General features: G+C 37.5%; 4 protein-coding genes across 6 annotated transcripts; 2 read left to right on the top strand and 2 right to left on the bottom strand.

Moving 5' to 3' along the window:
* The first annotated feature begins 8,369 nt into the window (after positions 1-8,369).
* Positions 8,370-15,414, top strand: LOC109156146 (sugar transport protein 13). 2 transcript variants are annotated; one of them, XM_019304094.1, is made up of 6 exons: positions 8,370-8,456; positions 8,515-8,648; positions 8,763-9,085; positions 11,357-11,481; positions 13,528-13,819; positions 14,587-15,414. In XM_019304094.1, coding segments are annotated over exons 1-6 (1,593 nt in total). In that variant the 5' UTR covers positions 8,370-8,454; the 3' UTR covers positions 15,304-15,414. The 2 variants fall into 2 exon arrangements, with proteins under 2 accessions (XP_019159639.1, XP_019159582.1); XM_019304037.1 differs by having other exon boundaries at positions 8,406-8,648.
* A 22,702-nt stretch (positions 15,415-38,116) lies between these two features.
* On the top strand, positions 38,117-45,237 carry LOC109163849 (mavicyanin-like). 2 transcript variants are annotated; one of them, XM_019312650.1, is made up of 3 exons: positions 38,117-38,376; positions 41,018-41,354; positions 45,221-45,237. In XM_019312650.1, coding segments are annotated over exons 1-3 (507 nt in total). In that variant the 5' UTR covers positions 38,117-38,207; the 3' UTR covers positions 45,222-45,237. The 2 variants fall into 2 exon arrangements, with proteins under 2 accessions (XP_019168195.1, XP_019168135.1); XM_019312590.1 differs by lacking the exon at positions 45,221-45,237 and having other exon boundaries at positions 38,118-38,376; positions 41,018-41,541.
* Positions 45,238-45,258: 21 nt separating this feature from the next.
* On the bottom strand, positions 45,259-47,454 carry LOC109163780 (sugar transport protein 8-like). The gene is made up of 4 exons (XM_019312502.1): positions 47,261-47,454; positions 46,864-47,183; positions 45,784-46,410; positions 45,259-45,709 (listed from the first exon to the last, which is right to left on the bottom strand). The coding sequence occupies exons 1-4, from the start codon at positions 47,370-47,372 to the stop codon at positions 45,293-45,295; spliced, it is 1,476 nt and encodes a 491-aa protein (XP_019168047.1). The 5' UTR covers positions 47,373-47,454; the 3' UTR covers positions 45,259-45,292.
* An 11,282-nt stretch (positions 47,455-58,736) lies between these two features.
* LOC109160325 (uncharacterized mitochondrial protein AtMg00810-like) lies at positions 58,737-59,282 on the bottom strand. The gene has a single exon (XM_019308687.1). The coding sequence runs from the start codon at positions 59,280-59,282 to the stop codon at positions 58,737-58,739; it is 546 nt and encodes a 181-aa protein (XP_019164232.1).
* Between the last annotated feature and the right edge of the window lie 12,807 nt (positions 59,283-72,089).

The raw sequence follows: 72,089 nt of genomic DNA, 5'->3' as shown, positions 1-72,089 counted from the left end.
AAGCGCCATTTCCAACCATCCCCCGGTTTAGGGGGAGCGGTTAGAGGTTTGTAGCATATAAAAACCCCTCACCTTGTCCTAACAAGGGACACTTGATTTCTATATTACACACATGATTTCTATCTTACACACTAGGTTCTAAACTATCATTGTAATAGCCCGACTATTATTATAATACAATCTACGTCTTTCACGGCCTTACGACATCGTATTGCTTACGTATTTAATTATTATATAAAATTATATATTCGGGTTGTATAATCCGGACCCCCGGGTTCATATAATCCATCGTTAGTGCTCTTGTTGAGAGCGGCTGTACAAGCTTTAAGCGCTCTCCCTATTATCCTTCATCTGCAGCGATAACAAGATCCGGGTCGAACGCCCACCCTCGCAGGATTCACGCAACACACACAACCTCTCTCTCGCCAATCACCCCAACGGGACCACGGCGAGTCGGTAGACAGTGCCCATGGGGAGCATGGTGGCCCCAGCACTCATGTGCCTCGGCGCCCGAGACGCCGGCTGATGGAGAAGTCAACTCATCGCGACCATATGAGAGACGAGGCGAAGCGGAGGCCAGCCGAGGCCGGCACGAGCAACGGGAGGAGAGGAGGAATCGGCCAACCCGGACCACATCCGCGCTCGGGCAGTTGGGCCCACGTGTGCCAGCGTGAGACCGCCTAGGGCCGAAGCCGGCCGCAAATGCCAGGCAGGTGGAGTCGTCGTGTTCGATGAGATCCCGGAGCCATAAACCTCGCGTTCTGGGGCCACGGGAGCCGACCCCACCAGTGGAGCACTCGAGGGAGACTAGGGGCCGACCTCCGAGCGCCCAGCGCGACGAGATGGAGCAGCTACGCAAGCAGATGCGCGAGTTGCAGTGCAAGATAGAGGCACGCGACGAGTCACCGGAGCCTCGAGATGCCTTGGCCACACCTTTCACGAAGGACATCATGGCCGAGCCCCTGCCTCGGGACTTCCGATTCCCGGCTATCAAACCCTACATGGGGGCGATGGGCCCACGGGATCATCTCAACAGGTACAAGGCAGTTATGATGATGACGGGTGTCGATGATGTAATCATGTGTCGCGGCTTCTGCACAGCTCTGAATGGCCAGGCCCAAGACTGGTTCGGGTCCTTGCCGGCGGAGTCCATCCCCACTTTTTCCGCCCTAGCTAAGAAGTTTATGTCACACTTTGCGAGCAGCATACAACGAATGAAACAGTTCGCCGACTTGTGCTACCTGAAGCAACACAAGTCGGAGACCCTGGCGGAGTACCTGAGCAACTGGAAGAAGAAGGCCATGGGGGTGACCAATTTCGACGAAAGGTCCGCCATCCCATTCTTCACCATCAACCTCAGGTCCGATCCTTTCCACAACGACCACGCCCTGAACAAGCCAAAGACGTGCACAGAGTTGATGGACAGCGCCGCGTGGTATGCCAATGCCGAGGCGGCGGAGAAGAGGAAGAAGGAGGAGGAGGAGGGCCGAGGCCGGGGCGACAAGGAACCTCAACCCTAGGAGGATCGCCGCTCGTCGCGATCACGCCGTGATCGGGGCCCCCGTCTAGCCCCATTACGACACCTGACCCCGCTAACCCAACCCGTGAGTGTCATTCTGGACCACGCGGAGGACATGGGCATCGTGTCGTTCCCCGAGGTGTGCTTGAAGATCTCCCCCAAGGCCGACCCGAAGAAGTACTGTCGTTTCCATCGGCAGCGCGGGCACGACATGAACGAATGTATGGTCCTCAAGAGGCTGATCGAAGAGCTCATCCAATGGGGATACCTAGGCTAATATGTGAAGAGATCCAGGCAGGACCACGCCAAAGGCCCCGACAACACCCGGAAGAAGAAGGATGGCGTCGGGCCGTCTGCCTCTGCCCCGCGCAAGAGGAACTCGGCCAACTCACGGAGGACGAGGAGACCGAGCCGGATAGCCCGCCAAAGAAGAAAGTCATCCACGTCATCTTCGGCGGCCCGGAGGGAGGAGACACGCCCGCTGAGAGGAAGAGGTGGGTGCGGAGCCTATACGTGGGGGAAGTCGTTCGAGCACCCCACGAAAAGAGGACACATAGGGAGCCTATAACGTTCACCGACGACGACCTCCTGGATGGCCCCTTGCCCCACTGAGACGCATTGGTAATCAGGCTGGAGTTCAAAGACATCATTGTCCACAGGGTACAGGTAGATACGGGGAGCTCCGTGAACGTCATGTATTATGACACCTTCACGCAACTGGGACTATCCCGGAAGCAGCTCTCCTAGGTGCGGACCCCGCTATCCGGTTTCACCGGGGACTCCATTCAAACAGAGGGCTCCATCACCCTCGAGGTGCAGATCGGCACCTCGCCACACGTTAAAAAGTGGGAGGTGGAGTTCGTGGTGGTAAAAATCAGTTGCGTCCATAACATCATCCTCGGCTGACCTGCCTTGGAGGAACTCAGGTGCGTCATCTCCATGGAGCACCTTTGCCTCAAGTTCCCCACCCCCACTGGAGTGGGTGTCGCGCGAGGAGATCAGAAAATCAGCCGGAGCGGCTACTTGAAAGCATGCCGCCAAATGACAATGAAGGACCTCCAGGTACACACCGTAATCAAGAAGGCGTTTCGAGAGGAAGAGAAGCGACCCCGAGCCGAACTCGCGGTGGAGACAGAAGAAGTCATTCTGGACCTCAGCCGACCCGACAGGATGGTGAAAGTGGGTACAGGCCTTCCGGCCGACCTCCGGGGTCGGATCGTGGAGGTCATCTGCAGCTACAAGGACGTGTTCACCTAGGCTCCCGAGGACATGTCGGGCCTTAGTCGGGAGATCATCACGCACAAACTGGCGGTGGACCCCAAAGCCAAGCCGGTCCAACAGCGGAAGCGCTACCTCACCGCGGACAGACAAAAATTTGTGAAGAAGGAGGTCAACACCCTCCTCGAGATCAGGAACATAAGGGAGGTCCTATACCCGGCATGGCTCGCGAACGTAGTCCTCGCACCTAAGCCACCTACGTAGAAGATGTGTGTGGACTACACGGACCCCCCATACAAACTCGGCCCCCGTGCTGGTTAGACCACCTGGTGGAGTACAAGAGAAAGGGCACCCTGCCAGCAGACGAGGCGGCCGCCAAGGCATTCAAGAGGAGGTCACCAACATATGTCCTCCTTGGCGACACCCTTTACAAAAGGTCCTATAACGGCGCCCTCCTCCGGTGTTTGTACCCAGACGAAGCGAGGTCCGTCAAGGAAGAGATACATGAGGGCACCTGCGCGGCACACCAAGGAGCCTTCGCCATGACAAGGAATGCCCTATTACAAGGGTATTTTATGCCAAAGATGGCCAAGGAGTGCGCGGAATACGCCTGGGAGTGCCCGACCTGCCAGCACTTCCACGTAGAGCCGGCTCGACCAGCAACCAGCTACACGCCTATCAGCACGGTGATCCCATTCTCAAGGTGGGGAAACAAAATAGTCGGGGCCCTACCCATGGGGTCCGCGAAGAGGAAGTACATAATAGTCGCCATAGACTATTTTACAAAGGGGGTCGAGGCCGAGCCCCTCGCCACCATCACGAGCACCCGGTGCACGGCGTTCGTACGAAAAAACATCTTGTACCGCTTTGGAGTCCCCATACAAATCATCTCCGACAACGAACGGCAATTTGAGAGCAGAGAATTCAAGGAGTTCTGCGACCAGTGGTACATAAAACACACCCGCGTGGCGGTGGCATACCCACAGGAAAACGGACAGGTGGAGAACGCCAACCGAACTATAGTGGACGGCATCAAGAAGAACCTAGACGCAGCCGGAGGTACATGGGTGGAGGAGTTGGACACCATTCTATGGGCATACCGCACCACCCCAAGAAGTGCCACCGGGGAAACACCGTTTGCGCAGGCAAACGGGTTCGAAGCACGGGCCCCCACCGAAGCCGCGATACCATATTATCGGGTCGCAGTGTACGACCCCGACCTCAATGAGGACAGAAGGGAGGACGCCATAGTTCGCGCGGAAAATTACCAGCACCAGACAAAGGCATACCACGACAACGGAGTGCGACCTCGCTACTTTCAGGTCGGCGATTATGTCCTTCAGAGGAGGGAGGCAAGTTCGCCAAGAAGTGGGAAGGACCATATGAGGTTGAAGCCATAGTACGCCCGGGCAGCAACAAGTTGAGGACCCCGTCGGGCAAGACGGTGGACAGGGTGTGGAACTCGGAGCACTTGCTAAAATTCTACCTGTATAAGCACATTTGTACGGCCTGGCCACCCCCAATAACGACCCAACCACCCAATAATGTTGTTTTCGATCGTAATGGAATAATGAATTTCGTTGAGCAAGTATCCTACCCCGAGTTGTGGAGGAGCACGGTCACACGCGAGGTCGGGCACCGCGGGGCCGGCCTCCTCAGGGTCGGCCAACACGAGGTCGGCCGACCTGAGGACGGCCATCCCGGGGTCGGCCCCCGGGAAGGCGGCTGCGTGCGCGGCGACCAGCTTAGACGTAGCACACACCCTAGGGGCGGTACGAGGTCCGACCTCACCTATCGCAGAATGGGAGGGTTCGGGGAGCGAGTCAAAGGACTCCAACCCCAGAATCGCTAAAACGTCCTAAGGGCGGTACGAGGCCCGGCCTCGCCTACCGCCGAACGGGCGTAACGCATTCTTAACTCCCTAGGGGCGGTATGGGGTCCGACCTCGCCTATCACCGAACGAAATGGTTCAGGGCGCTAGTCAAAGGACTCCAACCCCGGAATCGCTAAAACGTCCTAAGGGCGGTACGAGGTCCGACCTCGCCTATCGCCGAACGGCCGTAACGCAATCTTCGCACCCTAGGGGCGATATGAGGTCCGACCTCACCTATCGTCAAATGGAAGGATTCGGGATGCGAGTCAAAACACTCCAACCCAAGAATCGCTAAAACGTCCTAAAGGCGGGACGAGGTCCGACCTCGCCTATCTCCGAACGGGCGTAACGCAATTTAGATACCCTAGGGGTGGTACGAGGTCCGACCTCGCCTATCGTCGAACGGGGGGAGTCGCCCAAGTGCGGTGACTTGGAGTCATAGGGCTACCCTAAGGGGAGCATGAGGTCCGACAGCGTTCGCCACTCGACAAGGTCTTGGCCGACTTCCCAAGGAGGTCTCGACCGACCTCTCGAAGAGGTCTCAGTCGACCTCTCGAGGAGGTCTCGACTGACATCTCGGGGAGGTCTCGATCGACTTCTCGGGGAGGTCTCGGCCAACCTCTCGAAGAGGTGACGACTAACCTCTCGGGGAGGTCTCGACGGACCTCTCGAAGATGTCTCGGTCGACCTCTTGAGGAGGTCTCGGTCGACCTCTCAAGGAGGTCCCAACCGACCTCTCGAGGAGGTGTCGGCTGACCTCTTAAGGAGGTCTCGGCTGACCTCTCGAAGAGGTCTTGGCCGACCTCTCGAGGAGGTCTCGGCCGACCTCTCGAGGAGGTGTCGGCCGCCCTTTTATGAACACCCCAGAGTCCTTGTAGCTCAACACGGCTGCTTTCAAAGCCTCCTCATGCGCCCAGCGCTCCCGCGCATAGATGGCAATCAACTTGGCATACTTTCCCGCCAATGCCGCACCCCATGGCCTTGTCCGCCGCCTCACACTCTTTGCGACCCCTCATCTCGGCCACCAGCTGCGCCCGAAGGGTCCCCAACACGCTCTCCATGGACGCCGCTCGTGCGACAGCTTGCACAACAGCAAGCATAGTCAAAGGATGAAACGTTAAAACACGATGGGGGTCCGTAATTATCAAGCATTTGGTACTCTCTTGGGCTGACAACTTCTCGCAACCCCGAGAGTGGGGGACTGATGATGGAATAATTACGGAGCGGACCTGGAGGGAAGAAATGTGAAGCGGATCACACCCGGCACCTAGTGGACTACGCACGCGGTCGGACAGACCATGGAGGGGTCTACCTCCCCGGGGTCCTCGACTACTACCACGGGGTACTCGGTTACTATCACGGGGTCCCCGGGTACTGTGCACATGGAGTGACGAATCACCCCGAGGTCGACCAACATGGGCTCGGCACCCCGGGGTCGGCATACGTAGGCCCGACCACCACGGGGTCGATCGGCGCACCCTGGGTCGGCCAACGCGGGGTCGGCTACCCTTTCGGGTCGGCCGGGACGGGGTCCCTGCGTTGTCCGAGTCGTGTGGCGGCAGTTGCGACTCCTCCCGCGTACCCCGGGCCACGCTTTGGACCCGGTCCCGAGCTAGGACGCGGTCAAAGCGCCAGATTCAACCATCCCCCAGTTTAGGGGGAGCGGTTAGAGGTTTGTAGCATATAAAAACCCCTCACCTTGTCCTAACAAGGGACACTTGATTTCTATCTTACACACTTAGTTCTAAACTATCATTGTAACAGCCCGACTATTATTATAATACAATCTACGTTTTTCACGACCTTACAACATCGTATTGCTTACGTATTTAATTATTATATTCAATCATATTTTCGGGTTGTATAATCCGAACCCCGGGTTCATATAATCCATGAATCCTTTATCTCTTTTAACTTGGTAGAATAATCATTGCTTCGTTTAAACTTACAAATACAAAAGTAGGATTGGCAAACTTAGAAATTAAATTACATTTTTTTTATTATTACTATTATTTTATAATATCGTTTATTTTGGTTGGGGTATGAAATAAAGGAATTATGAAATGGGGTGCTGTCATTGTAGGTTTCCAAGATTGCCGAAAAGTCTAATTATATATATTATATTGTTTTTGAATTTTCTCCGTCTATCAAAGAAAGCAGTTATCAAATTGGTCACTTGTTTTTCGATCATCTCATCAGAGTGGAATTTAAACGTACACCTTTACACTCATCAATTCAATCTTTATATATAATCCGAAAAATAATATAGTTCAGTCTATGCATCAGTGGGAACACAACACAAGAAAGGCTTATTGAGTTGACTTGAATAGCCAGCCAGCCCATCAACAAAGAAAATAATCAAAATATTAACTCCGCAAGATTACTGAATTCGGTAGACTACTTGAACTAGTCACAATTTTAATTAATGATAGGATGGAGCTTCGACTCCTATTATCTTACCAATAACATCTTTGAGCTAGTAGGACTTTTCATACTAGAATTTGGACACTTGAACTTTCTAAGTTGGCGAAAGTGTGGAGATAAATTCTTTGTGCCCAAGGGTGATTTAAAGTAACATCAGTTGGTTTTTCGATTTTTTTTTTTGGTGAGTTTTTACAAAGATGACATGGAAAGAGAAAATGGAAGAAGGAGAAAAAAAAATAGAAAAAAACATTTTACGGCCCAGCTGACGCGTGCAACGCACACACCATGTTGGGCTCGACGCAGTACTTTTCATGCGCAATTTGTGTGTTTCTTTCTCCAGCTTTCCCGACTAATGAGGCCCACAAAAAACTTAAATTTGCATAAATAAAAGAGTAAATACCCAAAATGGTCCCTCAACTATAGCTAAATTCACAAATTGATCCTCAACTTTCAATTTTAACCAATTAAGTCCTTAACTTTGCAATTTTAACACGATTTGGTCCTCCGTCTATTTGACCATTTGTTGACCGTGATCTCTGAGGATATATATGTAATTTCATAGCCGCCCGTCCTCATCCGCTACCGTGACACAGTCTATCGCCCAGCCACAAGCCACTGCCCAGCCACCCTCATCTACTGCCATGACACACTCCACCGCCTAGCCTTCACCTACTGCCACGACACAATCCACCGCCCAAGTACCTTCGCATAGTTCATCATTGTCGGCGCTACAACCCAATTTGCAATCTTCATCAGGTCCAACGCCAAAACAACCGTGTCTGAGTCTATTGGGCGGCGCCGCGATTCTCGTGTCCAACAAGAAGCGCGATTCAGGTCGGACCAAGTACCGGTTCATGCAAGTGGTCCGCACGCACAAGGGCGTCGACGATAAAGCCTACCGCTGCGTTTACGAGCAGGAAGATTTGCTGGAAATGCAACCGGAACCTTAAAAACCCAACGATGGACCATGAAATTACATATATATCCTCAAAAATCACAGTCAACAGACGGAGGACTAAATCGTGTTAAAATTACAAAATTAAAGACTTAATTGGTTAAAATTGAAAATTAATGATCAATTTGTGAATTTAGCTATAGTCGAGGGACATTTTGAATATTTACTCTAAATAAAAACCCAAGAAATCTCACATTCTCATTTGTTCAAAAACCACCATCTAATATTTTCTCCTTAAAAAATGTCTCCAAAATGCACAAATAGAGTTGCTCTTACTAGAACAATACAAGTACCATTTTTCTGACCCTCCTTTGATAAATGTACACGTGTGAACCTTTTGGTGTGGTGGGGGTCCCACTTTCGTCTCACCTCACACCTATATATCCCCCTGCGTTTGGATAAATGTTTCTCATAATTTTCCTCTAATTTTGACACTTGCAGTGCAGTTAACTAAACCACAACCCCATCCAATATAATAGCCTTCTTCGACTCTTTGTTGTGTGACCCCTAAGTCCTAACCATGCCGGGGGCGGGATTTTCAGCTCCGGGAGCCGGAGGCGGCCAGCATTTTGAGGCCAAGATCACCCCCATAGTCATCATCTCCTGCATCATGGCCGCCACCGGCGGCCTTATGTTTGGCTACGATGTTGGAGTTTCAGGTAAAGATATAGGGGGTGTTTGGTAAATAGTTGTTAGCTGATTCGATTATATGTTTGACTAATTGATAGCATTAATTAATAGCTGATTATATGCAAAATGTCTTTCTTTTTCAGGTGGTGTTACGTCAATGGATCCATTCCTGAAAAAATTCTTTCCGGTGGTGTACCGGAACACGAAGAATCCGAATCTAAACAGCAACTACTGCAAGTACGACAACCAAGGCCTGCAACTGTTCACATCGTCGTTGTACCTGGCGGGTCTCACCGCCACATTCTTTGCTTCTTACACCACCAGACGCCTGGGGAGGAGGCTCACCATGTTGATCGCCGGCTGCTTCTTCATTCTCGGCGTCATCTTAAACGCTGCGGCTCAAGACTTGGCTATGCTCATCATTGGCAGGATTTTGCTTGGATGTGGGGTTGGTTTTGCTAATCAGGTACTTCTTCTTCTTCTTTCTATTTTTTTTTTTTTCTGATTTTATTAACTCTTAGTTCAAGATAAAATAATGTTTTGATATGAGCATTGTAATATGCTTACTTCTCGGTAGATAACTACCATAAGTTAAGTACTACAGAATTTTTAGATTAACTATTTCAACCACATTCTTCTATAATCTATATTAAGCAATAAGATTATGTCTCTAATCGACTAGGTCAGGAGATTAACTCGACCGACCCCCAACAAATAAGATGCACAAAAGTTACTACTACATACATAAATGTTTAATTAGTTTCAATTTTTGTTTTCATTACATGTTTTACAATTTATATATATATATATATATATATATATATATATATGTGTGTGTGTGTGTGTGTGTGTGAGAGAGAGAGAGAGAGAGAGAGAGAGCTATTTTGTAATTAAGAGAATACAAGTAGGAGTACTATCTTGTGAGGTTCGCAATGCACTGAGTCAATGATAGCTAGGTAGCTTGTCTAAAAAAAGTGGGGCCATATAGGACAATATTATAAATTTAAGGAGTATAATATATATTAAGGGCAAAATTGTCCCAACAAGGAATTCAAGTGTGTGAACATACATGCATGTGGTGATGAATTTTGCAATTAAGAAAAATGATTTTTTTTTTTTTTGAAAAGAAGCTTTTGTTTCCTTGCATTATCTTGTCTTAGCTTTAGTCCAAAATCTACTAAAGCTTTGTTTCTAAATTCACTTGCTTTTTCAGTATTGCATTGTTGAATTGTTTTACACGTGATGGAGATTCCTTCTCTAAAATCAAACATGTAGTCTAGACTTTTAATTTTGAGGTGAACATGCAAGTCCATTGGAAACTTAATTCAATAATGTATTTTCTCCTTTAAAATATTAAATATTATTTTCTTATTTAAAGCTGTGTTAAAAATATATTAACCCTTTTCTCCTTTGATTATAAAAAGTTCATAACTATTGTCTTCTTCTTCTTCTTCTTTTTTTTTTTTTGTTTTTTTTTTTAACTTTTATTAAAGAATTTTCAAATTAATGGTATTGTTGATAAGTAAAAATGTTATTTTAAAAAATAAAAAATAAAAACAAACATCAAGCCATGGATTGAGATTTTGAGAGCTTAGAATTAGTTTAGCGTAAATTTAAAAATCTATTGTATTAAAAAAATAATCATTTTGTGATGGGTTATATATATATATATATATATATATATATATATATATATATATATATATATATATATATATATATATATATATATATATATTACTTATTTAATCAAACTCTTCACATTCATTTTTAATATATTAATGTCACTTTTACATGCAATATTGTAAAATTGTTTTATTTAATTAAAGACAAAAAGTGTAACTTTTTCTTTTTTGATATTTTGAAGGATAAAGTTATTAGCTTTAGCAACTAATCAAGAGACATGCTTTCAACATTTGACAATTAATAATGAGTAAAATTACTGTATATTTTATTATTTTAAAATATACAGTAATTTTACTAATTATATATAGTTTAAAATAATAATCTATTTTTAAATTTATTTCTTTCACCTACTCATGATTCATGATTGTTTTGTCATTTCAACTGGCCATATAATTAAACGTGTCGACGAGGCAAATTATTAAGTGGGAACATGTGGACCTGTGATGATTGCATAATTGTACGTTGAATAATTTTGCATAATTGCACGTTGAATTGTCATGATCGCGATATGTAACAGATTGCTAAGGTCATGCCAATAACACCCATGTTTAATGTGGAATATTCTATTTCTACTTTTTAAAGTATATACTCATTTTATTGACTGACAAAAAGTTTTTTTAAAAAAATAGAGCTAAGGATAAAACAAGCTATGAATATTATGACACATACCTTTTTATTTGACAGTAGGTAATTATAATAGTTTTTTTTTTTTTTTGAACATCAATTATAATAGTTTATGTTAAGTGAAATTTTATTATGAGAAAACTCTATTATTTTATATTTCATTTTGATGTACAAAATATATTTATTTATAGTAAAAAAAATGCTTATTATTAAACAACTAATGTATGCTAAAGATCTTGTGATCAAACGTCATATATAATTTATAACTTTTTTAAATAGGAGGTCTCAGATTTGAATACCAATGGAGACATTGACTCTTTAAAATTTTAATTATATATGCATAGTAACTTAAATTATTGATATTAATATTAATGTTTTTAGTGAATTGCAAATAAAATAAAATAAATAATTTTTGGGTGCAATTCAGGCAGTTCCTCTGTTCCTATCAGAGATAGCGCCCACAAGGATACGTGGAGGACTTAATATTCTCTTCCAACTTAATGTCACCATTGGGATTCTGTTTGCTAATCTCGTCAACTATGGAACAGCCAAGTAAGTCATTTTATTATTTATTTAACTAAATTCTAAAATATATATATGTCGCTACCATGTTCAGTTAATATCTTTAAATTAAGTATATCTAGGATTAAATTGAATTGGTAAAAAATGATTTTACTGTGCTATAAAACTTTAAATTATATTACAACATAAATAAGTTATTTTAATTCTAAAAATAAGGTTTTGTTCATATAATAATTTGTTATTTGTGCCTTCGACTCATATTTTGTGGTGTTTGGTAAATAGTTGTTAGCTGATTGGGTTAGTGTGTTTGACTAGTTGATAACATTAAAGGATTGTTGAAAGATATTTGATAAATTAGCTGTTAGTTTATAGCCTATTACATGCATACCAAATGATTTTCTCTAAAAGCTAAACGAAAAAACTATTTTGAGTAACTTTTTTTGAAATCAAGTGTTTTAAACAATAAACTGTTACAAAAAGTTAATTAATCAAACACTCATAACCAAGTCAAACAGTTAATACTAATCAAACAAGTCAAAATTGACTAATAAGCTAACTATTTTACCAAACAAAAAATTTAACTTTTTTATTTTTAATTTATTTTTTAAGTAGGCATACCAAATATATTCTAAATGTTATTATTTTTTTTTTTTTTGACTTAACTCAATTCCCATGGACCATGGTCCTATATATGCGATGCGATGCGATGCTAACTTTTCTAATGATTTTGAACTTATCTTTATCTTAATGACGCAAGAAGTGAAGTTTGTGAATTCAACGTGTCAAGATATCCTAATATGAGTGATAGAAATTAAATGTCAACTTTAGTGTGCAGTGCATTCTCAATCGTGATCTAGTCTAGTATATAATATTAATATTAAAATTCAATTCAATTATTCAATGTAGTTTAATTTGCATCATTAATTGGTGAATTTAATATAATTTGAATTCCTGAATTTGTGGCCCTCAACCTATACTATGAGTCTATGACCAGACCAGCCATTGCACATGCAGCCGGTAGAAACCTTGAGTAATGAATAATGGCTAATTCATTGGACCACTGTACATATATAAAGCCTAGCTACAAGCTATATATGTGTAAATTAGTTGTGGTTTGTATTTTGGGAGTGATTACTTTGGACTCTGTAGATTCAATGAGGGTACTATACACTATATATTTATATAGTTAGTGTTGTATAATTAGGTTCTATTAGTGTCTACAAAAGTCTAAAGAAAAATTATCTAATGAGGTCGTCTCACGGATTCTTATCTATCCATGAGACGAGTTCAATTTTTGATAAGTATTGCATTTTCTATATAAATATTATAATTTTCATCATAAGTAATTATATTCAATTCTTAATATTACATTTTGATTTAAAAGTGTTATATTTTTCATGAAAAGTATCGCATTTTTTGTCATAAATATTACGCTTTCTCTCATAAGTATCAATTAAAATATTTATCCGTAGTTACTATTAAATTTTTTCTTATAAGTAACTATTTAACCTAAATATTGCATTCTGATTTAAAAATATTACATTTCCCTTCAAAAGTATTATACTTCCCTATAAGTAGCAAACAATCTATTCCGGATTAGTATTACATTTTCCAGCATAAAATATTACATTTCCATCATGATTCAACCCGGTTCACAGATAAGGATTCGTGATACATTCCCACCAAAGACTCACTCATATCCAAATCTATCTTAGGGTGTGTTTGAAAATTAAGAAAATGACTCCTAAAAATTGTTTTCTATAAATATGTCATTTTCTAAAAAACATTTTCATTTCTCGTGTTTAGTTGCATTCCAGAAAACTGCTTTGGTGTGTTTGGTCCATTTTTTGTCTTTCACGTTTTAAGTAACAAAAAGATTATTGATGATGGTAAACTAGTATTAATATTTTTGAAATTTATTAATAGCTAGAAATAATTAAGTCAGATCGAAGAACAAGTGAACATATTTTCTTATTTCCTAACAATTTAATTTAATCTAGAACTTTTATTTTTATATTATTTGTTACTTAGAATGAACAAGTGATTTAATTAAGATTTGTATGATTACATTTGCAGAATCAAAGGAGGATGGGGGTGGAGACTATCACTAGGGCTAGCAGGATTCCCAGCACTTCTACTAACATTAGGCGCCATCTTCGTGGTCGACACTCCTAACAGTTTAATCGAACGTGGGCACCTGGACGAGGGAAAGAGAGTTCTCAGAAAAATCCGAGGAACTGACAACATTGAACCTGAGTTCTTGGAGCTTGTGGAGGCCAGCCGTTTAGCCAAGGAAGTTAAACACCCTTTCAGAAATCTGCTCACCCGTAGAAACCGACCCCAGTTGATCATTGCCGTCTTTCTGCAGGTCACTACCTTTCTTACTCAAACCTATCACTTTTAATTCCTACTTATTTTGAAAGACTAATGTTATTATTCACCCTTAAAAAAAAAAATTCATCCTACATGACATTATTTGATTGGTTACTTTACTTATTAATTAAAAGTTAATGGGGTTGGGGCATTCAGCTAATTCATGACACCCAATAAACCATATCATGGAGAGAATTTAGAATGGGAAAAATTAAGAAGGGTAAGAAGAGTTTTGCATTTTGGAAAATAATGGAAAAAGAGATTAATATATAGACCCCTTGAACTTTACTCGAAAATAAATTAAATTCTTAAATTGTTAAAAGTTACAATTAAACTCACTAACATGTTATTTTAGTGTGTTGAAACTCAAAAATCGGTTAGTGACTTGCAATAGGGTTCTCGTGACCCTCCGATGCTATTCCTACCACATTTCAATGACAAATATTGGTTGCCAATCGCCGTTAAAGAAGGTGAACATCTGGGTCGCCTTTTTCAACCGCGATTGACGACGAGTGTTTGTTTGCCGGAATATGGTTGGAATAGCGCTAGAGGGTTGTCAGAATCTTAATGACTTGCTATTGTAGGTCACTGACTGATGTTTCAGTTTCAATGCATCAAAATAAAATATTCATGGACTTATTTGTAACTTTTAAATGTTTGAGGGCTTCTTTTTTAGTAAAGCTTTGGGCCTATTTGACTTTTTTTCAAAAATAATTAAGAGTTTTTATTTTAAATATAATTTTGTTTCTTCAATTTCAACAGATCTTCCAACAATTTACCGGAATCAACGCGATTATGTTCTACGCGCCGGTCCTATTCGCGACGCTGGGATTCGGGAACGACGCAGCGCTCTACTCCGCAGTCATCACCGGAGCCGTCAACGTCCTCTCCACCGTCGTATCGATCTACTCCGTCGACAAACTCGGGCGGCGCTTGCTCCTGCTAGAGGCCGGAATCCAGATGTTCATATCCAACATCGCCATCGCCATCATCCTGGGAATCCAGGTCTCGGACCACTCCGACAACATGGGCCACGGGTGGGGGATCTTCGTGGTGGTGATGATATGCACGTTCGTGTCGGGCTTCGCGTGGTCGTGGGGCCCGCTGGGGTGGCTCATCCCTAGCGAGACCTTCCCGCTGGAGACACGGTCGGCGGGGCAGAGCGTCACGGTCTGCATCAACTTGCTCTTCACCTTCGTCATGGCGCAGGCCTTTCTCTCCATGCTGTGCCACTTCAAGTTCGGGATTTTCTTGTTCTTTTCGGGCTGGATTTTGATAATGTCGTTGTTCGTGCTGTTCTTGGTGCCGGAGACGAAGAACGTGCCGATTGAGGAGATGACGGAGAGGGTTTGGAAGCAGCATTGGTTGTGGAAGAGATTCATGGATTACAATGTGGATGAAGAAATCGGGGATAGTACTTATGATGATCTCAAGAAGCATGGCCAAGTTAAGAATTTTGATCCTGCTTCACAGTTGTAAAGAAAAGAAAAGAAAGAAAAGGTTATATATATTATTACAAGTTTGATAGGACTAGAACATATATAGTTTAATTTCTACGAAAATAAGGTAGGAGTAATAATTTTGCTATTAGGATTTTTCACAGTATATGCAAGAGAAGTACGGAATAAATTTCCTTAATTCAGCTGTCAAGAAAGCTCTATCTAATCAGTTTGTTAGGAGGGCAGGGTTAGGCAAATTATTATTTGGACCCGTGTCCACCTTGCAAGGTGGACCTAGGCTCAAAAAATACATAATTTATATATTGGATGTTCACAATTTTATATATTAAATGTTTACAATTTACATATTGAATGTTCACAATTTTATACACTAAATGTTCACAATTTACATACTGATTCTTATCTACATATTATGTGTCTGTAAATAAATTGAAAGCACACATAATATATTAATTACACGCACATAATATGCAGTTAACATATTGTGCATTCAATTTATTAGAAGCACATAACTTGTTAACTGTAAGTACATAATATGTTAACTGAAGACACATAATTTTTGGATCAAGATTCACAATGCAAGGTGGACCAGGATTGATGGTAGGATAATTGCCTTTATACAATGCAATCTTTTCATAAGTTTTCTCATGATGCATATATGATCATTAAACATAGGTTGGGATATTGCAAGAGTAGAATCATGTGAAGCTATGCTAAGTCCGTTCACCTCTTGGTCTACTAGGATTCCTCTTGGCTTAGAACACTTTTAGGTGACTAAGTACTAAAGAGACATTTCATCGAACACCTTTCCTACACTTCATTCTTAGCTTAGGCCTCTCGGATCTTAAAATTAGAAAATGCCAAAGAATTGGAGCTTCAAGTGATCTAGCAATCTCTTGCCTAGATCACTTGCTTAGATAAACTCAAGGAGTTGGTCTGACTCCACAAGAAGCATACAAGATATTCATGGCAACACAACTCACAAACAATTGCAATATCTAAACCTAATTATGAATTGTATCTCACATTGGCATCATGATTAAGATTCACAATCCAAATCCTATCAAAAGCCTAGCCACACATAGCTAGATGAAATAACAATGCAAAATGAATTGAAATAGAAATAAAAGTAGGAAAGCAATTAAATTGTACCAAACTAGAATGTAAAATGGTGTCTTCTCCTACAAGGGATCTTGAATGAAAGGTTGTCAAGCTTCTTCTCCAAGATCGTCAAGCTATGTGAGTCTAGAACCCAAATTCTAGAGAGAGAAAGTAAATCTATTGTGTCTCCCCTTTCTCTCCTACTTTCAGAATGTCCAGAAAAAAAAAAAAAACAAAAAAACAAAAAAAAGAAACTCCTCTCCTGGTGGAAATTTCCCCAAAATTAAACGTTCCTTTCACGCCCAGGAAATGACCCGGTCAACGCATCGTTACACACGCGTGGATCGGGTCGTGGATTCTGAATTTAAGCGATGCCTTGAACCGGATATTGTTGCCTTCGTCCTACGCTTCGATCCACGTATGTGGGGCGGCCTCGTGGATCCTTCTGTTTCTTCTCCACGAGCTGTTCCACGCACGTGGATGGTCCCAACACATCTCCGATTTTGCCCTTTCCTTGTGATGCTCCGTTTCATGCTCATATGCCTCATTTTCAAGCTTAAAACCTTCATAAATAATAAAAATACAAAGTATTGTGGTGTTTTGTGGCACATTAGCAAATACAAGCATAAATAACCATAAATTACGCACAAAGGGTATAAAATGAGTATAAAATGTCCCCTTAATGACCCTAAAAGATGTGTGTCTTTGGCACTTATCACAAGTTTCTACACTTTATTCTTGCTCGTCCTCAAGCAAGCTCTCAATCATCTCAGGAAAAGATAAGTGACAAAGATAGCTCAAGATACAACAATTAAGCAAATGGTCCATCAAGATAAATGCCTTTAGAAACCAGAGATGGGGAAATCCTTCATATCATGAATCAAGTGTGTTAAGAATGCGCCCTAATAATGCAACTCAAGGAATATGCAAAAGGAACAAAAACCCCTATCAAAATTATAGAATAAGATAGCAAAGGGAACACACTCTCTACATCACTTAGCCAAGCATGCAACCAATTCAAGTTCACGTCTCACTTTGCAAAGGCCTTAAGCCGAGCCCACTAGTGGGAACGATGTGCACACCCCAACCAACATCCAACCTTAACACCAAAGCCCATAAACATAAAATAATGTGAGGGTATGGCCTGGACCTCTCCCCGCCAATTGGCTTAAACGGACACTCTTTTCTTCTCATCCCCCTAGAATCATTATCGGGCGACCCAACTTCACATGGAGCTCCATGTTTTTTCGAAGGTCGGTGCTATGGGTGCCTGGTTTCTAGCGGGGTGGCTCACCTCCACTCTCTCTTCCCATCTCCTAGGATAACGTCATTGGGACAACCGACTTCACGTAGAGCTCTACGCTTTTTCGAAGACCATGGAATGGAATTGCCTCAAATCCTAGCGAGACGGCTCACCTCATTACTTCTCTCAAGGAGTGACCATTATTTTTTGTCTTAGCCTTTTTCTCTTTCTTCATTTCACTTCAACCCCTCGTGCATTTTTCTCGGGATTCGGGATTTACTCTCAATTCTCACCAATGGCTCACCTTTTGCCCCATGCCTTACCAAAATTTGATCATTTCCAGGCTTCGCTTACAATTATATTTCTAAAGTTGAGGGTTACACACTCCCACTTTGATAGATCATTGACTAAGGTCCAAGCAAAATAGGAGGGGAACAACATGCAAGCATAACAAAAATGTAAACCTATTGGTTTCTAGCATTTCCTCACTTGGTGTAAAGAGGTAACTCCCTAAGGATATACCAAGAATAAAAGCTTTTAAAGTCACATCACCAACACACTTCCGAAATGACATAAACAATAATGCACTCTTCAATATCAAACCACTCGTCAATCAAGCACCATTCACTCAATTTAGCAATGAACGAGCATTAAAGAACGAAGTGCGTTCTTTCCACACTTTAAAATGAACATCGGCCTCGATGTTACCTTGAGGACTAGGTGGAAAAGGAACACGGGTCTAACCCAACTAAGGCCCCTTTCCACACTTTAGAAGTGTTGTTGGGATTTGGGGTGCATAATGAAAATCCTTTGTGAATGATAAATGGAAAACAAAAGAATGTGCACAAAACATTTTCATAGTTTAGAATTGAAAATCGGGGCACAAAATTGAAAAAGGATAGAAATTATCACCCAATGTAGAGCGTAAACACAAAAAATAAATTTTGTATATATTTGCAAAATTTTGTGTACAGCGTGTGTATAATTCAATGTGCAGGTACAAAATCTCTGTGTAGTCCTCTGATTCTTCACTAACGTTATCTACTGAAGTTCCTCCGGGATTCAAGTGGCACGTGCCTCCGGGATTTAAATGGCGTAGCTTCCGAGATTCAAACGGCATAGCTTCCGGGATTCAAACAGCGTGATCTTTAACAGCAAACGTCAAGCTTCGAAGCAGTCAACTCTACAAAACATCAAATTTAGGGCTGTTAACGAATCGAACATAAACGAACGGAGGTTGTTCGTGTTCGTTTGTTAAGGAATTTGGAGTGTGAGTGTTCATGTTCGTTTGTTAAGGTTTTTGAAAATTCTGTTCGTGTTCGTTTGTTAAGCGTTCGTTAGTGTTCGTTAACGTTCGCGAATACGTTCACGAACATGTTCGTTAACGTTAACGAACATGTTCGCGAACGTGTTTGTTAATGTTCGTGAACACGTTCGTAAACATGTTCGTTAACGTTAACAAACACGTTTACAAACATGTTCATTAACAAGCATGTTCAAAAACATATTTATTTACGTGCATGAACACTTAATAAATAAACACCTGCATATGTTCATGATCACAATTTGTTCGTGAACAATAAATAATTTACGTTCACGAACAATAATCAAACAAACAACACAACTACATAACTAATATATAATATATATGTTTGTGAACATGTTCGCAAACATTATTAAACGAACACAAACGAGCTTGTTCACGAACATTATTAAACGAACATAAATGAGCTTGTTCACGCACATTAGTAAACGAACACAAACGAGCTTGTTCACGATCTCTTAGCAAACGAGCTTAGAACTGTTCAAGCTCTGTTCGTTTATTAACCTAGCTCTAAATTTTGTTTGTTAATGTTCGTTTACCTTAACAAACGAACATAAACGAATGCTTACCGAACACGAACACGAGTAGTTTGTCGAAAGCTCTGTTCGCTAACACTCCTAATCAAATTAAAGCGCCTGCAATGGCTTCAAGTTGCCTTCAAAAGGCTTCAAGATCTTCAAAGTACCTACAAAATGACTTTTAAGTTGCTTCAAGATCTTCAAAACCTGCAAAAATGCCTTTAATTCTTCAAGATCTTCAAATGCCTTCAAAAGAGCTCTCAAATCTTCAAGCCTTCAAGTTCAAGCGTTCTTCAATGCCTTCAAGTTCAAGCGTTCTTCAATGCCTTCAAGCTCTCAAGTCTTCAAGTTGTTGTGTTTTGGAATGAAAATGAAGGCCCTCTTTATACTAAAAGGCCTAACCAAAATCCCTCAACAAACACTCTTTTTAACTAATTAATTAGTTAATTATTTATTTAGGAAAATGAATCTTGCCCAAAATAAAGTCCAGGTTCATTATTGTATAATCTAATTCAAATTCAAATTAAATTATAATTATCTAATTCAAATATAATAAAATTATATTATATTTAAATTATAATTATAATTCAAATTCAAATATGAAGTGGGCTTGGACCAATTAATTAATTAATTAATTCAATAATCCAAAATCAAATTTAATGGGACTCATTAAATTAATTTAATTATTATGGCCCAATTAATTATATTGGTCCAATAATCAATCTCGACGCCGACTCAATAATAATTTTGTCTGTCCATTTATCGGGTTCAAATTTTTGGTGTCTACATAGAGAATTTCCCTTTTCATCTCGTGAGGTATGTCCCATTATTCACTTTGCCCCATTATATCACACTACAAAAATGGTTAGTGACATATGTGCATAACATCAAAACAAGGAGTGCAATGGAGTAGGAAAACTACTCCTAACTATCTACACTATTTTCTTTTCTTTCCTTTTTTTTGTTTATTTTTTTTTTTTGTGGTTTTATATTTTTTTCTCTTTTTTTCTTTAAAGGTACTAACAAGAAAATATAACTAAGGAAAACAATAAGCAAGAAACTACTACAAAACATAAGATAAAACTTAGACTCACACATGCATTTTAGAAAATTGTAGAAGAAGCAAAAAAAAAAAAAAAAAAAAAAAAAAAAAAAAAGTGCATTGAAAGTAAATTGCATGAAAATTTAAAAGTATCAAAAGTAAAGTGCAAGAATTAATAAAATTCAAGGAAATTAAAAGTTCAAGAAATTAAAAATGCAAGAAATTAAAAACGAAAGCAAGTAAAGGTAGTGTGTCCATGCACAGTAAGTCTCAAAGTTTAGTAACCAAGGGAACTTCAAGTGTCATTTTATTTCCTTTTCTTCTTCTTCGGTCCATGTTGGGTGTCTCAAGGCATAAAGTTGCCCGCGGATGGAGGATGGAAGTGGTAATGGGATTGAGCTTGAAGGTCCTCAATTGCTTGGCCCTGCCGGTCCAACTGCATCCCAAATTAATCAAGTCGTGCCTCAAATATATCCAAACGCTCTCCATGGGCCCGTTGCATGCCCATTTGTTCTTGATGAAAGTGGTATTGGAGGGCAAATTATATTATGCACCGCAGTGCATAATCGATTATGCACCGCGCGTCTTTTTTTTTAAATGAAAATTAACAGTGTTTATTTCCGCCGTTTCGCACCCTTTTGCAAAAAGTAACTCTGTTATTCAGTGTCATTTTGTATACACTGCAGTTTCAGTTGAACATAACTATAGTTTCATTTCGATATAACTATAGTTTCATTCGATATTTATAGACTCAAATATGTGAAAATGTTATTTAATTTTATTTTATATACACTATAGTTTCATTAAAACACAACTACATGATCATTTTGATATAATTACAGCTTCATTGTACAATATACACTCAAATATGTGAAATGTTATTCAATTTCAGTTTATATACACTGCAGTTTCATTTCACTATAACTACAGTATCATTTTGATATAACTGCAGTGTCGGTTTAGATATACTGTAGTGTCAGTTGGTGTTTAATACACCAAACAAACGGACTCCGTTAACTCTAACGGCGGGCCGTTTCTTTACTTAAAGAAACGGCGTCGTTTTTTACCGCGGTGCACATGCACCGCGGTCTATAATATAACGACTGGTATTGGAGAGCCCTCATTGAAGCCCAATCATGGACTTGGGGAACCTCTTCCGGGATCTCAGGCATAGGTGGCGGGGGTGGTGCTTCTTCATCTTCCTCTACCTCCTCTGGTTCTGGGGCGGCCTCTCATATTTTCTTCATTTTTGCCTTTTTGAAATCCTCTATGGTCAAGGGAGTCATGCCGGCAATCCTTCTCTCCATCCTCAACTTGGATTGCAAACCCAAGCCATAGATCAACCTAGTGATAATGGGCCTAACGAAGATGCTAGGACAAGAGTCATTACATTGAGTGCTTAATTAGCCACTTCCGGACTTGAAATCCAATGTTAATGTTCATTTCCTTCTTCAAGCTCCACAAATGGAATAAGTCCGCTTTGTATACCTTGTGGAGGTTGGTCCTTCTTCCCGTGAATGTGACCGCTAAAGCATGCCTTATCGCCTTCATCTCAGTTGGAACGATGACCCAGGAGTTGGTGTTGCTAGAGTCAAATTCTGTCCCATTTGAAATTTCTGTCCAAAAATCCCTCATTTCTTTGTCGGTGTAGAAATATATCGGTGCAATACCCCTCATATTCCCTTGATTTGATCTCACTCTTTGTATGAGCTACCAAATAATAACCTAGCTCATTTATCGATAACTCATATTTTGTGTTGAAGATGGTGAAGGAGATAGATTTCCTCGCATGGTGGTTTATCTTCTTGATGTCAAGGATGGCGATAAATTCATATATCACTGGGGCATATGTGTTTCCTCTCAATTTGAAAATTGTTGCCCATTGAGTATGAACAATCAACTTCCCGACTTCATCACGGCAACCGAACGACTCTAGAATAGGCATGTCAAAGTGCTTTCCTGCATAAACCTTGAGTTGCTTTAACCTTTGCACCTTGACCAATTGTTCGGCGCTTAACTTTAGTTTCCTAGCTCCTGCTAGTGCATCTTGCTCCTCTTCCTCATCCTCCGCTAATTCCATTTCAACCTCCTCTTCCTTGGGTTCTTGACTTACATGTGCTCGCAATGTCATGCCTACTCTTCTTTGCACGCTCTTTGTACCTCGGCATGATTCCTACAATTCCTCAAATAAAGAATATAATTTTCCATAATTGCACACTTAAAACAAAGTGGTATACTATATTCTCAAACAAAGCTCATGCAACCACATATCCCACACAATTATATTTTCCTATGTATTTCAAATTTTCAAAGAATTTTCAAAATTTTTGCATGAATTCCCCTATATCTTGAACAATTCCCTTCAAAAATTTTGACAAATTAAACCAACATTATAACAATTTGCAAGTTCTAGCCTAAAAGTCAATTTCATCTTCTTCAACTCAATAATGGAGGTTCAACATGTGGGTGTGTACAATATCATGACACATGAGTGGCATACAAAGAATTTCATCACAAAACATCATGTAGCGCAAGTAACATTGCAATTCCACCATCAATTTGCATTATCAAAGAGAAGTTTAACAAATCCATTCAAAAATTCTCAAATTGAAAACTCGGGTTCATGCAAGAAATTCATACTCTCAAATCAATGTTTTAATCCACAAATTTCCACAAACATAATGTTCTCTAATTCTAAAATCTTGTACAATTATCATTTAACTTCTTGATTTGTTAATTTTTTTTATTTGATATGAAAATTTCTTAATAACTCATGGAAATTTTAGTAAATTCATCAGCAATTCATGAAAATAAATATTTTTTTCTTTTAATCTGAGCAGCAAGAGTAGCTAATGTGAAGGGGTAATAATAGAGGTAGGAAGCATTTATCTAAAACCTATAAGTTTAATTTGTGTAATGTCATGTATGAAATGACTTCTAAAAAAATTGATAATAAGATCAAACTATTCATTACTATAATTATTAAAAACTAAATAGTTTGTGTACTCGATATATTTATAAAGAGTCACACTTGTGTGAGATGAGTCGGATCAAAAATAGTTAATTGTTACTTATGACAGAAATTATGATACTTATTAAAAAAAACAAATATTAATAGCAATATAAAATAAATAAAATGTTAATTATAATAAATATTGTAAGTAATATTAATATGTGAAATTGTGGTACTATTTAGGATAAAATGATGGTTACTAATAATAAATATTGTAATACTTCTAACTTAAATTTTGATACTTACACAGTGTAATTCTAATGTAAATTAATATTGTAATACTTATATGTGAAATGTTACTTATGAAAGATATTGTAATAATACTTATACGTTAAAGTGTGTTACTATTTAAGGTAAAATTAAGTGTTACTAATGATAAATATTGTAATACTTATAATTGAAATTGTGATACTTACACACTAGTTGTCTACAACCTAACTCCTCTCACAAATAAGGATATGTAAGACGGTCTTACACAAGTTTTTGTCATTTATAGATGATAATATTTTGATTACTTATGAGATTCACATTTTATGAGTTTAACGATTAGGATACGGTGGGTTTTAAATTTTGATATGATTGAAATATATGATAGAGTTGAGAAAATATGTAGAGTTAATGTCATAAGGGGTCCTCCGAATATAGTGATTTTTCTACGTTTAGTCCTTAACTTTCAAATTGACCGCCCGTGGTCCTTCGACTTTCAAATTGTTACCATCTGTGGTCCAAGTTTATCAGACATGGTCCTTCAACTTTCAAAATTTAACCAGCCGTGGTCCTCCTGAAGGACAATGAGGGGTTAAAATGTGATAGTTGAAGGACCATGTGTTGTTAACTTGGACAGCGGTTGGTAACAATTTGAAAGTCGAAGAATCACGAGTGGTCAATTGGAAAGTTATGGACTAAAGGTAACACAATCACTATACTCGGAGGACCCTAAATGATATTAACTCAAATTTTGTTGAAAACTTTTTAAAAAAACACAACTTTAACGAACTTTTGTCATTACCAAATTTTTAAAAAGAGGAAAATACAAAATTAGTCCCGCAATTATTCATTGTTAGTGATTTTAGTCTTTAAATTTTTACCATGACAATATACACCTGTAACTCTTCATAAAGGTTAAATTTTTAAACCCTAGAACAACAAAATTATTAAACTCTATTAAAATTTTATTTAGTGCATGGATATTTTAAAATTTTATTATCTTTGTTACTATACGTTCTTTATAACATTGTCAATTTTAGTATTTCATCCACAAAATAGAGATTTGACAACATTCTTCGCTAAATTTTCCCTTTTCAATTGTGGCACATCGGAGTTTTTCGCACTTTTGGTCCCATGACTATAGTGGCACTTTCAGCTTTTCTCCACGAGTTTCAAACCTTGCAATATAGGTCCATGACTAACGTTTTTGTAGCAAAAATGGTCCTTCCGGCATGTTTTTCGTCACTTTATCACCAGAGAAAAAAATTGACCGTTCAAGCAGGGATAAAAGAGTCGTTTTCATTGCTGACCGTTGTTGACTTTTCCGGACGCATTTATTGATTTGTTGTGATCTTGTGATGAATGAATGATGGGGATGAGAGATTTGATTAATTTCCGGCGTCGGACCCCTCTTCTCAGCCCAATGCCAACGGTGGCACTCCTCCTTCCTTACCCCCACAGTCCCCTCCTTTGGCTAATGTGACATCCAATCCTCCAGTTTCAAGATCACCACCCCTAATGGCTTCGCCGCCACCACCTATAACATCTCCACCCCCAACTAGTCCCCCACCTTCAACATCCCGTCATCCACCTAAACCATCTGACCCACCACCACCACCACCACCGGTGGTGGTGGTGAACTCACTGCCTGTATCACCCCTAATTTTTAAAACATTTAAGACTTATGAAATCAAGGTAAATCTATTATTAATCATCCAAACAGAGCATAAACTAATCATAAGAGTCGGGGTGCTATGCCACACCTAGTTTTGAGAACCTAGATGCACAGGTTACAACTAACTAATCCAAGCGTAATCCACCATTAATATTCAAATACAATTCCAGGCACACAAGCCATAACAACTATTACTAGAAGTCTAGAATTAACTAATGCTAAATCTGCGGGTCCGTCTAGCGCACTCCGAAGCTACTGGTCAGTGCATGAAAAACATGGGGTGTAACAACCGTCAGTGAATAATGCTGGTAACCCACTCCAACGTGTTAAGTACAATATAGGTAGATATAAGAAAATCATTTTGAAACCGGAATACGTATATAACCTACGAGACTCTAATTTAAATCCAAGATCAAGACTCAAGACACGATAAAAGACTTGACAATATAGAACAATCATAAAGACTAGCATGCATCCTAAGAATACGATACAAGGCATAATAGACAAATAAGTTCATAAATAGCAAATAGAGACAACAAAGGCATTCAAAGACAATCAATTAATAAGTAGTCATCAAAGCACACAATCCATATTCCAACCTTATACCAAGTTCCAACCTTGTAGCTCCCCTCCGTCCTTATATCAGTTCCAATCTATACCTCCCGGCCACCCTTATATCGCCTCCCTTATTCCTCCTGGCAACTACATGCCCCCACCGACAAACTACCTTTCAACCACCAACATATCAAGATAGCGCTGCAGTGCCATTCGCATGATCCGCACCTCTAGTGCCAATACCAAGGGGTCAGCGCATATAGCCCTGACATGACACCGCAGCACTTATAACCTGACCCATGCTTAACAGCAAGCTAGTCGAAGGTGGGTTTGTGCCTTTAGCAAAGTAACCGCTAGGCCTGTACCTTTAGTACAATGACCGGGCACAAGTGGTGCCAACTGGCAACAATTCATTTCCACCAATCACAATCTCATCATCATCATCAATCACACCGGCCATTGCGCAATGACCACGATACTCATCACCATTCAATGAAGCAACACATAATCAATTAATAACAATCAAGACACAACAACAACGACACGTATCATACATAAATTCCTAGAACGATACTCAAAACACCAAACGAGACTTATACACGACGGGTACAACGGGATACAACGGGACGGGAAACAACAAATGGGAAAAGACATCACGACGCACCACACAATTTCCAGCGGGTGGGTGGAGGGTGGAGGACCACTCGCCGGCGGCCACCCACTATTCCAGCTGGTGGCCGGCGGGCAAACCTCCGTCCGCCAGCTGCCTGCTGGAACAGTGTTCCCGGGCAGCGGGTACCCGTGCCCCCACTTACCCCCCACTGATACTCAGGCAACTTTTCGGTCCCGGGGTTCCTCGTGGAACCCGAAACCAAGTCCATATACATTTAAACACATAACAACAACACCACGGATTCAATTAATGGTATTAAATCAAGAATCGCACCAAATACGTTCAAACACGATTCCTAAACATGCCAAGACTCCACATTAATCATATAACGGTTCAAGAGCATCCGGAACCCCAAGAACACCAAGTAATCTATATGCAAAGTCCTAAATACAAGTCCTAGGCTAGACTCAACACTCGATCATGCATATTCCCACCCAAATATACCAAGAACATCATAATACGAAATTCACGATATAAACCCTATGGCTCTAGACATAATTAAAATACGAGATCATACATATAGTCAACCACAATATCAAGAACATCAAGATTATCAAATAAGCACAATATAAATCCTATGCAAGGGCTCTATTAAGACTCCATCACAGAATTACACATACGATTATCAAATGAGCCAATGAATAAGATATAGCAAGGAAAATAGGTTTTGTAAGACATGGGTTACCTCTTAGCCTTAATTAATCTTCCCTTGGCTATTAAGATTTTTCTCTAAGATTTCCATCCGATTGATCTCCCTAGGCTTGGCGGTGGGGAATCTCTTGGGAATAATTTCGTGTAATATAACTATGGGTGGTAAGGGTTCTAATTGCCTTCTAATCCCCTATTTATAGAGTTAGGAATCCTAATCAGAGTCTGAATAGTAAAGACTTATTTTCTATTCCTAACAGGTATATAGGTCTTGGATTCCTAATTAGAATCTGAGTAGTAAATGCCCACTTTCTTTATTCCTAATGGACTTAAAGTCCTTATTATAAACAAGGGTCCACGGTCCATGGTGGACCACATTAATTAAAAGGAATCCTAACCAAATTAAATCCTTTATAATTATTATTAACGGAATTAATTAAATAATTAATCCGGGGTTAGAGTCTGTAACACGGGGTGTTACACCGCCGCCTACCTCTCCTGATCCTCCAGTTAGTTCGCGTCCACCTTCCCCAACTAAGCTTCCAACTAGCTCGCCACTACCTCCATCTAGTTTACCATCTCCACCTCCTCCATGATCCAACATCTAATCTGCCGAGTAGTTCACCGCCTCCTCCAGTTACTAATCCATCATCTAGTTAACCTCCACCCCAAGTGGAGCCCTAGAAAACTGGGGCTTCTCCACCGCCAAAGTCGCCTGTGACTACAACTCTGCCATCTACTCAGCCTCCAAAAAGTTCTCTACCCCCACCACCATCATCTAGGCCGTTGAAAAATTCCCCTTCGCTACCCACTGCTGAGCCGCCTAAAAGTTCAACTCTAACTCCACCTTCATCATCTAAGCCACCCAAGAATTCACCTCCATCTCTAAAATCCAAACCTCCAAGAAGTTCACCTCCTCCTCCAGAATCATATCCTACAAAAGCTTCACCCCCTCTGCCTGATTCAGTGCCCCCTAATAACTCTCCCCAACCACCAAGTCTTGTCCCTTCACCACTTTATCCATCAGCACTTCAACCACAAGGAATAGTGCAATTTTCACCACTCCCATCTCCTCCCTCAACCTTAGGTCCTCCAAATGAACTTGCTGATATGGAAGGTTGAGGAAATTGATTTAGGGGAGGAGTGCTTCATTTTTCTATTTTTATTTCGCAGGGAAGAAGAAATGGAAAAGACAATTTTATCCCTGTTGTATGGGTTAAATTGATCTCCGGTGATAAAGTGACGGAAAACACGCCAGAAAGACCATTTTTGCTACAAAAACGTTAGTCGTGGACCTAGATTGCAAGGTTTGAAACTTGTGGAGAAAAACTGAAAGTGGCACTATAGTCGTGGGACCAAAAGTGTGAAAAACTCTGGCACATCGTTCATATTTTTTCATACATAACCATGTTGAAATCATGTTCTTTATTTTACAAATGAAATATTGAGACTAAACAAGATTATAATTAAAGAAGAAACATTAAAAAGCACCAACATACCATGTATTAAGTAAAATCTTAATAGAGTTTAATAGTTTTGTTGTTCCAGGGGTTAAAACTGCAACTTTTTTTAAGAGTTAGGAGTGTATATTGCAACGGTAAAAGGTTAAGGACTAAACCGCTAGTAAGAAACAATTGAGGGACTAAAATTCTATTTTTTCCTTTAAAAAAGGACAGGTGCTTTGGGTTGGGCGGCATTGAAGCTTGTCATGGCAAAAGCATACGACCGGATGGAGTGGCATTATTTGAAGGATATGCTGTTAGCCATGGGTTTTGACGGTAATTGGGTGCAAAGAGTGATGCTTTGCGTTTCTTCTGTGTGGTATAATGTCCTTGTCAATGGGGAGGTTGCAGGTCAGGTACAACCAACTAGAGGCATTCGTCAAGGGGACCCGCTTTCGCCGTACTTGTTCATTGTGTGTGCAGAAGGTTTGTCATTGTTACTTCAACGACAGGAGGCCATGGGGAATATTCATGGAATTAAAATTGCAAGAGGTGCACCATCTGTCTCGCACCTTTTCTTCGCGGACGACAGCCTTCTTTTTTTTTTTTTTTTTTGGGGCTAACGAGCAGGAAGAACATGTAGTGAAGCAGTGTCTAGCAACTTACAGTAACATGTCGGGCCAGCAAGTGAATTTCGAGAAATCACTTATCACTTTTAGTGCAAACACCACTCCGGCTATGCGTGCACATTTGGCGGAATACCTTCATGTTAACCCTTCCGAGGACTACGGTCGTTATCTTGGACTCCCGTCCTTCATTGGCCATAACAAGAAGGTTGTTTTACGCTATGTCGAGCAAAGGATAAGAGACAGAATTAACAATTTGCACAAGAAGATTTTATCAAAGGCCGGAAAGGAGGTTTTGGTTAAGAGCATAGCTCAAGCCATGCCAATTTTCACGATGTCTATTTTCCTGCTGCCCCTTACAGTTTGTGACGCTATTGAGAGGACTCTAAATGCTTTTTGGTGGAGTAAGGCAGCCAATACTACTAGATGCATCCACTGGTTAAGTTGGACTAGGCTGACCACGCCAAAATCAGATGGAGGGTTGGCCCTTCAAAAAGGTGCATGAGTTTAATATTGCGTTGTTGGCTAAACAGGGATGGAGGCTTTTGACAAATCCTGATTCACTGATTACTAGAGTGTTAAAAGCGAGGTATTTTTCCCTAATTCTTGTTTTATAGATGCTATAGTGGGCCACAACCCGAGTTACTTGTGGCGTAGTATTTTGGCCAGTCAAGAACTCCTACGCGAAGGCTTGAGTCGGCGAATTGGCAATGGGGAAACCACCAAGGTTTGGGGTACACCGTGGCTACATGATGGCGATAATCCAAGTCTGGTGACTACATGCATTGATGAACTGAAGGACGCCAGGGTCTCAAATCTTTTAACAAGCGAAGGGGACTGGGACGTGGATTTACAACGCGATCTCTTCGTTGAGTAAGATGTGATTAGAATCCTTCGGACCCCTACCTCTCCTTTATATGAGGACAGCTGGTGTTGGAGGAAGGACATGCGTGGTGTGTATACGGTTAAGGATGGTTATCGGAAACAGACTTCGGCCCGTACGTTACATAATACAACCTCAGGCTTCAGTAAGTGGAGTCGAATTTGGTCTCTCAAAGTCCCCCCCCCCCCCCCCCCCCCCCCCGATGTGAGAAATTTTATGTGGCGTTGCATAAGGAACTTATTGCCGGTTCGGGAGGTTTTGCGCACCAAACGTGTCTATGCAGGAGGAGGGTGCCTGTTATGTGAGTCGGACATAGAGACTGCTTCACATATATTGTGCGAATGCCCAGTTGCCTGCCAGGTTTGGGGGAAGGATGATTTGCTGGTTGGCCGAAGCTTTACAGAGTTTGTGGAGGATGTTTTCGACCGCCACGACCCGGATGAAGAATTGCAAATGGTCGCGAGGTTCTGGACGTTGTGGAATGTGCGAAATGATAAGCTTTGGAATGATAGAGGTTGGTCTACAAGCATGATTGTGAGTCAGGTTGTTGCTTTTACTTATTGTTGGCGTCAGAGTTGTGGTGTGTCTTCTAACTAGCTGCACTTTACCAATGCTCAACCCAGCCTGTGGCTGCCACCACCAATTGGGAAGCTAAAATGCAACGTTGATGCAGCTGTGCTAGCGGGAGGCCACGGATATGGTGCTATCGTTAGGGATCACAATGGCCACTTTGTTGCTGAGTGTGCCGGGATGCTGCAGTGTTCAAATGATCCATACATGGTAGAATCTATCGCGGTAAAAGAAGCACTCTCTTGGTTGAAGCATCGTAATATGTCCCATTTAATTTTAGAGTCAGACTGTTTAAATTTGTGCACAAACTTTAATTCTTCTGCTTTAGATTTCTCGTATGGTATCATTATTAAGCATTGTCGTTCAATTGCGTTAGACATTGGGGACGTTGTGGTCCGCCATGTCAAAAGGTCAGCGAACCAGGTTGCTCATGTGTTTGCACGGGCGGTTGTTTCATCTTCTGTCCTTGATTTTTGGGATACTATACCACCTAGTTGTATCGCAAGTTTGCTTTGATTAATGAAAGTTCCTTTGGTTTTCAAAAAAAAAAAGAAAAATTACTTATATATGAAGTAAATATTAGAAAATTATATATATTTTTTATAAATAGAAAAACGTACACTTTAACCAAACTTTAAAAATCTTCTAAATTTATCCGAGTAGTTATGCTACATACGGATGTAAAAACGACGTCGTTTTATTAAAAACGCGCATCTCCCCTTTAAAAAAAAATCCAGGTTCGATTCCCAGCAACAACATTATGTTGTTCATTCATTATGGAATTTTAGTTCATAGATTATGGAATTATAGTTCATCGATTCTGAAATTTTAGTTCATAGATTCTGAAATTTTAGTTCATAGATTCTGAAATTTTAGTTCATTCATTATGGAATTTTTAGTTCATAGATTAGAATCATTAGATTCTGGAATTATAGTTCATCGATTCTGGAATTTTAGTTCATATATTGTTGCTGGGAATCGAACCTGATTTTTTTTTTTTTTTAAGGAGAGACGCGCGTTTTTAATAAAACGATGTCGTTTTTGCATCCGTATGCACCATGCATGGTGCATACGGATGCATAGCATAATTTGCCAATTTATCCATTCTCTTTAATTTCCTACCATATTTGTAATCCAAATTTCTGTAAATGACCCATTTAATTTTAATTTCTTAGCATTTCTGTAATTTACCCATTTAATTTTATCCCATTTGGATCTGTAAACTACCCTTGGACCACAAAAGTCATTTTATATTGGTGGAGCCTCACTCTTAAAAGACTATAAATGTTCCTAGTCCAAACACAAAGATATCTTGAAGGACTCCCAGGCCATTACATATATTCTCCTAAGTACTGGCTAGTAAATTGGAATTCAGTACGCTTCGCATTGCCCCGATCATTTTAGGTCGGAACTGAGCCCCGACTTTTGATACTTAGAACCTTAGCTGAATACAGCAATAATCAACGTTATAGGGACAGAAATTTACGAACACGTGGACGGATCAATCTGGACCATCAGCTTCCCCTATGCATGCCCTCCACGTGCCGTGCATGCTGAGAGACCGCTAGCTACTCCCCTCACCCCCTATTAAGACTTTTGGCAATCTCTTAATAGCTTACCTTAGCTCGGGAACCTTCGGCCTCATGCCGTTAACCGAGATTAACACCTTAAACGAACAAGCAAACTAAAGAAGGTTCTAAACCCGGTCCGACCCCGTATTTCATTCATATTCGTATAGTGAACGCTGTATTTACTACATCAAATACAATAGGAAAAAGATACATCTGGATACTAGAAAACTACTTCTTTACATTTAATAGATTCACTGTCTCTTCTTTCAGGAACGCCGTATGTACGAACAACACGCACCTTCAATATATTGCACTTCTAATGTGAGATGTCTCAACCAAGAATGTAGAGGGGATACATTCTGGTAACATTCCTTCTCAGAGTATTTGATTCGAAGATGAAATTTTGAACTGTGACTATGATCTAATACTGGAGGTGTTTGTGTTTTAAACAAGAGATGTATTTATAAATAGATAAAACTCTTTCTTGGAAATGATTATGTCTATTCGTTAATTGACGTGTATTTAAGTAACTAGTTTTTTACACGCATTGCGCGATTGGGATAATACCCAATGTTTTTTTTTTAATAAGCACTTTAAAGTATATTAAGGCAAGATTATATTGAAATTGTTCATGCATAGATAATTGAATGTTAAATTTACGTATTTAAATAAGAAATTCTAAGTTTACAAATGCAAGATAATATAGTCAAGATTGATTATAATTGTCAATAAAATAATTGTATAGGTATGGTTGAAACCAAATACGGGACATAAGGGAGAGCAAATAAAAATTAGGGCATAAATTATTAAATATACTAATATTGAAAAGCTAACTGCTGATTGCCAAACAAGGACATTGCAAGATAGTTTCCCACTTCAAATTGTTGTGTGATTTGAATACTCTTTTTGTCAAAATCCCTCAAGTAGTTAATATGATTGACTTAATTATATTTTTATAATTTTTTTTTTAAAAAAATATTATTATTAAATATATGTATACCCTTAGGTCATTTTACATGTTAATCTAAACAGCTAATTTTTTTTAAATATATTTTTATCAACCGTTGATATAATTCGCTGGTCAAATTCGCTAATATGATCTGCTAAATGCTGATTGTCAAACAAGGACATTGCGAGGTAGTTCTCACTTCAATTTGTTGTGTGGTTTGAATACTCTCTTTGTCAAAAAATCACTCAAAGTAGTTAATATGATTGACTTTATTAATTATATATTTTTTTAATTTTTTCATGGTATTAATAAAATACTTGGTAAATAAATATATAGCATTATTTTGTATTATAACTTTGATATTTAATTAAAAAATAGTGCACAAAAAAAAAATAATAGACAATGTAGTGAATATAATCAATTGATGAATTTTAATGTAAAAAATTTTTACATTGGAAAAAATATAAAGACAACATAACTAATAAAATTATTTCTCTTAATTAATTTATTGATAATGAATAATTTTTTTTTTTTTAATAAAGACATTGTAGGGACAATGTAGCGAATATAATCAATTGATGAATTTGAATGTAAAAAATTTTTATATTGGAGAAAAATAAATATAATATAACTAATGAAATTATTTCTCTTATTTAATTTATTAATAATGAATAATTTTTTTTTTTTTGAATAAAGACATTGTAGACACATAATTCTAAATTTAAGATATGCATATGTATTATTTTTTGTTGTAGCTACTAAATTATTATTTAATTTAATAAGAGTAAAATAGAGTATTAATTATGCCAACTTTGATTGGGATGGGGTTCGAACCTAATACCTTTCTTATTGAAATCAATGAGTAAGTTAACGGTGAACTAACAGAAATTAACGGAAAAAATAATATTTAACGGAAAAGTTAACGGATAATCATATTCATTAAGGATAAATTAGGAAATCTTTTTATTATCAACCGTTGATATAATTCGCTGGTCAAATTCGCTAATATGATCCGCTAAATGCTGATTGTCAAACAAGGACATTGCGAGGTAGTTCTCACTTCAATTTGTTGTGTGATTTTTTTTTTTTTTGAATGCAATTTGTTGTGTGATTTGAATACTCTCTTTGTCAAAAAATCACTGAAGTAGTTAATATGATTGGCTTTATTAATTATATATTTTTTAAATTTTTTCATGGTATTAATAAAATACTTGGTAAATAAATATATAGCATTATTTTGTATTATAACTTTGATATTTAATTAAAAAATAGTGCACAAAAAAAAAATAATAGACAATGTAGTGAATATAATCAATTGATGAATTTTAATGTAAAGAATTTTTACATTGGAAAAAATATAAAGACAACATAACTAATAAAATTATTTCTCTTAATTAATTTATTGATAATGAATATATTTTTTTTTTTAATAAAGACATTGTAGGGACAATGTAGCGAATATAATCAATTGATGAATTTGAATGTAAAAAATTTTTATATTGGAGAAAAATAAATATAATATAACTAATGAAATTATTTCTCTTATTTAATTTATTGATAATGAATAATTCTTTTTTTTTTTTTGAATAAAGACATTGTAGACACATAATTCTAAATTTAAGATATGCATATGTATTATTTTTTGTTGTAGCTACTAAATTATTATTTAATTTAATAAGAGTAAAATAGAGTATTAATTATGCCAACTTTGATTGGGATGGGGTTCGAACCTAATACCTTTCTTATTGAAATCAATGAGTAAGTTAACGGTGAACTGACAGAAATTAACGGAAAAGATAATATTTAACGGAAAAGTTAACGGATAATCATATTCATTAAGGATAAATTAGGAAATCTTAAGGAAAAATTAAAATCCGATCAATCTGAGCCATTCATTTGATTAAAAAACTTGACCGCCATTTTTTCTACCCATTATAGGCCTAACTCTCTTGGGCTCTTATATTAGTATACTAGTTTTTTACGCGCATTGCGCGATTGGGATAATGCCCAATATTTTTTTTCTAAAATAAGTATTTTAAGGTATATCAAGGCAAGATTATATTGAAATTGTTCATTCTTCCAAAAGGTTGAACCCCAACCCTAAGGGCCCCCCACACCCCGGCCCGAGAGAGCATTTGGGAGTATGTAAATCATGGGGACTCAACTGCGCACAAGGAGCCCCCCTCACTTTAAGAGGTTGCTCTCACACTGCCGCTGGTGAGACTCAATCCCTGGTCATTCTTCCAAAGTTTCACCTCTATGACCAGTTGAGCTACCCATGCGAGCATATTGAAATTGTTCGTGCATAGATAATTGAATGTAAAATTTGTGTATTTAAATAGGCAATTCTGAATTTACAAATGCAAGATAATATAGTCAATATTGATTATAATTGTCAATAAAATAATTGTATAGGTACGGTTGAAATCAAATACGGGACATAAGGGAGAACAAATAAAAATTAGGGCATAAAATATTAAATATATACTAATATTGAAGAGCTAACTACTGATTGTTAAACAAGGACACTTCAATTTGTTGTGTAATTTGAATACTCTTTTGTCAATAAATCGCCCAAGTAGTTAATATGATTGACTTGATTATATATTTTTTATTTTTTTTTTAAAAAAAAATTATTATTATTATTATTATTATTATTATTATTATTATTATTATTATTATTATTATTATTATTATTATTATTATTATTATTATTATTAAATATATGTATACCTTAGGTCATTTTACATGTTAATCTAAACAGTTAATTTTTTCAAATATCTTTTTACCAACCGTTGATATAATTCGCTGGTCAAATTCGCTAATATAATCCGCTAATGCTAACCGCTAACTGCTGATTGTCAAACAAGAACATTGCGAGATAATTCTCACTTCAATTTGTTGTGTGATTTGAATATTCTCTTTGTCAACAAATCCCTCATGTAGTTAATATGATTGACTTTATTAATTATAATTTTTTTATTTTTTCATGGTATTAATAAAATACTTGGTAAATAAATATATAACATTATTTTGTATTTTAACTTTGATATTTAATTAAAAAATAGTGCACAAAAAAGATAATAGACAATGTAGTGAATATAATCAATTGATGAATTTAAATGTAAATAATTTTTACATTGGAGAAATATAAAGACAATATAACTAATAAAATTACTTCTCTTAATAAAGACATTGTAGGGACAATGTAGCAAATATAATCAATTGATGAATTTGAATGTAAAGAATTTTGATATTTGAGAAAAATAAAGACAATATAATTAATGCAATTATTTCTCTTATTTAATTTATTGATAATAAATAATTTTTTTTTTGAATAAAGACATTGTAGACACATCATTCTAAATTAAAGAAATGCATATGTATTATTTTTTGTTGTAGCTACTAAATTATTATTTTTAATTTAATAAGAGTAAAATAGAGTACTAATTATGCCAACTTTGATTGGGATGAGGTTCGAACCTAAGACCTTTCTTATTGAAATCAATGAGTAAGTTAACGGTGAACTAACAGAAGTTAACGGAAAAGATAATATTTAACGGAAAAGTTAACGGATAATCATATTCATTAAGGATAAATTAGGAAATCTTAAGAAAAAATTAAAATCTGATCAATCTGAGCCATTCATTTGATTAAAAAATTTGACCCTTATTTTTTCTACCCATTATAGGTCTAACTCTTTTGGGCTCTTATTAGTATTATATAGGCTAGTAGATATATATATATATATATATATATATATATATATATATATATATATATATATATATATATATATATATAGTAGATATCTCGTACGCAGACACTTTTTAAGAATAGATACATGGAAAATGCAAAAGCTTTTAATGAAAATACCAAGTGGCTTGTGGTTCACTGGTATTGGATGGCTCCCCTATGTGGGAGGTCTAGGTTTCGAGCCTCGGTGTAGGCATAGATTGTATGGGTATCCCCCTTTCTTTGTAAAAAAAAATTAAAAAAAAAAAAACTGCCATAATTAATCTTTTGATTTTAATCAATCTTATCTTATCTTATCTTACTCTATATAATAACAAAATGTTTTTTGCCACATCAATTTCCCGCCTAAATGAAATTGCATCATTTTAAGGTATTAAATGCCAATGTGAAAATTATTGTGCATGCACCGGCCATCTTTAATATGTGTATTTTGATATTTTGAAAATATTAGCATCTATTTATTTATTACGTCTATTGAGTTTTATATATATATATATATATATATATATATATATATATATATATATATATATATATATATATAATTATTTTAATGTAAAATTTTTAAATCTCATTTGGTATCTAATAACACAATTTTTTTAATAATATATGCTAATAATATGTGATGTTTGATATAATAACCAATTTAGTATTGTTAAAGAAAAATAAATTTCAGAATGAATTTTAATTTCATGCATGATTAATATTTTATTTTATTGTTTTTAAAATATTATCAACAATAAAGCTACTTAAATTTTATGCCATGCATCACACGGGACAAAAACTAATTTTTAGTAATAGAGGATTTCCTACCATATCTATAATCCAAATTTCTGCAAATGACCCATTTAATTTTAATTTCTTACCATTTCTATTTACCCATTTAATTTTATCCCATCCCATATCGATATGTAAAGTGCAAACTAACCTAGGACCACAAAAGTCATTTTATATTGGTGGAGCCTCACTCTAAAAAGACTATAAATTCCAAGTCCAAACACAAAGATATCTTGAAGGACTCCCAACCCTTTACATATATTCTCCTAAGGCTAAACAATAAAGAAGACTATCTAGTCTTTCTCTCTTCTCTCTCCCTCCTAAGGATCGGAGCAAGAACAACCTTAAACATGAATATGGTGCGGCAGACGTTGTTGGTCGTCATTCTGGCATCGGTTTTGCAGGTGTCGATGGGAGGTGTGTACAAGGTAGGAGATGGTAGTGGTTGGACAACGATTGGCAATGTTGATTACAAGAAATGGGCTGCTGACAAAACCTTTGCAATTGGTGATGTTGTTGGTATGTCTTCCCTTCTCCATCCTTATACCTTTGGATCGAGTCTTTGCATCTTGCCTATATATATTGTTTTGATTGTTTTATTTGGGTTTTTTTTTTTTTTTTTCTTTCTTGAAATAGTTTTATTTGGTTTCTATTAACTCGTTTAGTCCTTTTATCTTCATTCTTCCCAATTACTAGGGCTTTAATTAACTTTTAAGACTATTAGCTAGCATCTACTAAACCATTGAGTCACCGTGATTTACATCCTCACACATACTCTGTCGGGTCGGAGTGTGAGGGCCCTTAGGGTTGGAGATTCAACCTTTTAGGAGAAGACTATTAGCTAGCCCCATACTTTTGGAATTGAAGCATTGAATAACTACCAACTACTACTACTATACACATCTGTTACAATACCTTCTAAAGAATCATGAGTGTTTAAAAAAACATAATTCGAATAACGTATGCACTTTATTCTCTTCGGTTAGCGAAATAATAGATCAAAGTTTGAAAAATAATTCAAACACAAATTTTAATAGGGAAAATCATTGTTTTAGCCCCTCAATTGTTTTGCAACTGTCAATTTAATTTATAATTTTTAATAATTTTTAATTTGATTGAATTAACCTTACAATTGTTTTAAATTTCATCATAGCCTAGCCACTATTCAATTAATCAGTCGGGTTAGATAATTTAATTGACGAAATTTAAAACAATTGGATGGTCAATTCGACCAAATTGAAGTTTAGGGACTAAATTGACAATTGCATAATAATTAAATGACCAAAGCAGTGATTTTCTCATATTAATATGGATATTAGAAAGTAATTATAGTATGTTAAATAAAATGTGTAAGTTTGATTTTCATACTACATTATTATTTGTACTCGATCAGACGAGACTAATCCAAATTTTGACCAGTTCTATTTGTAAGCAACTCTTCTAATAAGAGTGTTGGTAATACACATGAGTTTGAATCTTTCACCACTTTTTTAATCATTTAAGTGATTCAAATGACGAAATTATACTCACTTTAGTGAACACCTTTTAACTTGTGTTTAATTCAAAGACTTAGATGGGAATTAAATTTTTTCTACTTTTGTTCTTCCGATTTTGATGTCTGACATTTTTAAAATTTTAAAAATATTAATTTGGATAATATTATGTGTAGTCTCACTTTATACTTTCAATTTTTACTCTCAAACACAAAATCAAACATTTGTATTAGGAACCCACATGAAAAAATAACTTAATAGTGTCTGTCCGCCACATCAGAGAGTAAAATTGAAGTCAAATTTGAAAGTATATGTAGTAGACCTGATTAATTTTGTTACTTTTAGAGAATCCACACTAGTGGATAATATGGGGTTAATGTAAATAACTTGGGTGAGGTTATTTATAGATGTGGGGTGGGATTAATTATAGAATTATTTCTCTTGCAAATGCTAAAATATTTCTCTTCCCAAGGGAAGAGAAATATCAGAAAAGATAGGCTGCTGTGCGCGTTTCGCGCACAGCAGCCGCCCATACGGGCGCGTGCAATGACCGCGCCTGACCATGTTTTTTTTTTTAAATTTTTAAATCAGTTTTGTTTTGTTTTGTTTTTTTTTTCTCCCTTCCCACCTTCTCTTTCCTAATCACTCTTACACTATCCCCCGATTCTCCCCAACCATTGTGGATGCTCTTAGACCAATCTCAATAAATGAGTTTTCTTTTTTCAACCCCAACATCCAATTTATCATTCACTATTTAACCAGGGACGGAGCCAAAGGGGGGGGGGGGGGGGGGGGGGGGGCAGGGGGCAGCTGCCCCCCTCACCCCACCCCCACCCCCACCCCATATATAGTCTTTGTATGTATATATGTATATATAGTACAAGTTTTAGTATTAGTATAAAAAACTATAAAATGTTAACAAAATTGAGTTAGATTAGGTGGTAGATCACATATTTGGTAATGAGTTAATACCCAAAATCGTCCTCGACTATAGTGGTTTTTCTCAATTTCGTCCTAATCGACTTTGGTGACCTAATATCGTCCCAGACTTTTGTGTTTCGCTCAATTTAGGTCACCAAAGTCGTTTAGGACGAAATTGAGAAAACCACTATAGTCGAGGACGATTTTGGGTATTAACTCATTTGGTAATGGTTGGTCAAGGGTTCAAATCTTGACATCAATATAGTTTTACAATTCTTTTTACTCATTCCCCTATGACTTCTTCTTTAATATTTAACACACACACACACACACACACACACACACACACACACACACACACACACACACACACACACACACACACACACACACATATATATATATATATATATATATATATATAACATTCTTTTATATTAATAATAAGATGTGTAATTTATAATGTGTTTTCTATTCCAATTATTTTATCAAATTAATTATGTTTCATATTTTGTTATGAATATTTTTATAAAGTTTCGATGTGTTTTATTTTTCTTTCATATCCAACAATATTTACAACTATATTTCTTAGGTAATTTATTTATTTATTTTTAAATTATCTCTTTTGTTTTAATGTTTGGTCTTGGAAAAATTTTCTGAATCCATCTGTACTGTTTCACCCCCCTCAACCGAATTTCTAGCTCCGTCCCTGTATTTAACTCGATGTTGTTACAATTTTCTCCCAGTGTTTGAGTACAATCCTCAGTATCACGACGTGATGGAAGTGACTCACGCTATGTACAGGTCGTGCAATGCTTCATCCCCCATCGCAACTTACACCACCGGCAATGACTCCATAACCATCAACAGCAGCGGCCACCACTTCTTCCTGTGCAGCGTCCCCGGCCACTGCCAGTCCGGCCAGAAGGTGGACATCAATGTTGTTCGTGCCTCCTCCGCTCCTTCACAATCTCCCGTTCCTACTGTGGCGGTGCCTGTGCCTTCTCCAAGTGGGGCTGCCGCCTTCTATGCAACATTTGGGAAGTCTGTTTTTGCTGCTTTAACTATCTGCATCTTTGCTTGAACGAGGATGAATCTGTAGTCCTCAACTTTCTTGATTTTTCATTTCTAGCTTAGATATTTCGTCATCTCTAGTTGGGATTTCTAGAGTAATTGTAGGGGTGGAAAACATTGTTGCCATACAAAAATAAATATTATATTCAAATGAATTTTGCTCTCTTTGTTAGTTGTTATCGAATTTTGGTGTATGCATCTTCATGTACTATGGGATAGGTTCACATATTATCTTGATAGAAGTTATGAGTTATCTTTATCTTTAGTATACCTATAGATTGACTTTTAGTGTGGCATATAAATTTAGGGATTGCTATTTGCACCCTCTTAAACCAAAATAGGTAAAAAGTGCATTGAAAATATAAAATGTTAAAATCTTATAATAAATACATAGGGGTGCAAATAGTCTAATGAGTAGTCAAAATGCTATTTGCACCACTTTAATTAAATCACATTTATTAGGTTTAAATAATAATTAATTAATTCAAAATAATAAAAAAAAATTAAAAAAAAAAAAAAAAAGAAATCCCGCCTTCTCCGGTGCCTTCTCGCCGGAGAAGGCAATTGGGCTGCCTTCTCACCAGAAAAGGGTACATGGGTTGCCTTCTCGATCCGGTGAGAAGGTGACCCCTGGGTTGCCTTCTCACCGGAGAAGGCAACCCAGTTGCCTTCTCTAGTGAGAAGGTATGCCCATCGTCTTCTCACTGGAGAAGGCGATGGTTTCCTTTGGTTTTTTTTTTTTTTTTTTTTTTTTTTTTTTTTTTTTTTTTTTTTTTAACAACCCACTGGGTTGCCTTTTCACCGGAGAAGGCAACCCACTAGGGTGCCTTCTCACTGGAGAAGGTGACGGGAGGTTTTTTTTTTTTTTTTTTTTTTTTTTAATTTAAAAAAAAAAATGAAAAACAAATAATAATCTTTGACCATATTTAATGCTGGTGGTGTAAATAGCAAATTTGCATTTACACCACCTATAAAGCTATTTGACTTACTAAATAGGTGGTGCAAATAGTAAAATAAGTGGTGTAAATAGAATTTTCTCAAATTTAGCTCAAAAAGGCTTTTAAATTGTTGGTATTTTGTGATATAATTTTCAGAGGTCTACTTTTTATTTGAGTTTGGCTCAAAATAGATTGCTTTATCTTAATTGAGAGGTTATTAATTTGATATATTATACCTATTTGAATTGGGAAAAAAAATTGGAAAGGCTTAAAAGGAGGGGGCAACTTTTACTATGGACTATGCGAGAATTGCATCGAGGATTCAAACCATGTCATGCGTTTCTGCCCTGCGACGGAAGAAGTCTGGAAATTGTCTCTGCCTATATTACATGAAAAGCTTAGAAATAGTCCGTTTGTCAGCTGGATTGACGAAGGCACTGCTGCGAACAATAACAGTAACCACCCCTACCACAACAGCACCGTCTTTGCGATCACGGCATTGTGGATTTGGAAATGGCGAAACGATGCTATCTTCAACGGCAAGGTTATCCCGATCGAATCAAAGACAGCCATGATAAAGGCCCAGGTGAACGAAGTAATTTGTGCTTTCGATAAAGCTAGGGGATTCAAACCTACAGGTAATTCTCTGGAGTGGAGGAAACTTAGCTGGACGAAACCACCGGACAACCTGGTCAAGGTAAACATCGATGGGTCGGTGATCCCATCATCCTTTTCTACAGGGTGTGGGGGTGTCATTAGAGGTAGCATGGGGGAATGGAAGCATGGTTTTGTTGCTACCATAGCGAATTGCACCCCCCTCGAAGCTGAAGCCTGGGCGCTTCTCAAAGGAATCCAACTGTCAGCAACTTTGGGCTACACACGGGCTTTATTTGAAAGCAATTCGGACGAAGTAGTCGATTTTCTCAATAGTAACAAACCCCCCAGTATTGCAGCACATAATGTCTTGTTAGCATGCAGGAAAGAGCTACGGGTGTTTGAACTTTGGCAGGTATCACATATCAACCGAGAACAAAATTTGGTGGCAGATGCACTATCTAAACTCTCGCGACAATTCAGAGATGGTTTTCATAGACTACCTCTTCCTCCAGATATAATTAGAGGGATCTTAGAAGATGATTTGGCTGAAGTTCCTTTGTGGCGTAATACCAGTGAATCTGTGTAATTGTGTACTCGGGTCTCCCCCTTCCAGTTAGAAATAAAAAAACAAAAACAAAAAAAAAACTTTTACTATGGATTGTGGTCCACATGGACGACCATGGTCAAAATAGCATCGTTTTAAGTTTTTTTTTTTTTTTTTTTTTTTTTCAAAATAATAGTAGACGGAAAATTTTGTTATGGTCCATATAACAACCTCTCTCATTATTTAGTTTTATTTTATACACATTGTAATTTATTACAACACCACTACAATATCATTCAAATTTAACTACAATTTTATTTAACTATATACACTCAATATGTGAGACATGCTATTCAGTTGTACTTTATACACAATATAGTTTCATTACAACACCATTAAAATATCATTATTATTCAACTACATTTTCATTTGACAATCTACACTCAATTTAATGAGATCTACCCATTCAGTTTCATTTTATACACAATGTAGTTTCATTACATAACCACCAAATTAAAGTATCATTCTAATTAAACTACAATTTCATTTAGTAATATACATTCAATATGTGAGACTTGCTATTCAGTTTCATTTTATGCACAATGTAGTCTCATTACGGCACCACTAAAGTATCGTTCTTATTCGACTACAGTTTCATTTTACAATCTACACTCAATATGTGAGACCTGCTATTCAGTTTCATTTTATACACATTATAGTCTCATTAGTGCACTGCTAAAGTATCATTCTAATTCAAATATAATTTCATTTGATAATATACACTCAATATATGTGAGTTGTTATTCAATTTCATTTTATACACACTGTAGTTTCATTACAACATCAAAAAAAAAAAATCAATGCGTCATAGAATATATATAACGGACATAACGGTTGCCGTTTCTTCTCACGTTTCTTTTCATTAAAAGAAACAGCGTCGTTTTGGCCATGGTGCACTGTATAATGTTTCTTCTATGAGGATCCTTTGTCTCACATTGGAAAAAGAATGCGGGTTAGCAATACTATATATACAATTTTCAAAAAATAATAATAAAAAAATACTATATATACAATTTTCACACGGTAAATGATTGGGTGTTTCACTCTCTAGTAACAATACTACTTTTGTGCCATTTTTGCATTTCGACCTTGTTTTACGATTGTATTAGCTTGCTGACTGGTTACCTCATAGTCATAAAATCAACACACGCCTTATTTGATTGAATACATTTTGCGTTTGGTTCTAAAGTAGATCTTCTATGAGACACATAATACTTTTTAACTAAAATTGCATCTTTAAAAGAGATACTTTTTTAGGGAAATGCAGTTTTCAAATGCCTTTGGTAGGGAAATGCAGTTTTCAAATGCCTTTGGTATTTACAAACACTATAAATAATCTAAATGCTAAGAGGGGACATGCATTTTAAAATATGAATGATGATGCCAGTAGCCTTGCCCTTCCCACTTGACGAGGCCACCTCAAGGGGTGGAGGCGACCAATTAAGTTAATCAGATTGGTAATTTGTAACTAAAAAGTTAAAAATTTAACTACTATAATTAGTAGTTAACTAATCTATAATTAGTAGTTAGTTTACCCCTTTGTGATTTTTGACAAGAATCACAAGACCGTAGATATTTAAATTTCCTTAACCACTCAAAAGTTGAAAACTAAAAAAACACAAAACTAAATTTAAAAATTAATTTTATATAATTTAATATAAAACTAAATCTTATATAATTTAATATAAAACTATATGGTTTTCAAAAAAAAATATAAAACTATATGAAAATTAATAAGGATTGATATGATGAAACAAGCTAATTAAGCCAGCCATCTATCTACCTATCTATCTCGATCATCACAACTCTTATGCGTCGTCGAAGAACCTCTTCCACACGGGATGCTTTTTCCAGACCCTATCCACCATGGAATCGATGGGCACCCCCTTGGTCTCCGGCAAGAGGAAGACGACGAAGACCCCCATGGTGACGATCCAGGCGGAGAAGAAAAAGAAGATGGAAGCTTGCATGGTACAGAGCATGGAGAGGAAGGCTTGGGCGATGAGGAAGGTGAAGAGCATGTTTGCGCTGACGGCGAAGGCAAACCCGGCGGTTCGCGTCTCCATGGGGAATGTCTCGCTGGGTATCAGCCATCCCAAGGGTCCCCATGACCATGCAAACGACATCACGTAGGTGCACACCAATACCACCACCGCTGCTGCTAGCTTCTTGTTCAGTGATCCCGTTGCTGAGAACTGCGTCGACAAGATTATCCCGATAGCAAGCTGCACTTCAAATCCAAAACTTAATATTCTAAACACCAAATTAGATCAATATTCTTACTCCAAATTTTACGAACCTGAGAAATGAGCATCTGGCAACAAGCTTGCAGGAGCAACTTTCTCCGACCAACCTTGTCGACGGCGTAGATGGAGACGAAGGTACTGCAAACATTAACCAGGCCAGTGATGACGGTGGACACGAGAGAGCCATCGGCCTTGAACCCCATGGTCTGGAAGAGCACCGGGGCGTAGAACATAATGGCGTTGATCCCCGTGAACTGCTGGAACACCTGCATCATGATCGCGATGATCAGCGGGGGCATGCTCTCCTTCTTCATTAGCTTCTTGAACGGCCGTTTCACCAGCTTGGCCTTCTCGCAACCGGCAAGCATCTCCTGAAACTCCGCCTCCACCCCTTCCACGCCCCTAATCTTCTTCAGCGCCGCCCTCGCCTCCTCCATCTTTCCCCTCTCCAACAGGCTCGCCGGGGTCTCCGTGATGATCAGGCTACCCACCCCCAAGATCAAGGCCGGCACGCCCGCGAGGCCCAAAGAATAGCGCCACCCATTGGGGTGGATTTTGGAGGTGGCGAAGTTGACCATCCCGGCGATGAGGATGCCGATGGTTACAAAGAGCTGGAACATGATGTTCACTGCTCCTCTGTGTTGGACCGGGGCTACCTCCGTCAAAAACAATGGCACGGTCTGTAGTAGGGAAGAAATTAATTGGAAAAATTAAATAACATTATATTATATTTCATTCAAACATGTAGAATAAGTAAAATTATACAAGTAACCCAATCAAAAAGACTAAGGATACAAACTTATAATCACAATGTCACCAATCCAAACCCTCTTGGTTTGAGCCACTCATGGACTACAACCTTACTTCCTTGTAATCTTTTGATGAACAAGTCACAAGACAAGATTTATCCAGTGCACCCTCGAGTAGTGGTGGTTGCGGGGTTTCCCACAATATATATATATAACCAATAATCCAATATATCTAAAGATACAAACTTGTAACCACAACGAAGTTACAAGTTCGAATCCAAGCCCTCTTGATTGTGAGGCTTCCTCATATATATATATATATATATATATATATATATATATATATATATATATATATATAAAATAAAAAAATAAAAAGAGTACCTCATTGCCAAATCCAACTCCAATGCCAAAGAAAATCCTCCCCAAGATGAGAATCCACTTATGCTCAGCAAAGGCACTCAAGAGTGCACCAATGATGAAGAGAATTGAAGCCAAAAAGATGGTGGGTTTGCGCCCTAAAATGTTACAAGCCTTTGAAGCCCCAAAACTGGCAACCAAAGCAGCCAAATAAAGTGAAGATGTGAAGAGCTGCAACATTTGATCATCATATTTGCAGTAATTGTTCTCCTTCGCGTGACTCTTTCTCTCATATACTCTCGGAAAAAATTTAATCAAAAAATCATCCATGCCGCTCACTCCACCTATCAACCATATTCACAATCTCAATTTTATACTAAAAAAACATATGAAGATCCAAAAGATGAATAAAATATATTACCTGAAATACCGATATCATAACCAAACATCAGCCCACCAAACGCAGCAAGGATCCAGCAAACCAGAACATATAAAGTTAATTTTGACTCAAAAACTGGATTGGAGTTTGCCATTTTTTATTTCTCCCTGCAAATCAAACTTGTAAAAAAGTTATAATAAGGTGATGAACGATTTCAACAATTTTGTGCGTAAATGATTCGGAAGATAGGTTAGGACAATGGATTGTGCAACTGATGCTTTTGACTTAGCATGCACTCTCAATGTAATGGATAAGGATATGTGCATTTATATTAGGCAAAATATTTTTGAAAACTATATTAGACAAAATTTATACCAAAATTAAAGATTCTGGATATATTTTTAAACATACTGAGTCAGTAACAACTAGGCCTAAATTTATGGTGTTGAATAAGTCCACGGAGACTTTTCATTTCTTTGATACATCCAACTGTAAGAGCTGAGATTGGGTTTTCATTTGGGAGATGAGATTGGGTTTTCAAAAAAAAAAAAAGACTGTATTATCCAATATATCTAATATAGCAAATATAATACGATCAGGATTAGTAATAATAGACTCCTAACAAATACAAGTCAATCTGATTAAGTCTTAATTAGAATAAAAAATGTTTTGGTAATATAGAGCACATTGATAGATTATACTTTGTGTTTTCTTTATTGTACCTCTTACAATTATTTTGAAATTTACCTGTTATGTTTTTGAAAATTGCTCAATTTCTTAACACCTATTACAAAAATTCAAGAATGGTTATCAATTTAATGCAATATTTTTTTTCCATTTTCGTTAATGGCTTCTAATAGGAAAAACAAATTTTCCATAATTGCAGTTATAATAGCATATATTTATATTACAAAGAATCTGTAATAATAAAAAAAAAATTATTACAAAGAATCTCAAAACAATATTGAGAATTTTTTTTTAACAAATATGAAATATTTATATTCCAATGGATGTGAAAATATCACAGTTGAAAAATCGCTAGGCAGACCTCAGATGCTTTGGGGCATCTAGCACCTAGGCGGTGATTAATCGGTGCCTAGACGCCCATTTATTTTTTATTTTTAAAAAATTTATTTAATTTTTTTTTTAAAATTTTTTAAGAGTTGATAATTATAAACTATTATTAAATACTCTAATAGTTAGTACTAAAATATAAATTATTAACCTAAAAACATCTAGAATTTGAACAATTTAGAGTTATTTAGTTCAAAACAATGTCGTTTTGAGTGAAATAACACATTTAAAAAAGAAGGGAATAATAGATAATCGGTCGACTAGGCGACCTAGTAAGTTCCTAGGCAGCCTAGCTGATGCCTAGAGGCGCCTAAGAGGCCTTGGCGATCAGCGTATAGGCGGTTTAGTTGGCCGCCTAGCTGGCCAGCCACCCAGACAACCGATTATGGTGATACGTTAGGCGGTCGACCAACGCCTAGCGCCTAGACCCCAATTAATCGGTGCCTAAGCGGAACTTTTGCAACACGGGAAAATATTGGTTGATTTAAAAATGTAAGACTAAATTTTGGTAAATTAAGATGAATGGTGCATGATAGAATTTAATTTTACTTTTTATTAATTAATATAATTGTGCGATACTAAACATAAATGATTACAAGTTCTTATTATACCTATTGGTATCACTTTTGAAAAAAAAAATGTTCAATGAATAAAGGGAAAATGGTACTTCTTCCCTCTAAGTTATATACTTATAGCACTTTCTCCCCCTGAATTATTCAAGTAGCTGTTTTTCCCCCTAAAATGTTAAATGGACATATTTACCCTTAAAATAAATATTTCATTTATTTTTCTTCTCCAACAAATTATGACAATAATTTGGTTCAAACCAAACAAACACTATAGCAACCAAACCGAAATATTCCAATTACAATTTAGAATCGAAACTGATATTTAGAGTTTATTAAAATCGTGAACTGGAACAGACGATTCATGTTCCGAACTGAAAAATTAAAATACATTTATTGTTGAATTTAGACTATTTAAAATAAAAAATAAAATTTTAAAATAAAGACGGTTCAAAATCGCGAACTGGATCCAGAATCGCCGATTCACGGTTCAAGATCCAATTTTTTTTATTCATAATTTTAATAAATTGAAATCCAAATATTAGGTTCTAGATCTGAATCATAACCGGAAACTTTTAATTCAATTGCTATAGTGTCCGGTTCAGTTTGATCTAAACCATGGTCATCCCTACGTATACGCGATAATTTGTTGGAGAAGTATAATAAATAAAATGTTTACTTTAAGGGTAGAAATGTCAATTTAATATATCAGGGAGAAAAAACTACCACTTTTAGAATAATTGAGGGGGCTAATGTGCTTACCTAAATAATTAAGGGGGAGAAATGACTATAAGTATATAACTCAGGGGGAAAAAGTGTCATTTTCCCATGAATAAATATAATCTTATGTAGTATAAAACACTCTACTCTATATAAAAACATTACTTCAAATATATATAAAATTCAACATATTTTTGAAAGACAGAGTACGAAAATAATGTCTCTTATTATTAAAACTGCATTCTATATATAATTTCACATATGTCAATTTTTTTGTGACAACAGAAATCCGTAGCCAATATTCAAGGTTATACATTGTGTAAATCTCACTTCTATGTAATAGTTTATAAACCACACTAATAAGAGTCTATGCAACAGATTCAGGCAAGAATGTGTAGACAAAAATTGAATCCATGACTTTCTCTAGTATAAAAATCATATTTTATCACTGCACCACTCGCCCACTTCTATAAGACTTAACAAGATTAGCTTGTATTATACAGTGTATTTGTTAGATTATAGGATATTACTTGACAATAATTCAACGTCTTTAATTGATGAGTTAATTTTAAATTTGAATTAGGAATTATTTTATTTTTTTTTTCCACTTTGAATGAATTCAAAATCAACTAAATTTGATTTTCGCAATATTTTTAAATTTCGAAGTAAATCGCCAAACCATTAATGAGAAAATGTGTCAATTTAATGATAGTAAAATACCTTAGTATAAGTCACGCACTTTGTGCTCAGATAACACCTCTGTGGCTCCTCTTGATGGAAGGTCACATGATCGAACTTCGGTGTTACGGTATTAACTCTTTGAGCTTCAACAATAGATACTACCTTGTAATAGAGCTAATAGTATTCAAAAAAATACCTTTACTATAATAGTATGTGCATGCTGGCCATAAATGTAATTATAATATTTTAATTTATAAATCATTATTACTTTGTTATTATTATTATTATTATTATTATTATTATTATTATTATTATTATTATTATTATTATTATTATTATTATTATTATTATTATTATTATTATTATTATTTTGTGTAGAGTATATTAGTCTTTATACTCATTATTTTTTATAATCCAAAACCCAACCTAATAATGGAATCAATATTCTCAGTAATTTATTTTCCATCAACCAAAAATTGAATCAATCTTTCTAGCCATTTCTTTCCTATGAAATTTCAATTTCATTCATTCTCAATAAATTTCCGCGAACCAAACGGGCTATCAGTATTCCACTGCCAGAGTTGTGAAAGTGCTCTAGAATTATTTTTAAATATATTTTATATGTTGTTGTATAATACGACTTTTATTTATTTTTTAAATGATTAACTTTTAATAATGAAGTAATTTTGTGGGTTTTAATGAAGTACACTTATGCACTAGATTTAAGGTTTGTTATGAAGTAAATTTATAGCTTTTTCAATTGCACTTTCTGAATTTTATAGTAAACTTATGTATTGATAAAAAATTTTGCTTCATTATACTATGAATGAAATGTGGATTATTTATGCTATAAATATAATGAATGTTGATCAATGTATATGGTTTTTTTGAAGATGTTCTTTGTATTCTTCTATTACTGATGAGAACTGTATGAATTGTATTGATTGAATGATTCACAAAGATACATATTACAAGTATATATACAAGAGAGGAATCACAGGGAGACTAGGATAGAGAGTCATAATCTAACTCAAATACATACAGTCCTAATACTCCACCCTAGCACAGGGTAAGCTAGTAACACAAGCTTGTCTCTAAGAAGAAAAAAAATCTAGGACCAGACAAAGTTTTGACAAAGATATCACATCAAATTGATCTTGGGTTGAAATAAAGTTAACTTGAATGTCTCCAGAAGCAGCTCTGTCTCTAACAAAATGATAGTCAATCTCCACATGTTTGGTGCGAGCATGAAAGATAGGATTTGTACACATATACGTACCACCAAAATTATCACACCACAATTTAGGAACATGAATATTAGGGACATTAATCTCACGTAGCAACGATAAAATCCATATCACCTCAACACAGAAATCAGCTAGAGCTTTGTAGTTAGCCTCAGTAGAAGATCTAGAAACCGTTCATTGTTTCTTACAAACCCAAGACACAAGATTGGACCCAAGAAACACAACATAGCCACTAGTTGAATTACAATCTTTAGGACAGCCAGCCCAGTCAAAGTCAGAGAAGGCATGAAGATATCTTGACAGTGACTTCCTTATATGTAAACCAAAAGTAATTGTTCCCTTAACATACCTCAGTACACGCTTTAGTTGCTCCTAATGTGAAACAGTAGGGGCATGCAAAGATGACTGACTGCAAAAGATAAGTCAGGCCGTGTGATTGTGAGATATTGCAGTGCTCCAGCCAGACTCCTATACTGTGTTGGATCATCATACAGATTTACACTGAAAGGAACATATTTCGAGACAGGAATATCAGTAGATAAAGGCTTGCACTGGATCTTTCATTCCAGCACGTTTTAGAATATCTGTAATGTACCTTTGCTAAGAAAGTAATATAATATTCCATCACCACATTTAACTATTTCAATCCCAAGAAAAAAACCAGGTTCACCAAGATCCCTAATCTTAAATGTAGCAGACAACTTAAACAGTAAATGATTCACTAGATTCTGATCACTCCCCATCACAAGTATATCACCAACATAAACCAACAGATATACAGAGGCAGAATCCTACGAGTAATGAAATAATGAAACATCTGTCTTTGACGCCTTAAATCCAACTGACAGTAAAAACATGTGTAGACGATTAGACCAAGCTCTATGAGAACGTTTAAGCAGACAAATTAACATGATTAGGGAATGAGTATCAATATATCTAGGGGCTGGCGCATATAGACAGTTTCAGTCAGATTACCATTTAAAAACGCATTATGAACATCAAGCTGTCTAATCACCCAACTAGAGCATTGAATTCCTGATCTATCGCCTCATGCCACTCGGGATACCTACCTGCCTATGTACAACAAGTGGGCTCAGTAGGACAGATCTCTGCAATTAGGACCACAGGAGGAGGACGAGGCTGGCTCTTAGTAGCCATAGCATGGGTCCGTGTGGTGGACTTCATAGACCGTCCACGGGGACGTCCACGAGGCCGTGTAGTACCTCCCCCAGGTACGGACGTAGTTGGCTGCATGGAACCCGTGGGCACAACATTTGTGTCATGGCGTGGCATAAAGACAGATCCAGCCCAAGGTTGAGGCTGTGGAGCCGAAAGTGCGTGCAAAACAGTTTTAGTAGCAAAGGGAAAAGTTGTCTCATCAAACCGCACGTGCCTACAAACATATATCTTATTAGTATGTAAGTCCATGCACCTATACCCCCGAAGAGAATCAGGATAACCTAGGAAGACACAAGGAGAGTATCTATAGGACATTTTGTGACGATTGTATAGCCTCAAGTGTGGATAACACAGAGAACTGAATATTAAAGACACTAGAAGGCATTTTGTTTATGAGATAAATAGCAGTCTCAAAATAAAAATTCCAAAACTTAGATGGAACAGAAACACGAGCTATAAGAGTTAAACCAGTCTCAACAATATGTTTATGCTTCCGTTCAATACGACCATTTTGTTCATGAGTGTATGCACAGACTGTCTATGATAGATTCCTAATTGCTCAAATAAGGAGTGTAATCTTTTATATTCTGCTCCTAGATCATATTGGCATCAAGAATCCAGCAAACCAGAACATACAAAGTTAGTTTCGACTCGAAAACTGGATTGGAGTTGGCCATTTTTTTTATCTTTCCTTGCAATTCAAACTTGTAAAAAAGTTATAATAAGGTGATGAATGATTTCAACAATTTTGTGTGTAAAAGGTTAGCAATTTTTTCTATTAACAAAACAATGGATTGTGCATGAGAAACCGATGCTTTGACTTAGAATGCACTCTCAATATAATGGATAAGGATATGTGCATTTATATTAGGCAAAATATTTTTGAAAACTATATTTGGCAAAATTTATACCAAAATTAAATACCTCTGGATATATTTTTTAACATTTCATTTCTTTGATACATCCAACTGTAAAAGATTTTATATATCCTATCAAAATTTAACGAGTTTATTATTTAGGCTCTGTTTGACCGAGCTTAAATAATAACATATTTTAAGTTATTAATAAGCTATACGTTTTATTTGGTAATGTTCTCACAATAAGCTAGTAGCTTAAAATAAGAGTTTATTTTGAAACGTTAGCGTTTCAAAAATAAGCTAGTATCTTCCTAACTTTTTTTTTCTTCTTTATCCTTATTATTTTTTTTAATAAATAACAGTTGCCCTTCTCAATTAAAACAATTTTGATCCTTTTTATTCACCTATTTAATTTTGGACATTTAGAAAAAGTTGCAATGATCTCGATCAAACTAAAAAAATATAGGGAGTTGTGGCTTCAATGCGAAAATTGTTATGGATTCAATTATAAGAAATTCTTGGAATAAAAAATGAGCATCACATCAACAACGAGACCTCCCATATGGAAGATGTCACTATACATGTCATCTGAGCACAAGGTGCCTGGCAGCACCATGAGGTTATTTATACTTATTCAACCTCCTTAACAAATGGTGAAAATCTACTTGATCGTATGACTATGATTATATCTCTAAAATCCACCCTACAATTCTTTACAATCATATGAGTTCTATAATATTTTATAAGATTTTATAAATCATTACACTTTAAAATATTAAATTTTAATATGTAACAATCCTATTTAAAATTTAAAACTATTTAAATTTTATGAAGATGTACTTTTTTGTCTTTTTACATTTACCAGCTGATGGGCATATTTTACACTCATATTTTAGTTACATCTTTATAATATTTTTATATTAATTATTTAATATTATCTAATAATTAGTTCTTTTTATATACATAGTATAATCTATTCTTATACTATATATAATATATATAATATATAATTTATAAGAGTACATACTACGTACTTAATACTATATATATATAACATATAATATAATATATATAATATAGAATGCATTATAGTATACATATAATGCGTACTACATTATAATTACTTTATATATATATATATATATATATATATATATATATATATATATATATATATTATAAATCTAAACTTTGCAATTGATTTTTTCTTTTTTGTACAGGCACGCATCATAATAACATGGCTGGAATTGTGGAAGACTCAGGCATAAGGCAAAATAATAGGAAAAATGAGTGGTAGAAAATGATTGGGAAAATATATAAATAGTTAAGGTTTTCTATTGTAAAATGTTCATTCTTCCCCCCTCTATAGTATTCGTTGAAGTTGTTATCAATGTCCATTTGTGGCTAATTTCTAGTTGGTTTAGTAAATTGAAGCCCTGGAGTTCATAACGCTGTAAGGTTATTTATTTAACTTTATTATATATATATATATATATATATATATATGTTTTTATGCATTTTGAGTATTAAATATTCTTCTAAGTTATTTGAATAGTTGTATCATTTAATTGCTAGGGAGGCCTACTAGTTATTTATTTGATATAATTATTTGCTATATTAGATAATGTTGTGCTACAAATTATTCTAATATTCAGTAGCAACTGAGGTTAATTATTGACGGCTTAGTGATAATTGGTCTCGGGTAGAATATTTTCCTAAATTAAATGCAACCGCTTGTGCTTGTGTTATTTAGTTTGTCGGTTTTCCTAGTTCCTATTGCTGCTATTAAATTAAATCTATAGCGCTTGTTTTAGATTATTTAGTAGTTAGGGGTAATTAAACCGCTTGTGCTTTATTTACCTACAACTAAGGGAAAACAGAAATGAAATAATTTCACGATAAATATTCAATTGCATATTAATTACTTTATTAATCAATGATCAGTGTTGAATTCCGGTGGTGGATCTTTACTAACCAAGGTTTCTTATTATAAGTGTTTTCGATTTATTATTTTCATTGCTTTATTCGTTCAATTAAATTTCTTATTTATTTAAATTCTCTTTTATTTTATCTTTATTCTCGATATATTCCAAACCCCCTACCTTTAATTTGAGCACAAAAGTTAAACTAGTTACTCCTCGTGGGATCGATCCTTACTCCCGCTACTACGTTTGTAAGGTTTTAATTTGGGAGCCTACGACAGCTCGCCAAATTTTGGCGCCATTGCCGAGGAGATTTTCTAGCTTATTTTGTGTTTATTTATTTATTTTGTTATTTGTTTTTCATTTGTCCCAAAAAAAAAAAATTAAAAAAAAAAAATCTTTTCTTTCATTACTTTTACATAATTGCAAATCAAAATATATTTTCTTTTTGTTTATGCCTATAACTCGATCTGCTAATCAAGAACTCTTGCCGTACTATCCGGAAATTGAAAGAACTATACGCAGGTGGAAGAAACAAGCTTTGAGAAAATTGGAGTTTAGTGATCTGGCTACCGATTCTACCAATTCTGATTTAGAAGAGGAACCCATGGCTCAATATCGGACTTTAAAAGAGCTTGGAGCTCCAAATTTGGATCAGCAACCTTTATGCATTACTTTTCCCGCTCTGGATGCTAATATACAATTTGAACTAAAATCTGGGTTAATTCATCTTTTGCCTTCTTTTCATGGACTTGCAGGTGAATATCCGCACAAACACTTAAAGGAATTTCATGTGGTGTGTTCGAGTATGAAACCCACAGGGGTTACTGAAGAACAAATCAAGTTGAGAGCCTTTCCCTTTTCGTTGAAAGATTCAGCGAAGGATTGGCTATACTATCTACCTTCTGGGAGCATCACCACATGGAATAACTTAAAGACATCGTTCCTTGAAAAATATTTCCCCGCTTCGAGGGCGGCCTGTAAACAAAGAAAATTGAATATATATTTAGAAATTCAAAGTTCTGGTTTACATATCAAGTATCAATGCGGTGTGGGTACATGTCTCTGGATATCCTCTGATTCTTCAATTGGTGCCTTGAACACTCCACCATTGAAGGGCCTCCGGGTTTCAAGTGGCTTGATCTTCAAAGAAGGGCTTGTATATATAGCTTGTTCTTCTTGAAGGGCCTCCGGGTTCAAATGGCTTGATCTTCAATGGAGGTTTGGATCAATAGGCATAGGCATGATCATTATGGAGGAGAGACTTCTACTTTCAGTATCACATTTTTATTGTGATCCTGAATAATATTTTTCTAGATGTTTACATCACTTTTCCTAGGATGTGTGTGATTACATAGAAATGAAATGCACTATTTATAGTTGTAGGATAGAGAGTTTTGATAAGCTCAAACTCTTTTGACATTATCTAATTAACAAATTAGATAATATCAATATTATCCAAAATATTTCAAATATATTCAAATATATAAATATTGATAAATAATCAATATTTATCAAAATTTAAGTGTCTACAAATGCCCCCTCGAGACTTGCTTGTACACCACTTGAGAGCATATAACACTTGAAAGTATGTAGTGCAAGAAAGTCTCGACACTACAACTTAAAGATATAAGGCCGTTTCAACTCGTGCCAAGGAGCCTTGAAAGATATGAGGCCGTTTAAACTCGTGCCAAGGAGTATCATTTAGCCTCCTCCATTTCAAATTTCATATGGGGTTTGCCCCCATACCGGTTGAAAGTGCCTATGAAGAGATGAGAGGCAGAGCTGTCCCACTGGGCGTGCCAATTTGTAAACAAAGAAAATTGAATATATATTTAGAAATTCAAAGTTCTGGTTTACATATCAAGTATCAATGCGGTGTGGGTACATGTCTCTGGATATCCTCTGATTCTTTAATTGGTGCCTTGAACACTCCACCATTGAAGGGCCTCCGGGTTTCAAGTGGCTTGATCTTCAAAGAAGGGCTTGTATATATAGCTTGTTCTTCTTGAAGGGCCTCCGGGTTCAAATGGCTTGATCTTCAATGGAGGTTTGGATCAATAGGCATAGGCATGATCATTATGGAGGAGAGACTTCTACTTTCAGTATCACATTTTTATTGTGATCCTGAATAATATTTTTCTAGATGTTTACATCACTTTTCCTAGGATGTGTGTGATTACATAGAAATGAAATGCACTATTTATAGTTGTAGGATAGAGAGTTTTGATAAGCTCAAACTCTTTTGACATTATCTAATTAACAAATTAGATAATATCAATATTATCCAAAATATTTCAAATATATTCAAATATATAAATATTGATAAATAATCAATATTTATCAAAATTTAAGTGTCTACACGGCCAACATTAGGAAAGAAATCTGTGGTATAAGGCAAAACAATGGAGAGTCCCTGTATGAATATTGGGAGCGTTTCAAGAAACTATGTGCAAGCTGCCCACACCATCAAATTAATGATCAATTACTCATTCAATACTTTTATGAAGGACTTTTTCCAATGGATAGAAGCATGATTGATGCCGCAAGCGGTGGTGCTTTAGTTGACAAGACACCGGACGCTGCAAGAACTCTAATTGCAAACATGGCTGCAAATTCTCAACAGTTTGGCAATGGACTTGTCCAACCATCTAAGCAAGTGAATGAGGTAAATATTTCTGCTCTTGAACAACAAATTACTGGTTTAACTACTCTTGTTCGTCAATTAGCAGTAGGCAATATGCAAACTGTAAAAGCATGTGGAATTTGCTCGGTAGTTGGGCACCAAACTGATGCCTGCCCAACTCTTCAAGAAGAACCTATTGAACAAGTCAACATGGCTGGAGGTTTTCCTGGACAACCTCAAGGTAAGTATGATCCATTTTCTAATAAATATAATCCTGGATGGAGGGATCACCCGAACCTTAACTATGGGAACTCACAAGGGAACCAGTTTGTTCCGAATCGTTCCAACTTTCAAACGTATAGACAACAATTCCCTTCCAGCCACCAACCAGCCCAAAGCTCTAGCTCAGGTATGAATCTAGAAGATATTGTTAAATCTCTTGCTACTAACACTTTGCAGTTTCAACAAGAAACACAACTATTCCAACAAGAGACAAGAACTAGTATTCAAGAAACAAAGGTTAGTATTCAAAACTTAGAAAGGCAAGTGGGCCAACTAGCAACTACGGTAAGTCGGTTGGAAGCACAGAGTTCTGGCAAACTACCCTCTCAAACAGTTGTTAATCCTAAAGAGAATGTAAGTGCAATTAAGTGGGTGGTACGCCGGAGTGGAGACCCAGCTCACGTAGAAGAGAGGTAACCCACGTGACTTCTGCAGCAACATCGGCGAGACCCTTGTATTCTGCCTCTGTTGACGAGCGCGCCACCGTCCGTTGCTTGTGCGAGACCCAAGAGACCAGGTTGGTCCCTAAAAACACTGCATATCCACTGGTGGACTTGCGATCTACAGGACAGCCCGCCCAGTCTGAATCCGAGTAGGCGTGAATATCTGCTGAAGTCGAGGCAGTCAAACGAAGACCATGAGTAGTCGTACCCTTAACATACCGGAGGACATGTTTCAGAAGGGCCCAATGGTCAGCAGTCGGTGTATGCATGAATTGACACAGGCGATTGACAGCGTAGGAGAGATCCGGTTGTGTTATCGTTAGGTACTGGAGCGCTCCAACTAGGCGGCGATATTGAGTGGGGTTGTCAAAGTCCTCTGTGGATGGTGTAACAGGCTGAGTAAGGGCAGCTGGAGTAGCCAGCGGCTTGCAGTCAGTCATGCCTGCTCGCTTCAGGAGATCACTCATATAACGCCGTTGAGACAGTAGTAGCCCGCCTTCTATCGGAATGGTCTCAATGCCCAAAAAAAAAACTTGGTACGCCGAGATCCCGGATCTTGAACGCAGTGCTCAAGCGGTGTAACACTGTGTTGATGAGTGCAGCGTCATCCCCCATAAGGATGATATCATCCACGTAGACAAGTAAGAAGACCCGTGACGTCCCAGTGGTGTAGTGGAACAGAGATACGTCAGTCTTTGATGACTTGAATCTTGTAGAAATTAGAAAATCATACAGACGCTTGAACCAGGCTCGGGGTGCCTGTTTCAAGCCATATAGAGACCGCCGTAGGTGGCACACATGATCCGGATGCAGAGGATCTTCATAGCCCGGTGGCTGCCGCATGTACACGGTTTCAGCCAGGCGCCCATTTAAAAAGGCGCTATGGACGTCGAGTTGACGCAGGGTCCAATTGCGTGAGACGGCGAAGGAAAGAAGCAAGCGTACTGTAGTCGGTTTGACCACAGGACTGTATGTATCAAAAAATTCCTCTCCGGCGACTTGATTGAAACCTTTGGCTACCAAACGCGCCTTGTAGCGCTCTATGGTGCCGTCTGCCTTGCGTTTGGTGCGATACACCCACTTACACCCAATTACATTCATGTCCGGTCGAGCCGGGACGAGTTGCCAGGTCTCATTGTGAATCAGGGCGTTGAACTCTTGGTCTATTGCCTCTCGCCATTGTGAGTGCCCCACGGCCTGTGAATAGCAAGTTGGATCCACAGACGCCGTGAGAGCTTGAAATTGCTCATCTGCACCCCTTGTCATACGCCGTAGCCTCATGACATGGCCACGCTCTTGTTGTGGTTGTTGTGGTTGTGGGGGGTTCTTCCTTAGGCGACCACGGCCGCGCTTGGGTGCAGCTGGTGGTGCTTCAATGGCTAAGGGAGGATGAACAACATCCAAAGGTGCAGCCGGTGGTGTGGGAGGTCCAGCCTGTGACACAATAGGGCCAGATGCCCATGGTGTATCGACTTGGTGCACGACTTCTGGAGCACCTGTACTTGTGGCAAAAGGAAATACATTTTCATCAAAACGGACATGCCTACAGATAAAGGTTTTTCCTGTGCTGAGGTCCATGCATCTGTAACCTCTAAAGGACAGGGGATACCCTAGGAAAACACATGGGGTTGACCGAAACTCAATTTTGTGTTTATTATATGGGCGTAGATAGGGAAAGCAACGACACCCATAGACTCTTAGGAAAGTGTATGAAGGTGTGGTTTTGTATAATCGGTAGTGAGGGCTTTCAAACTTGAGAGCGGAGCACGGTAGCCGATTTATTAGATAAGTGGCTGTTTCAAAGGCTGAGTCCCAGTGTTTAGTAGGAACAGACCCTTCGGCTAATAAAGCGAGACCCGTCTCGACAATGTGCGATTGCGACGTTCTACGCGCCCATTTTGCTCGTGGGTATAGGCACATGATTGGCGATGTACTATACCCAACGACTCAAAGACACTGTGTAGTCGGCGGTATTCACCGCCTAAATCTGACTGTATTGCCTTGATAGAACGTGAAAACTGACATTCTACCATGACACGAAAAGAATGAAACACACTATAAATATCTGATTTTAGCCGAAGTGGGTAAAACCAGCAGAATCGTGAATAATCATCCACGAATAAAACGAAATACTTGAAGCCGTTCACCGAAATAACAGGTGACGGCCCCCAAATGTCCGTGTATACAAGGTCCAGTACATTATTTGAAATAAAGGAAACCCTATCTAATGGGAATCGGGAAGATTTGCCGAGTTAGCAAGCAGAACATAATTCAGACGAACTGGAACGACTTGTGGTGACTGGACATTGTGGTAGTATTTTCTGGAGAACTTTTGAGTGTGGATGACCCAACCGCCGATGCCAAACATTGGGAGACGCCCGGGAACTCAGGAAAGCAACGTGAGATCGCGAAATTGACAGTTTGTACAGGTCACCCGTGCTAGGACCCTTAAGAAGTACCTCCTTGGTAATTGAATCCTTAACAACAAAATAAAAATTGTGAAATTCAAAGAACACGGCATTATCACTTGTGAAACGATGAACAGAAAGAAGAAGAACAGACAATTTCGGGACATGCAGAATATTTGACAGTTTTAAATTTTTAGAAACCGACGGAATAGATGCATGTCCAACAGAGGAAATTCCCAAACCTGAACCGTTTCCAACGCGAAGGACATCGCCTCCAATGTACTCCTCGGCCTGGCCGATCATCCCGGAATCCGGTGTGGCGTGTGCAGTTGCGCCGGTGTCCGGGAACCACGTCTCCGACACAAAACCTGCCCCGTCGTCTCCAGTGGTCGCGACGTGTGCCTGCGGTGGTGCCGGCGGCTGGGTGTTGTATCTCTTGGAGCAATACACGGCGGTATGCCCATGACACCTGCATATCTGACAGCGAACCACCACCACCGCCGCGATTCTGCCCACGTCCGCCGCGTCCTCGGTTCTGCCCGCGGCCGCGATTCTGCCCACGGCCACCGCCATTGTTATTCTGCCGGCGGTTCTGCCCCTGCCCGGCGTACATGGCGACTGGAGAGGAGTTGCGGTTCTGATCAACCGGGAGGAATTCGTCTGCATAAATGAACTCCTGCGCCTGGAGGAAGTCCGCGAGTTGAGGGATGGTTACCGGTGATCCCGTAACCGTGAGAGACGCGGCCACCGCTCTGAATTCCGGCCTCAGTCCCCTGAACACATATAAGTTTTGTTCGTCGAGAGACATAGGCCTACCTGCTTGCGAGAGTTGCTCGACCAGAAGCTGCGCACGTCCCAAATACTCGGCCGCCGAATTATCTCCTTGCCGTAGAGATTGGAATTGACCGAGAAGGTTTAGACACCGGGTACGCGTTGACGATCCAAGAGCGGCAGTGATGGAGAGCCACACGGACCTGGAGGTCTCACGGCCAACCGCCAAATGCATGCATTCATCGGAGAGGGAGGAGACGAGGAGACTTAGGATCGATTGATCTTGTTGTATCCATTGTGCGTACGCCGGATTTGGGAGTGGTGATGGAGACGAGCTGCCGGAGCCATCGCCGGAGGAGGCCGCTGCGATGGTGGCTGGTGGACACGGTATGTCACCCTCAACGTAACCGATGAGCCCTTGCCCACGTAGGAACGGTATGATCTACGTGCGCCAAAATAAAAAATTCCTGTTTGTGAGTTTTAGGGAGATGAAGTGGTGAGCGGATGTTAAATTGTTTGTGGTGATCGGGGAGGGAAGAGTGGCAGCAGTGTTCGTACGTTCTGATGAATGTGTCGACATGGCTTAGGATCGGTAATGATTAGGCTGATACCAGATGAAGTTACGATGAAAGGATTGATAGATTGAAATTGTAATACTGAGAGTCCTAATACAAGAGAACTCTAAAGAGCTTCCTAAACTCTAGGCTATGTACAAGCAAGACTCAGCACAACCACATAATAATATTAAGACTCTAACAAATGTAGAATATTATTATTGAAATATTTCCGTCTAATTTTTAATTAAAATGCAATGGTCTGACCATTTTTTTTTTCACTTTAGTCAATTACGAATCATTTTTTATTTGTAATCAATCCTTTTATATTTTCAGTCAATTAGTAATATCATATTCATTTTCAGCCAATTATTTTTTCTTTTTCAGTCAATGAGTCAATTAGAAACCAAATGCAGTGATATTTTTACATAATTTTCATTCCATTTTTAACTGATGTTGTAGATATTATTATTGAAATATTTACGTTCTATGGAGGCCTAAGTTTGGGGGGGGGGGGGGGGGGGATTTTGCTAGGAGAATTTTTCTTTTAATTATATATAGATTAATTAATTAGTAATTAAAATAACAGTTTTTTTTTTTATTTCCACTAATTTTACATTTTATAAAATATATAATCGAGATTAATATTTCTCTCTATCTCAGCTAAACGTTAAAATGCAAACTTCATTTTACATATTTATTAATAAATTTTATACAAGTAATTTTTATATTTTTAGTAACTTATTAATATTCAAGTATTAATATTCATTTCATTTTCCAATTGGTCTAATTTCAATGAAATTTTTTATATTTTCAGTAATTTATTAATATTCAAACATTAATATTCATTTCATTTTTATTTTTTAATCAAGTATTAATATTCATTTTAATTTTTGCATTTGAGTCAATTTCGAAGCATTCTTAATTTTCAGTCAATTATTAATAGTTATTTCTTATTTTAATTGACCTAAATTCTGTGCCCTTTTTATTCTCAGTTAATAATTATTTTTCAATTATTCTTTTAAATACTATAATTTCACCTATGAACATGGTGTGGATAAATGAATAAAACAAATGAATATTCAAAGTAATGTAAAACCATTACACTTTCAATTTAAACAAAAGACATAATTTCTCAAAAACAAAAAAAAGACAAAAATTTAAATTTTTAAATATAATAGCTATATGCTTATTCGTGCAGTTGGCTGAATATGCTTATTACCAATTAATAAATATCATACATATTATTACCCATTATGCTATTATGTTATTACCTAATTAATATATGTTCTACATGGTATTACCAATAGAATATTTAATTAATTGTCTACAAAAGTTTGAGCGAAAAAAATAAAATAGGAGAATTATATATATATATATATATATATATATATATATATATATATATATATATATATATATATATATATATATAAAAGGTATTATTTTTATAATTAAGGTATAATATTATTAAATTGAAATTATTTAAAATATATAGATTCACATTAAGAAAAATCTTATAAATTTCGAATATTTAGTACTTACCATATTTAATAATATATATATTATAAAGTAATTAATTAATTAATTACCTTAATTAAAATTATTACATGGTAATATTCTAACCAAGAGATATTGCATTTATACAAATTTTTTTGACTACGAGATAATGCTTGTAAGTTACTGTATGAATTTGGTAATTACCATATTTAATAATATATATTATAAAGTAATTAATTAATTAATTACCTTAATCAAAATCATGACAAGGTAATATTGAAAACTGTAATATTGAAATCATTACACGAATCTCATTAGGGATGATATTGTTGCTTCCCATTTTTCTAAAATTTTGTGAACTTTGTATGGAAAATTAGTAACAATGTGTACAAATATTCAATCAATGTATACTGTGATATTGCATATGACACTGGAAAAATGTTCATTAATTACCCGGTAAATTACAAATTAGTAACGGCGTGTATATATTCGGTAATATGTAAAATGCTTTTTTATTCATTATTCCAAAAGGCTGAACCCCAACCTTAAGGGATTATTCATAATATTATAGACGTGTGTTCATAAATTTGTGAACTTTGTATGGATTTGAAATTTGTGTATAACACAATAATTTGCCACCACCTTATTCAATGGATTGGTCCTTTTCAAGTTCCTGCGTGTGGTATGTATTTATTGCATTTTTCCTTTATTTGGGTGAAATGACTGATACAATGAAATGTAAATTTAAACAAATTTGTAAAGATTTAATTTTTATTTCAAATTCGAAAATAACTATTAACTTTGTTAGATGTAATTAAAAAAATGTTACATATTAATCATTCATTGGCCTTGACGTTTTCAAAGGTGTCATTAAAAAAATTGTATCAAAGTGATTTGAAATTTGGTATCATAAATTGCTACATTAAACAAACTGTGTAGTTCGCCAAAAAAATATGAAGAGTAATACAATAGAAATTTCATAGAAAATAAATTGTAGAAGTAAAAATAATAACAAATAACATAACAAAGGTAAACTGTTGACATAATCGTCGTTATTCATCTTTAAACATCGTCCTGATTATCCAAATTTCCAACCGGAGGTTCAGACACCTGTCCATCCAGAGAATCGTGAAAGTTAGAAAAGTTTAAAGAAGTTTAGTTATATAAAAAAAAAAAAAAAACTAAACAATGTAAGTAAGTAATAGACCACCTCTTGAGCGAAGTCATAATCTTCTCTGTCATAAACATGTGTTGGAAAATTTGCATTATTCAAACATCCAACAGAAGTTCTATAATCAAACATCAGGATATACCTGAGATGAGAAGTTTTGTTCCTGTACTCATTATAAACTACCTCAAATCTATTGATTCGATAAGCTTTGCCTTCTTTAAATTTCTTGAGCCACTTTTGAACACACAATCGAGGAATATGCATATGTATAAAAGTTCCCTGAAGAAAAAAAAAACATATGCATCAACTAAAATAATATAAAATTTAAAGATTAAGATTATAGTAAAAAACAATACTTCTACATCATGGATAATACACTCTATAGAGTTTATGATTTCAGAACCTCTTGTTTCTGGCAAACAAACGACATGATGCACTCTAAACCTGATGGTATTCCACCGCAGTCCTACGTGAAGTTGCTTACCAACAATCTCAGTGTGAAGTTCGGCCGTTCGGCCACCATTGAGAATCGGTGTAAAGAGGAGAGTACGAAGGCAGAAATACGTTAGAAGCTGACAGCTTTGGGTTTAAGACAATAATTAATAATTATTACACTAATACCTAATTTATATTTGAAGAATATATTAACCTAATTTATTACACATAATTTACTTTATATAATGTATGTATACACGTAAATTTACTACACATAATATATAATTTCTATATTTCTAATTTACTACCTAATTTACTACACAGAATTTACTTTATATAATGTATGTATACACGTGAATTTAATTTAATTTATATAATGTATGTATACACGTAAATTTAATTTACTTTATATAATGTATGTATACAGGTAAATTTACTACACATAATATATAATTTCTATATTTCTGTATTTAATTAAATTAGAAAATTAGGATATTACACAAATGCCCCTAAATTTTGGGGGGGAAATTTGTAAAGTAAGATTTTACTTTTATATATATATATATATATATATGAATAAAAAATGTGTTGGTAATATAAATTGCATTGATAAATTATACTTTGTGTTTTCTTTATTGTACCTCTTTCAATTATTTTCAAAATTTATCCCGTTATATTTTCGAAAATTACTCAATTTTTTAACAGCTATTACAAAAATTAAAGAATGGTTATTAATTTAATGAGTTTTTTTCCTGTTATGTTAATGATTACACTGGTTATCAATTTAATGCAATATTTTTTTCTTTTTACGTTAATGGCTTCTAATGGGAAAAACAAATTCTCCATAATTCCAATTATATATATATATATATATATATATATATATATATATATATATATATATATATATATATATATTTGCAAGGAATTATATTTATATATTTATATTATAAAGAATCTCAAAAAAAGTATTGATGAAATTTTCTTCAAAAATAAGATATATTTATATTACAACTTGTAGGGATGTGAAAATATTGGTTGATTTAATTTAAAAAGGCTAAAGTGTCATCCGGCACCCTGAACTATATCGGAATGTTCATGCCGCACCCTGAACTTTCATAACGTACATTTAGATCCACAAACTATTTTTTTTTTTCACCTAGGACTTTTTAAAGGTTAACTACAAGTTGCAGGTAATAATATGCTGACATTGATTTTTTTTTTTTTCTCTTCTAGCACCTTGGTCATTCTCTACAGCTTTGGGTTTGGACATTCACTTCCCCGGCATTTTCAATGAAGAAAGAGATCAAGCTCCATCTTTCTCTGTTTAAAAAATAGCCAATTAAGTGGCCGTGGCTGGACAGAGAAACACCGGCGGCAACAAATGAAATTTCTTTATGATCAACTCGTCGGCGGTTGCCGCCCTGTCTCTTGCAAGCTCCGAGGTAATATATTTTATATTTCATGTCCCTCTTATCTCTTCCATTCCTCCATCATATATATGTGTGTGTGTGTGTGTGTGTGTTGTTTATAGGCGTCCAAAATTATAGAACTTTGGACGCCTAGTATTAGGGTTAAAATTAAAAACCGTTCTTCTTCTTCTTATTCGTCGCGACTTCTCCAGAACCCCAAAACCCTTGCTGGTCGTCTCCTCGTCGCGTTTCCGTTCTCCAGCCCCGTTGCCGCCGCCGCCACTCGTCTGAATCCTCACCGCTGCCGCCACCGGTCTCCAAAGTCGTGGTCATCTTCTTCCTCCATTGCCACTGTTCTCCAGCCCCGTCGCTGCCGCCACTCGTACGCAGTCCTCTTTGATCGCGATGCAGATGATCCTAATATCGCGAAACTTTTCCAAATTGAACCTAGTGTAAAACGCCCCTCTTTGGTCTTACTTAAAAAGGAAGCAGAGAAAGTGACCCATTATGGTTAGTTTATTGTAACGGCTAGGGTTTATGGAATTGAGATGAGAAAAGGGGTGAAGAACAGATAGAAGAGAGAAGAGAGAAAAACCTAATTCAATTGATAAAAATGCATACACATAATGGTCTACAAGCCGTGTAATTAAGGAGTTCACTCCTGAAATCTGCTAACGGAAATAACAAAGCAACAGAAAGGAAGATGCTAGAATCTATCAAAACGGTGTCGTCTGAAAAGGCTGGCAACCGCTGTCAACGGTTCGTGCGAAACGACGACGTTTTACCCTTTCTTCAACTAACTTCCAACCGCTACTTCTTGCGACGTCGTTTTAACTCCTGCCTGCGATTTACTACCTTCTTCTCTATTTTCTGGGATCACTTCCAAGGCCGTTACAGTACCCCCTCCTGTAAATGATCCTTGTCCCCAAGGATCAAAGGTTAGATATTGACTCCGGATATGATGATAGTCCTCCCAGCTAGCTTCTTCTTCAGGCAGGTTAGTCCATTGGACTAGTATTTGAGACACAGGTTGGTTCCCTCTCTTTATCAACCTCTTTCCCAGTACTGCCAATTGTTCAGCTAGGATTTACCCTTCAGGCCCAGTAGCTGGTGGATCCTGCTGAGCCACCACCCCATCTCCTATCCTCTTCTTGAGTTGAGACACATGGAAGACTGGATGGAGAAGAGCCTCTGGAGGTAGCAGAAGTTTATATGCCACAGGCCCCACCTTCTCACTCACTTGGTAGGGTCCAAAATATTTAGAGGTTAGCTTCAAATTGCTTCGAATTGCCAGGGAAGTCTGCCTATAGGGCTGGACTTTTAGGTACACCCAATCCCCAATATCTAAAGTCCTTTCACTTATTCCTTTGTTAGCTTGCAGCTTCATCCTGTTCTGTGCTTGCTGTAAGTTCTCTTTTAATGCTGCTAGGACAACATTCCTTTCAGTGACCCAACTGTGCTCACTACCACTGTTGTTTGCTCCTAGAGCCATCATAGGGGGAGAGTACCCATACAGAGCCTGGAGTGGGGAATACTTGATTGAAGAGTGGTAGTTGGTGTTGTACCACCATTCTGTCAAATGTAACCATTTAACCCACCCTTTAGGTTTTTGAAAAACCATGCATCTCAGGTAACCCTCCAAGCACTTGTTCACCCTCTCAGTTTGGCCATCAGTCTGAGGGTGGTAAGCAGTAGATAAATTGAGTTTAACCTGCATGTTTTTAAACAAGGACTGCCAGAATCTGCTGGTGAAGACTTTGTCTCTGTCAGAAATAATTTCCCTTGGTAAGCCATGGAGTTTGTATACATTTTCCAGGAATGCCTCAGTCACTGTTTCAGCACTATAGGGGTGATGAAGGGCAATAAAATGACCATATTTGGTCAATCTATCCACTATCACCATTATGACTTCTTTCCCTTGTGCCTTTGGAAGACCTTCTATGAAGTCCATAGATATGCTTTGCCATGCCTCTTCTGGTATTTTCAAGGGTTGCAATAGTCCTGGGTAGGCTACATTCTCGTTCTTACACCTTCGGCAAATGTCACACTTCTTAACCAATTCCACTATATCTGCCTTCAATCCCTTCCAGTAAAAGAGGGATTTAACCCTTTGGTAAGTACCATTCAAGCCTGAATGGCCTCCCAGGGAGGACTCATGAAGCTGTAACATGAGCTTTTCTCTTAAGTCCCCAGACTTCCCAATGTAGAGTCTGTCCTTATACTTCAAAAGACCTCTTGTCACAGTAATGTCTAAATTAGCAGTGGGATCTACCAGAGCTGTTGTCAATGTTTCAGTTGCCCACTCATCCTGGTCATAGCTTTTGATAACCTCCCCAATCCATTGGGGCTGGACAATAGTGATAGAGTTGGTTTCAGCTTCTGTTCCAGCCATCCTCCTAGATAGGGCATCAGCAGCCCCATTGTCAACTCCCTTTTTGTACTAAATTTCATAGTCCAAACCTAACAGCTCAGTTAAGCCCTTTTGCTGCAATGCTGTAGTAATTTTCTGCTCAAGTAAGAACTTGAGGCTGTGGTGGTCAGTTTTGATCAGAAAATGCCTTCCCAAGAGATAAGGCTTCCACTTCTCAACAGCATTAATAATAGATAAGTATTCTTTTTCATAGATAGACAGTCCCAGATGTTTTCCACCAAAAGCCTTACTAAAGAAGGCAATAGGCCTTCCCTCTTGCAGTAGGACAGCTCCCATACCTTTGTGACTTGCATCAGCTTCCACTGTGAACACTTTGTGAAAGTTGGGAAGAGCTAACACAGGTGGGTGACAGAGTGCATACTTCAACTTTTCAAAGGCTGCCTCAGCTTCCTTGGACCAGTGGAAGGCTTCCTTCTTCAGCATATCTGTCAAAGGTTTACTAATCACCCCACAGGCCTTTATAAACCTTCTATAGTACCCAGCCAATCCCAAAAATCCCCTCAAGGCTTTGACAGTCAATGGTTTGGGCCAAGCAGCCACTGCCTCAAGTTTAGCAGGGTCAGTATGCAGCCCTTCTTGAGAGATGATGTGTCCCAAGTACTCCACCTGTGGCTGTGCAAAGGAACATTTACTCAATTTTGCTAGAAGGTGGTGCTGTCTCATAAGTTCAAGTACCGCCCTGAGATACTGCCAATGGGATTCCCAACTAGGGTTGTAAACCAGTATATCATCAAAGAATACCAACACAAACTTCCTTAGCAAGGGCTGGAAAACTTGGTTCATGAGGGCTTGGAAGGTGGCAGGGGCATTGGTGAGGCCAAAAATGCATTACCTTAAACTCATATAGCCCTTGGTGAGTTCTGAAAGCAGTTTTGAACTCTTCTCCTTTTCCCATCCTTACTTAGTGATAACCAGATCTCAGATCCAACTTAGAGAAGCACATTGCCCCAGCTAGCTCTGAGAATAAATCTTCCACCAGGGGGATAGGAAACTTATTCTTGACAGTGATGCTATTAAGAGCTCTGTAATCAATGCAAAATCTCCAAGTGTTATCCTTCTTGGGAACTAGCAACACTGGGGAGTCAAAACTGGATGAACTAGGAGTGATAATCCCTTCAGCCAACATTTATGCTACCAATTTTTCAATAATGTTTTTCTGGTCATATGAGTATCTGTAGGGGCCTATGTTGATGGGTTTTGCCCCTGGGATCAAGGGAATGGTATAATCTAGGTTTCTTTTGGGTAGTAGGGTTGTAGGGTTTTGGAAGACATCTTGGAATTCTTGGAGGAGGAAGTCTAGCTCAAGGTGGGTAGTTTGGGTGGTAAGTTGGTAGAGGTGTGGTTCCAAATTCCTTTCCTCAGATGGGGTGGTACTGCATTGAACCAAGAACCCTTGCACTCCCTCTTTATGCCATTGTTTCACCTGTTTTCCAGTGGCAGCCTTCAACCAGATTTTCCCAGTCAAGCCTTTGAGGAATACTTTTCTGCCATCTTTGTGGAAGGAAATTCCAAGGGACCTGGTATGTAATTGGATTGGGGCATAGAGGTCCACCCAATCCATTCCCAGAACCATATCACACCCCATAGTTTCAGGAGTCTGAAATCCTTCATGAATTTTTCATCTTGAATCTGCCACCTGAGCCCTTCACACACTGAGTCACAGCTTACCTTTTCTCCATTAGCCACTGTCACCACTAGTGGTTTGGCCTTTGTAGGTTCCCTTCTTAATTGGCCAAGCAGTTTGGGGTCTAAGAAACTGTGGGTACTGCCACTATCCACCAGTATAACCACTTGTTGCTTCTGTATAGTACCCAACAACTTAATGGTATTGAGTCCCTCTCCCCCAACTACAGCACATAAAGATATTTCAGTTGCATCAGTCTCCCGCCCTTCCTCATTCTGGTCACCTAACTCAGTGCTCTCAAGATCATCATGTTCTTCTATAATATAAAGGTAGGTCCATTACACCTATGCCCAGGTTGCCATGGCTCAAAACACCTGAAGCATCTTTTCTGTTCCCTCAACTGGTGTTTAAATTGGCTTATGTCTGGGGTTCTGGAGGAGGCAGTTTGGGATGTGGGGTGTGTTTTTGAGGTTTGGACTGATGGGGTAGGGTTATTTGGATTGTGGCTAGTGTTCTTAGTGTTGTTTTGTGAAAGTTTGGTATTCCAGTTGGTTGGTTTTGGGTTGTCAATAGATTTAAGCCCTTTTTCATACTCTTTGGCAAACCACATAGCATCCCCCAAACTTGTTGGCCTAGCAGTCCTCACAAAGCACCTTAAATTCTGTTTGAGCCAGGCTATATAATTTTCCATGAAATAAGTTTCAGTGAGGTAGGGGTGTGCTTGGACCAGAAGGCTCTTAAATTCCTCATAACCATCACTGAAATCCTCTACTCCCCCCATTGTTTGAAAGAAGCAAATTCCTCCATCAGAGAGGCTCCACTACTCCCAAATCTCTTACATAAAGCATCAGCAAACAGAGCCCAATGAAATGCCCCCCTCAGGCCATGTATATACCCTTCAAACCATAGTCCCACTTTCCCAGTAAGGTTAACATACAATAAATTCTGAATTTCATGCCTAGGAACAT

Source organism: Ipomoea nil, unplaced genomic scaffold (genome assembly GCF_001879475.1).
Source record: "Ipomoea nil cultivar Tokyo-kokei standard unplaced genomic scaffold, Asagao_1.1 scaffold0117, whole genome shotgun sequence".
NCBI lineage: Eukaryota > Viridiplantae > Streptophyta > Magnoliopsida > Solanales > Convolvulaceae > Ipomoea > Ipomoea nil.
The sequence above is the reverse complement of the archived record's forward strand: the minus strand, read 5'-3'. Positions and strand labels throughout refer to the sequence as shown.

Bases quoted from the DNA above. Each gene is read 5' to 3' on its own strand.
- LOC109156146 (XM_019304037.1), top strand. From the start codon at position 8,510: ATGCCGGGGGCGGGATTTTCAGCTCCGGGAGCCGGAGGCGGCCAGCAT. The intron at 9,086-11,356 runs GTACTTCTTCTT...GGTGCAATTCAG, and splicing joins GGGTTGGTTTTGCTAATCAG to GCAGTTCCTCTGTTCCTATC. The intron at 11,482-13,527 runs GTAAGTCATTTT...TTACATTTGCAG, and splicing joins GTCAACTATGGAACAGCCAA to AATCAAAGGAGGATGGGGGT.
- LOC109163849 (XM_019312650.1), top strand. From the start codon at position 38,208: ATGAATATGGTGCGGCAGACGTTGTTGGTCGTCATTCTGGCATCGGTT. The intron at 38,377-41,017 runs GTATGTCTTCCC...ATTTTCTCCCAG, and splicing joins TGCAATTGGTGATGTTGTTG to TGTTTGAGTACAATCCTCAG.
- LOC109163780 (XM_019312502.1), bottom strand. From the start codon at position 47,372: ATGGCAAACTCCAATCCAGTTTTTGAGTCAAAATTAACTTTATATGTT. The intron at 47,184-47,260 runs GTAATATATTTT...TATGGTTGATAG, and splicing joins TTATGATATCGGTATTTCAG to GTGGAGTGAGCGGCATGGAT. The intron at 46,411-46,863 runs GTACTCTTTTTA...TCCCTACTACAG, and splicing joins GAGTTGGATTTGGCAATGAG to ACCGTGCCATTGTTTTTGAC.
- LOC109160325 (XM_019308687.1), bottom strand. From the start codon at position 59,282: ATGAGTGATCTCCTGAAGCGAGCAGGCATGACTGACTGCAAGCCGCTG.